Source organism: Camellia sinensis, chromosome 10, assembly GCF_055761805.1.
Source record: "Camellia sinensis isolate YWXY chromosome 10, ASM5576180v1, whole genome shotgun sequence".
NCBI classification, from domain to species: domain Eukaryota; kingdom Viridiplantae; phylum Streptophyta; class Magnoliopsida; order Ericales; family Theaceae; genus Camellia; species Camellia sinensis.
Window position 1 is genome coordinate 21178579 of NC_138970.1, and position 72089 is coordinate 21250667.

The 72089-nt window shown below is 34.1% G+C and overlaps 2 protein-coding genes and 1 non-coding gene across 3 annotated transcripts; all 3 read left to right on the forward strand.

Annotated features, from left to right (window-relative positions):
• The first annotated feature begins 27837 nt into the window (after nucleotides 1–27837).
• On the forward strand, nucleotides 27838–31677 carry LOC114271704 (10 kDa chaperonin, mitochondrial). The gene is made up of 3 exons (XM_028213315.2): nucleotides 27838–28125; nucleotides 30131–30270; nucleotides 31328–31677. Exons 1-3 carry the CDS (start codon nucleotides 28021–28023, stop codon nucleotides 31374–31376), a joined length of 294 nt encoding a protein of 97 aa, XP_028069116.1. The 5' UTR covers nucleotides 27838–28020; the 3' UTR covers nucleotides 31377–31677.
• Nucleotides 31678–32403: 726 nt separating this feature from the next.
• LOC114271702 (uncharacterized) lies at nucleotides 32404–42468 on the forward strand. The gene is made up of 3 exons (XR_014341784.1): nucleotides 32404–32663; nucleotides 33376–33732; nucleotides 42228–42468. It is a non-coding gene; the product is annotated as an uncharacterized LOC114271702 (transcript).
• Nucleotides 42469–42533: 65 nt separating this feature from the next.
• Nucleotides 42534–43121, forward strand: LOC145789068 (protein FAR1-RELATED SEQUENCE 5-like). Its single transcript, XM_082889853.1, has one exon. It carries the CDS (start codon nucleotides 42534–42536, stop codon nucleotides 43119–43121), a length of 588 nt encoding a protein of 195 aa, XP_082745979.1.
• The last annotated feature ends 28968 nt before the right edge of the window (nucleotides 43122–72089 follow it).

Consider the following 72089-nt stretch of genomic DNA (forward strand, 5'->3'; position numbering starts at 1 on the left):
AAGTTCCTCGCCCGGGGTCCAATGGTGCTTCCCAGTAGCTGATGCCCCCATGAAGACAGTCTCCATCAAGTCACGATGTTCCAAGGTTTTTTTCCTAAACTTGGCACATACCTTGTTTATCTGTTCAAATAGAGATATATGGAAGAGAATGATGTTACATTTCATATAATTAATAAAAATTTAACTACAAAACTTAAAAATGTACTGGTAAATGACACATATGAAATATAAGAGTACATGTACTTACCGATTTCATTTTGTCCCACCACTCCTCAGGTGCCTGAAACATACCGGTGTCACAGTCAAACCCCATCCCTGACACTCCTTTGCTTGAATCCATCAACTTTGTCCATGCTTGCCACTCTTTTTTCAAACGCATGTACTTATTCTTCAACTGTTTGAGTGCATGTTTTCTTCTTGTTTTTCTCTCAAATTTTCTTGCCAAGGACTTGTACCCTGCTTGGCTGAGAACTAGGAATGGGCGATTGCCTTTAGTTATCTCATTCGCAATCAATTGCAGGAAAACTCGGGTTGAGGCACTGTCCCATATGGCCTTGTGGCTTAAATGATTGTGTGTATCTTCAAGACTGCTTGACTTGTCAGTGACAACGCCTTTGCTTTTGGATTGGGTACACGGAGAAGTACGTAGGGAAGCCATTACTAATGTTCGGTTACAAAAGATTACCATCACACATACGGTTGTTATATACAAACTCATAAGCCATTACACATTAATAACACAGAAACAGAGAGATAGGATGCTAAATAACGCAACAGTTAACCATTGCACATTAATTTTATACTACCACAGGTTCCATAGAAGTTAGAATTGCACATAGTTATGATAGTCATTAACACGTCTACCGTTTCGAAACTACCAACATAGTAACGTGTTCGTACATACTATTGTACATACTACCAATAAACAACCAACATAGTAACGTGTTTGTACATACTGAAACATTTTTTAACGTTGCTTACATACAGAACAACAAAACGACAACGACAATGCATAGCACATACACGATGGTCTTAAGGACACGGAAGGATTGTTGAATGTCTATGACATCAGCCCGCAACTGCATGACAAATTCATCCCTGGGTGACGCATAGTCTTGGTTTTCTCACCTGGGTTCATCGCACCAACCAATCCAACTGACACAGGGCTGATGAGTGCAAATTATGGAACTATTAGTTTCATGGGTTGTTAACGAAGGACAGTTATGACCTAAAAGAATGGGTCACTCACCAATGGGCGGGGGCATGCAAAGTAGGGACACCCTGGATTTTTGGTGGACCTGGAAATCTTAACAACACAGGGTCCATGTCCACAAGCACACATTCATGGCCATTTACTGGAAGTTGCAGTAGATGTAAACGAAGCCATGCTACGATTTACAAACAATAGCGTAATTTTTTTAAAATGTACATGAATGAACAACGAAACGTACAAATCTGAACAAAATAAAACTTTTTGATTCCGATCATGAACACTTAATTATGATAAGGGTATTGTGCATCTCCAATCGGTAGTACATTGGTAGGAGTAGTTACCGACGTACATATGTTATTGTAATTATGCACATTATTATTATTAGAGTTGTAAAATATGTAATTGTAATTATTTTCAGTTGGTTGCCTCAAGTGTTTGACTATACTAAAAAAATATGTATAACATGCAAGATTGTACTTATTTTTAACATTGGAGATCAAAGTATACCATAATTGACATGCACATGGAAAACGGGCATACTTGTTTGGTAAAAATATTTCGTACCCGGAACTCGTGATTTCATTTTTCCAATTATTACAATTTATGAACTCATGATTTCATTATTATTACAATTTATGAACTCGTGATTTCATTTTTCCAATTATTACAATTTATGAACTGGTGATTTCATTTGTCTAATTATTACAAGTTATGAACTCGTGATTTCATTATTATTACAATTTATGAATGGGTATATTAATTTTTTTTAATTTTAGTTAACAAATTAGATTTTTTTAATTTTTTAACAAATTAGATTTAATTTTTTGTTAACAAACCAGATTTAATTTTTTTTAATTTATTTAAATAGTGAGTTCAATATCTTTGATATAATTAGATTGACCTCCCATTAAGTAAGATTAAAATGATCAAAACTAATACAAAAATGGTGGGATAAATACTAATAGATAAATAAAAATATTTTTTCTAGCAAAAAAATATGACACTATCATTTTTTCCATTCATACAATTAATAAAAAAAAAGGGCTAATTGATATAACAGCATAATTATGTAAAAAATACAGTAATACTATAAACCCAAACTTAACTATGCAGAAATTATCCAGAATTATCATCTAATAGTTCAGATTTATTCTATACATAGATATCACATTATACAAATTCAATCTCAATCACATAATCACCCTTCTGGGTGATTTCGGGATAAGTTTGGTCCGTAGACGTATTCTAAAAAATATAAGACCAATTATGTTAAAAGTGTGAAGAGGTTCAGTGTTGGGATTGGATTTCACTCATGGTAGGCCATGTTGTTTTACAATGTGGTGGTCTGAATGGATCAAGAGTAGTAAAGAGAAAAACATATTAATAGCAAAATGAAATTAATTTGATAACCAATATAATTAATTTGATAATGGTCCGTTCAATAGCTATTTGTGGGCTATATGGAGCACTGTCTTTCAGAAGGAAGAAATGCCCTTAGAGCAGACTTTAGGATTGGCAGATGAGCTTCAAAGACAACAAATTAATAGCAAAATGAAATTAATTTGATAACCAATATAATTTTAAAAATGTAAATTAGAATGTGAGTCTTTATTCATGAAGAACAGAATCTGAAAATTCAAAAATGTAATTTGAAATAACCAATATTTCATTAAATAAATATTCTAAATTACAATGTCAGTCTATTCATGAAGAACAGAATCTGGAAAAAAAACTAATTTACGTACAGAAAAATGTTAATTAATAAAGAATAAATATTTATTTATACGAAATTTTTTTTGTTACTATTTATTTATCTGAAAATTCAAAAATGTAATTTTAAATAACCAATATAAGTAAATAAATATTCTAAATTACAATGTCAGTCTATTCATGAAGAACAGAATCTGGAAAAAAACTAATTTTCTTACAGAAAAATGTTAATTAATAAAGAACAAATATTTATTTATAGGAATTTTTTTTCTTACTATTTATTCATTAAATTTTGTTGTTAATATACAGAAAAATGTATAGTAATTTTAATTTTTTTGAGTTCGTTAATTAATTTTTGTACTTATCAGAAAAATATGAAATTGTAAGTATTTATTTACTTGGTGAAAATATAAACCAAATTTTATAATATGTATGAATGAAAAACAGATTTTGGGGAGAAAAAACGTAGAAAAAAATAAAATCAGTTCAGACCATCAATACAATGGCATACCATCAATTGGAAGAGTTACCAGTTAATCAACATACCATCAGACCATCAGACCATAAAAAATTTTCTACAACGACATACGATCAATACAGGCCAAAATACACTGCGATCTGAAGTGGGGGAAGGAAAAACGTAGAAAAAAATAAAATCATTCCATTCATGAAGCATTGGGCATTAAGATCTATGAAATCAGTTCTGGTTTGGAAGAGTTACCAGTTAATCGGTGGTGTATCGAACAGGGCTCGGTCTTCTTCTCCGCCGCTAGAAGCCTATTCCGGTGCCGATCGGTCTAGCGAAGCCATATTTTGATGTCGTCGCCGGTGGTTGGGAGAGATCGCCTAGGTCGCTCCTTCCGTGCCCTAGATCCGTTGGCTTGTGTTGTGTGTGCGTGTGGTGCTGCGTGTTCCCGAAATGAACAAAGGAAAGAGATGGAGGGTATTTTGGTGAATTTACCCGTATAAGAGTTCCTCTCCAACCCTAGCGTACCGTGTTTTGTCGCATGTGGCTAAATGAGCCTGTGTTGTCGTATGTGGCTCATATAGCCGATGAGCCCTTCCCAAACAGCACCTAAGTGTGCACATTTGCTCCAAAAAAAAAAAAAAAAATGTGTGCACATTTCTATGCACATGTACGCAGTGATACTTGCCTTTCAGACAATTGTATGACCATTTTTATATAGTACATACACGAGACATTTATAACATAGGACATATTGCATCCGTTTCGAAAATGAATTGATTTTTTCAGCTTTTTAATTTTTTTAATTATTTTAATTTAGACTAAAAAATTTGATTAGGAAAAAACTTTTTAATTTTTTAATTTTTTTGACTTTTTTTTATGAGAGAATAGTATAATGATTATGGGTTGGATATGATATTTTATTTGTTGTGATTAAAATAGCCTATTTTGTCTTTTGTAGCTATTTTAGCCACAAACCAACTTGCCAAACAACACCAGGAAGTTGAAAAAAAATTAGTTTTTTTTACTTTTTGATTTTTTTTTTTGAGTAAAAAAAATTGACTAAAAAAAACTGATTTTTTTGAGTAAAAAAATTAAAAAGTCAAAAAATTGACTTTTTAGCCTCTTCCCAAAGTGCCCCATTATCCTTTTCCGATGTATCAAAAAAAAAATAAAATATAAGACATATTATGCTTTAAAATGATATTAATTATGATTTAAAATAATACTATTAATTAGGATATTTCTAGTAGTTAATATCAAATTTAAATTTTAACATGTTCTATCACCAAAATATAATAGTTTGACAATATTATTCTAATTATAAAAATATTATTTATCGTATTTTTTTTCCACAAAATTCAAAATAAAAATGCTATAATTTTGGTGGTTGTTAAACATGAAATTTTTAGATAACAAGTCATTAGAGATGTTCTTACAATTTGAAATGATCATCAAATTAAAAGTAAGACTCAAGGTTGATTGTGAGATAAAATAATGTATAATTACTTGAAATTAGATACTCACGAATTGGGTTGGATCAAGTAATCTTTCATTCATTATTCATCCAAACTTAGATAGATTATAAAAAATTAATCAATATCTTTCTGTTTTGTTGGCAGATCTCGATTGAACGAACCGTGTAAATTAACTGATGAATGTAAATCGATTTGGTAATTTATACTTTATTATTTTATGCTTTTTTTTAGAAAACTATTTTAGGATAATTTTTTATTACGTTGAGTTTTTTTGAGTTTAATATTTTTTATTCTTCATTTTTATAATTAAAATAAAAGTTAAATTTTTATATTTTATTAGTAACTAATATTATTACTAAATAAAATATATAAAAAGATAACATCAATTTTTGAAGGGGATGGATAAATCTGACTAGATCGGACGATCTCTCATCCGTCTAAATCCGCTTTACTTCATCTATACTATCGAAATCGCTTAAAAAAAATAAATTATCTAAATCGGCTTTAATTCACCTATATTATCGAATGGCTTATCTTCAGAAGAAGACAAATTGAATTGTATCTATCAATTTTGACGAATCAACCAGGTCCATGACCCCCAACAAAAGAAAAACCCCAACCATCAAAAACATACATCATGAAAACACCAACCAACAAAGAACAAATTACATCAAAAACCCCATTAACAGCATTATTATTCATGAAATGATCAATCAAAATTTATTTCTTGCCATATATATATTTGGTTTTGAACAACATCCAAAAAAAATATATATATATTTTCTCAACAAAATCTCAAAAATCAAGCAACTTTCCATGTACAAATGTATGATGATTACTTGAAACAATCCTGTGAACAACAGTCCAGCAAAGTCTCAAGCACATATGAAAAGGACAACGAAAAGAAAAGAAAAGAAAATGGGAAGGAAAAGGCAAGAAAATTTTCACAGCTTGAAAGAGAAAATCAAGCCTATTTACTCATCTGTTATGTAGAGGATTAGGACCTGTGTAGACTTTCCTCTTCTGGGCACCAAAAACACCGTCATCACCATTCTTATAATCAGCATTATTTCCGTTGAATCCTCTATGCGGTTTCAGAGAATTGGTTTCAGAAACAGACCCACCTTTGAATCTACTGAATTTGTTAAACCCATCTGCAAAACATGGGGTCTTGAACTCTATCATCAGCATCAGCAGAAGAAGAAGAGACAAGCAAGTCAAGTACTCTTTTCTCAGACCCATATGTTTCATTACATAGGCTCCCAAGAACCCAAGAGGCTGCTCTCTCTCTCTAAGTGAAAAAGGAGCTGGTTCTGAGGTGGGGTTCTAGCGAGGATAACAAAATGAAGAAACCTTTTGGTTTGGTTTTTTTTTTTGATTCCTTGGAGATTGAAGCAAGAGGGAAGTGAAGTCAATGAAGGTGAGTGTCAATAGGCATTGGGTTTGGTGCTCTCTGTTTTTTGAAATTAAATTTTTGTGATGTTGGAATTTGGAAACTTCTTCTGTTACTGATTTCAGAGCCTATTTAAGAGGTTGTTGCTGGCTGTGGTAGAGCTCTACTGGAAGGCACAGAGATCTAGACAGTGCTCTACTCAAAGGCAAAGGAGAGAGAGAGAGAGTGAGAGAGAGCGCTTTTTACTTGTGTGTGAGAAGCTCAGCAAGCTCTCCTAATTTCTATTTGTTTCAATTTTTGAATTCAAATTTTTTTTTAAATTAAATTTTTTATTTATTTGTTTTTAGTAATTTTTTTAATATTTGAAATAATTTTTTTATTTTTAGATATACTAATTTAAATGTACTTAAAAAATAAAATATTTATAATAAAATATTTATAAAAAATCAATAAATATATAAGAATACAAAAATATGTTGAATTTTTATATATTTGGTATTTATTGATTTTTTAAAAAAAAAAATTCACAAATATTATATTTTTTTAGGTATATTTATATTAGGTGTATCTAAAACTAAAAAAAAATTCTTCAAATATTAGAAAATTTCAATGAAAACAAAAAAGCATGAAAAATAAAAAAATAAAAAAACTCAATTTTCTAAAAAATGGATTCAAAATTAGGATATTTACTATAAATCCCATCTCACAAACAAGTACTCCAATTAGTCTCAAATTTTTTATTGATCTGTTAAGTCTTATTAGTGGAGAGTTTTTTTTGTGTGATTATATTTTTCATTTTGGTAGTGTTTTGGTGGACAATTATACCTTTTTTATTAATGTGACAGGTATGATGTGATACTCCAATGTAACAGGTATTAATGTGACACTCTAACGATGTAACACTCTAAAAAAATTAAAAATTTCTTAGCGTATTTTTTCTAAATGTGACAGCGTGACGGGTATAATGTGACACTCCAAAACTTTTACTCTAAAAAAAATAAAAACTCTTTAATGTACTTTTTTCAAATATGATAACATGACGAGTATGATATGACACTTCAAAAAAAATAAAAACCTCTTAGTGTATGTTTCACAAACGTGACAACGTGAAGGGTATGATGTGACACTCTAAAAAAAATTAAAAATTCCTTAGTGTACTTTTCACAAACATGACATGTGATATTTCAACGTGACGGATATGATGTAATACTCTAAAAAAATTACAACCTCTTTAGTGTACTTTCTCAAATGTGATACTCTAACGTGGCGAATATGGCGTGACATTAAAAAAAATTTAGTGTACTTTTTTTAAATATAACACTCCAATGTGGCGGGCAAAAGAGTCATTACACATCTAAAATGATTAAAATGGATCACAAGAAAAAATATGGGACTATATAAATTACAAATCCAAAATATGAGATTTATTAGTCAATCCCCCTTCAAAATTTTGAAACCAAACAAGATGATTAATTTTTTTTTTTAAAAAAGGATGTATATTCATGGTGATTTAACTTGATTTTGGTTGTTTGGGGTGGGCTAAGGCACCTCACTTTTAAATTTTTTTTTAATTTTTAATGAATTTTTTAAAAAAATTATGTCAAAAATTTTAAGTTTTTCGATTCATCTTGTGTAGGCAAATTAAAAAAAAATTATAAAAATTATAAAAAATTATATCTTTTCTAGACTTTTTTTTTTATTTTTTATAAAAATTTTCGATTCGTTTTGCTGAATCAAATTTAAAAGCCTAATTTTTTTGATAAGCCAAAAACAAAATTACAAAATAAACAAATCCCAAACACCCACTTAAACAGTATAACATATCATTTTTATGTTGGAATTTTAAAAATAATAAAATAAATGTTACAATATGAATAATGTGAAAGTTTACTCTGAAATCACCAAATACTTTCAACTCTTTTGATTAAGAGCATCTCCAACGGTTCACTAAATTTTTTATTAAATTTGAGTAAAAAAAAGATTATTTTCTCAATCTGATACAGACTGCTCCAATGGTTGTCATCAAAGCAGGGGACGACCGGCCGGTCCACCGGTTAGTATATATTTTTTTTTTACCTCTTTGAACCTTTTGACCTGTTTGAACCAACCTATTTGCAAGGAAACTAGTCGACCGGTTGGTGAACCGGTTGGTCTCTCCCAACGGTCACGCACAGTAAATTGGTGAAATCTTTCCCCTGTTCTCACTTTGATGAAAAATTTAGTGAATTCTCATTTGAGCTGTAAAAAGTGACACTTTTACTAAATTTCAAATCTATTATAAGATTTAGTGAAGCGTTGAAAATGATCTAAGGGAAATAAATCATTTTACTCTTTGTTTGGTAAAATATCAGAGATAGGTGGTCGATTTTGTTCTATCAACCGTCTGTACTATGTATTGAACATTGAACCAATAATTGACACAATTAGCCAAAGTAGAAAGTAAATTACACAAGTCATTGCTGTAATAATGTTGATTGTCCAAAAATTTGACTTTTTTTTTTCTTTTTTTGGTTTTGTTTTGGTTGTATCTTCAAATTAATTTAATCAATAGAGGGAGGGCTTATTTATCTGTCTCATGTTTTAAATCTGACCCATCATGACTTTTTGGCTCCCACAAAAATGTGACTTTTCCACTTAAGGTCCAAAAATTATAACATTATAGTGTGAAATATCAGGTGTATATTTATTTAAAAATATTTATAATTTATCTATTATATTTATTATTATTTTTACAATATAAATATTATTGGACAAACATAGTGAACATGATAATTTCAGTGGTGTCAGTTGAGAAGTGGGTTAGTTTTTTAATTTTTTAGTTTTTTTTTATTATTTTAGTCTGGGCTAAAAAGTTTGGTTTGAAAAGGACTTTTTGACTTTTTTAACTTTTTTTGTGAAAGAAGAGTGTAATGATTATGAGTTAAATGTGACATTTTATTTTTTGTGACTAAAATAACTTATTTTGTCTTTTGTGACTAAAATAGTCAAAAAAAACTTGGTTTAGCTCTTCCCAAACGGAACCTAATTGTCAAAATAAATTAGAAAAAAATGAAGAAAATGAAATAAAAATAACATCAAGAAATCCCCCCACCCCACCCCACCCCTCCCCTTATTTTCCGTAATAAAAGTAAGAGAAAATGATTGTTTTGTTTTTTCTAATTTTCATTAATAAAACTAAAAGAAGAGCATTGATTAGAGTATAATTATTTGTGCACCAACACTGTAAAAAAGCACAATAGAAAAAAATAAGGAAAGATTACAATTCAGTTTACTTTAAAAAAAATAATTATAGAATTATTAAAAAATTTATGAGTTTAATTATTAAAATTGATAAAGTTTTTCACCGATTTGTAATTATTTTTTTATAAAAATACATTGATATATAATTTTCCTAAAAAATAAAAGGATACCCATTGGGAAACTATCTTAACTCAAGATTAATTCATGTAACACTCAAGTTATGCATATTTATAACAAATAAAATAAAATGAAAAAAATGAAATATGATTAATGTGAATAAAAAAAAATGTAAAGAAATTAAGAAACTAAAGAGTTGCAAGGTGGGCCATAAAATGGTGGGAATTAAGTAGTAGGTTACTTTCTTAAGGGAAATGATGGTGTCCCTTAATAATTTCACTTTTTTTAAAAAAAAATTATTTTATTTACAGAAAGAACATAAATAACAGTACATGAAAGTCATTCACATATTATTCCCAGTGTTTGATTTCTGTTTTCAAATTTTTTTTTTCGTGTTTTTTTTTTAATTTTTAGTGAATATTTTTTAAATTTTAAACAATTTTACTTAGATGTATCTATATAGTAAAATATTTGTGAAAAAATATTTTAAAAAATTAATAAATACATAAAAATACGAAAAATGTATTGAATTTTTATTTATTTTTTTGTGTTTTTGGTATTTAGTAATTTTTTAAAAGATTTTTTTCACAAATATTATATTTTTTAAGTGTATTTATATTATGTGTGTCTAAAAATTAAAAAAATTACTTAAAGTATTTAAAAATTCAGTGAAAATAAAAAAAATACGAAAAATGAAAAGGTAAAATTTTTTGAAAAGTAAATTCTGAAAACTGAAACCAGAAAGAGTGATTATGATTTCTGCACCCAAAAAGGGTCCTCAATTTATTCCCAGTACCTGCTTACCAGTAAAAAGGTTATTTCTTTTTTGTTTTTAATTTTTTGTTCTTTTAAGAAAATCTTATTTTTAAATTATTGCATGTGACATTAAAAAAATTTATAAAATTTATTAGTTAGTCTAACATTTTCAGTCTTTATGAAGCACAATTGAAAGAATAAAAAAGAAAAAAATTCATAAGTAGGTTGACAAAATTTTGATCATTAATTTATAAAATTTGGCGACGTGATAAGTATCCGTTACTCAGATTGCATGTCCCGTTAAAATATTTAAACAATAGGGAAATTTATTGAAATTACATCACAAAATAGACATGGAACCTATGGAATCTATTTCCATATTTGCATCTATTCTCAATTTTTTTGATATGACCAAAAAAATTTCTCAAATAAATTTGTAGATATTTATTGTTGTATTTTCTCTTCAGGTTTCTGCAATTTTATGTGCCTATATTTTGCAGTGTATATTGACCCACCATTTTTCAAGGTTGAGCTTTTGATCTGTAAATGCAACAACACTAAATGACAACAATCTAAGATCAAATAACAATGTCGTTTTGAGTGCATGGCTTCATCATTATGGCAAAGAATGTGCATGTTAATGCCCTGCAAGCAATTAGGGTTTTTCTCTTTTTTCTCATGTGTTACCTTTCTTTCTTTCTTCATACATCTTTTTTATCATTTGGTCAAAGGGAAGGGACAGTGTTGTCATCATTGGGACATCAACTGATACAAAGAAATTTCTCACTATAGATTTCTTATAAATCGCCACTCCCCCTCTCATTAATGGTTAATCATTTTCAAAGTTCCTATGCTTGGACCTAGTGGTAAATTGGCACCACGTTTCAGCCATGGTGTAAAAACATAGCCTAGCCCTTGGATGTTTTTTTTGGGGTTTGGACTACTCAGTCGCAGGACCGGCCCTGAGCTAAGGCGAGTAAGGCCTGTGCCTAGGACTCCTAAAATTTGGGCCAAAATAGAGCCCTAAATTTTGAAGATCCATTATACTATCAAGTTTTAAATAAAGTCTAATTATTGTTAGAAGCCCTCAAAAACAAAACAACCCACTAAAATAGAAACCCTCCAAAATAAAACAGCCCACTATAAAAGGCCCAAATAAAAACATGTTGCAGGCCTATATTAAAAATAAATAAAAAAAATTAGTCCAATTGAAAAAACAAACAAAGAGCCCAAATTTACTCAAGCAAACTTGAGTGGCCACTAGCAAATATATATATTTTTTTTGGGCGTATGTATAAGGGAAGGGGCCCAAACTTAGAAGCTCGCCTAGGGCCCTGAATTCTCAGGGCCGGCCCTGCTCAGTCGGATATGTTGGTCGAGTGAAAAGTATTATACTCAAAATTTCAAACTTTACTCTTTTTGGAGTTTGTCATTTGGGCCACAACAGAAAATTATAAAATATTTTTGAAATATCACGTGTTCATACTCTCTAACCGATCATCATTCATCATGTTCTTTAATCACCCAATACAATACTTTACCTACTCACTTTCTCCATCAATCACAATACCATAGAATACCACGTGGTCATATTCTGGGTTACTTAAAAATCACTCGACAACAACATATGTGGTTAATAGGATAAACCTTCCATGGCTTAGCGAATTGTACCGATTATCAAGACTGTGGATTTGAATTCCTACAAATGTACAAGTTTGTGACTTACCACTATATGATTAAATGACTCTGTTATATAATACCACCTAATGGTGACTTCTAAGGCCTTGCTCACAAGTCACTCCTCTGTGGTTAGACTTTTTTTACTCGAGTTGGACGGGATGCGCGATCTAAATTTTCTTGTTACACATAATTCTACTAGCTTAACAGTATGCTTGGATTGATGGATTTTAAAAAATAAAAATAAAATGAAAAAACTGAGTTCGTTTGATGCGAATTACTTGTTTAGATTATTAAAAAGGAGAAAATGGGGACAAATAGAAAAAAAATGGAGAGAAATTTTATAAACCACTTTTTCAATAGAGGTTGAAACAGAGGGGAAAAAATCAAAGGTGAATTTACAAATCAATGGTATTATCCTTAAAAATTACAAATTTATGAAAAAAAATTTAACTTTAATTATTGAAGTGTATAAAGTATACTATAAACATGTAATTTATTTTCCAAACCTAACATTGAGTGCTCGTTTGGCTTTCATCGTGGGCTAAAGAATCATAAAAGGACAAAAAAAAGTCAAAAAAAAAATAAAAAGGCTAAAAATTACAAAAGGACAAAAAAATTTGCAATTTCAAAGCCAAAAAAGCCAGACAAGAAAACCAACCAAACAAAAAATTCTCAAGCTAAAAAAGTCAAAAAAATAAAAAAGCCAACTAAAAAAGTCATTACCAAATTTTCCCTGATTTATTTCCCAAAAAAATATAAAATTACAAATTTATATAATATTAAAATTTTCCATATAAGTATTACAATAATAAAAATACAAAAAGTTATTTTAGTATTATAGCTTATTTATTTATTTATTATATACAAATAAAATAAAAAAGAAATCATAATTTTTTTTCTCTCCACTTCTACCAAATAAGAAGGAGAAAAAACATAATTTATCTTCTCTCTTAGCTTTTAAAAAAAAAAATACTCCATCCATTTCAAAATATTAGTCCATTATTTCAAAATATAAGTCATTTTTCAAAAATTAAGGATTAAAATAATATGAATTTCTTATTTTATCATTCTTTTAAATTCATTAATATTATTTAAAATGTAATAATTGTACTACCAAAAGGTAATTTTGAAAAAATTTAAGTACCAATAGGTCTTAATAGTTAGATTTAATTTCCATCAAATTCTATTAAAAATAAGTCCTTTTTGTAACGATTTTTTGCATATGTCGTTAAAAATTGACAATTAGTAACTTTTATTGTCGCGGTTTTTATAAATTTAGTGATATTTTTTTGTGATGAATTTTTTAAAATGTGGCTGAAAGTTAAAAATTAGTGACATTTTTTGTGATGGTTTTTTTAAATTGTCGGTAAAACTTATAATTAATGATATTTTTTATGACAAAATTTTTAAACTGTTGCTGAAAATTAATATTAGTAACTTTTTTTAATAATGCTTGATGAAAAACGTCATTACTTATCACAAGACCTATTAGATAAAAAGTCAACCTATTAGAACCTACATGTAAGTCCCTTTATTTTTAAAGTGTAATAATTGTACTATTAAAAAAAATGATATACAAGTTCATTTTCTAAACTTATTTTCTAGATCCAAGTATGTATAAGTGACATTTTCTAGGCCCAATGATGTGTATGATATGATTGATTAATGATTGAGAAGATATGAGAGAGAGTATTACTTTATGGGAGCAGCTTGCCTCCAGTCCGAGATCGGATTGGACTGTACTGTTCAGCCCGTGGAGGCCCACCACGGGTCCCATTTTGATAATTTGAATCATTCAATGTGTACAACTCGTCGAGTATTATATGTCTATAAAAAATCACGTTGATCAGATATCGATAATTATGTGATCAAATGAGTTTTGTATAAAAAAAAATTTGACGGTGAACAAATTAACAGTTGACAAAAAACTGATCTAATGAGATAGCTATTGATATCCAATCAATGTGATATTTTACAAGCATATAGTACTCGATGAGTTATACACATTGAACGTCGAATTATCAAAACAAAACCTGTGGTGGGCTCCAACAAACGAACAACACCATCTAGTCTGATCTCGGACTGGAGGCAAGCTGTTTCCTTACTTTATATGTAACGCCCTCAATATAACAACATTAAACCCATCAATAAAGACATGCATTGATATGTAAAAGTTCCACATTCTTCCATTTTTTCAGAGTTTCATTACAAAAAGTATTACATGTTAACGACAAAAGCAAATGCCCTAAAGGCTTACAGCTTTCCAAGTTAACACTTGGTTACAACAAAAGAGTACTAACTCATATACACATTAAGCCCTTGGCCTGAATTTACATGTAATACATCAAAAATAAGACAACAAAAGTGTGTCCGCCTCTAGCCTCCCAAGCTACGTCCTTGGAGGTGGCATGCTACCTGTACCTGAAAATGATATTCCCATATAGGGTGAGCCACAGCCCAGTAGAAACATACTAAACCAAATATGAACAATGACTAAAAGATTAGCAGTTGATAGATGGTCAACACTGATACTTTCTCTTATCACACTTTACATTTTCATGACATACAAGTCCATATTACAATTCATTTTCCAATTTCTTTCAATTCTCAAATTACAAACCATGGCTCAGAACCTGGCCAAACAACTCATATGAGACAGTAACTCATATCACACACTCCCCATTTCACATTAGATAAGCATACTAGCTATATCACACGACAGCAGATAAGCATATAAGCTATATCACCACTTCCACAGATATGCATATGAGCACTATCACACTTCTAATGACAAGCATATGAGCTCTGTCAATACATCACTAGATAAGCATATGAGCTCTATCTACGGAGTCCATTCCCTATCTCCTCCCAACAACATCCGGTTTAGAGGTCCATCTCCTATCTTCCCCTAAACCGTGGAGTACATCCCCTATCTCCTCCAACACAACACGATGCATATAAACAACAATTATACACATCATCACACAATACATAAATTTAATGTATTCTTTCAATCGTCAATCTCAATGACACATTCCAGTAATTAGTTACAGTTTGCCTAATCATCATGCATTGTCTACAACAATCACGACTATCCTCTACCGATAGCCCAAAACAGTTATTTCTACACAGAAAATAATTGCAACAATGGATATATATAATCAACATTTCAACTAGGTGAGTGATAAATAATCCAACTACACCCGTTAACCCCTTTCCTTTTCAATTTCCACATTCTCAATTCGATTCCTCATTCTCAACAATTTGTTATACAAATTAATCAATCAATGTAATTAGGTTATTTTCCATAATTAACATTCCAACCCTTAGGTCCCATTTTCTTCGATGATTCAACATTTGTTCCATTTCTCTATACCAAACGTGCATTTAGGTTTATTATGGATAAAATCCCAACTTTTGTAAAATAACACAAAAGCCCCAAACTTTCACAAAATTACCAAACCGACCCCAACATCTCAAAATACTAAAATTTAAAGACAAAATCCATAGAGAGGAGTAGGATATCCCTACCTCAAATTCGGAGCCCCAAGGGAGAAGATGACAAAACCCAACGTGCTCCAAATCCCGAAATTTTCAGATTAAAATGTAGCACTCGACGATCAACAACTTTTTTGTAAAGGCCAAAGATGAGCAAATCACTCCCACTAGATCAAAACCTAGAGAGAAGGTAGAGTTCTAGAGTGAGAGGCTCAACAATGGTGCTTTTGAAAAAGTAGGAGAGAGAAGAGAAAGTGAAAAGGTGATTTGAAAAGTCAAAACACGGAACTTAAACCCAGTCGCCCCGCTCGAGCGTCAAACACCCCGCTCGAGCGTCACTTACAGACTCCCGCTCGAGCGTCAACCATCCCGCTCGAGCGGCGGATGCACACTCCCAGAAATTTTACAGAACCAGGTCTCCGCTCGAGCTTCCAACTCCCCGCTCGAGCGGCACTCACACAATCCCGCTCGAGCGGCCAATCCCACGCTCGAGCGTCCAACACTGCACAGGAAATACTGGATGGGTGCAATTCCCGCTCGAGCGGACAGGTCAAAGTTTGGGCAACTAGTTTTGGTTTCTAAACTCAACCAACTTGTAACAAACCTGCCCAACACATCCTATAACCCAAATACAAAGTAAAAAGGATGTAAACAAGATAATAATCAACTACCTACATCCATGGACACATGTCCGGATCACTGTACAATAAGGGTAAAACCGGGATCGCTATAACCTCCCCCCCTTAAAGAATTTCGTCCCCGAAATTTAGCACAAGTTTTCAAAAACAGGTTTTCCTCCATTTTAAACAATGTTACATTTTAACATTCAACAATTCGACCCATTACCGGTCATCCCATCCCTTAAACAAGAGGCATTTCACAATATGTAAACAACATATGTACTTTCAACATGCATCAACATTACGCATTTCCTTTCCAATTTCAACAATATATTCAACATATATAATGTTACATTCACTTCCATATGAGGCAAGTTACAAAACATACTTCCAATAAACCAAAACATTTTCAATGTTTCACAACTCAAGACATATATAAAAGCTCTTAAGTTCAATGATAGTTCAAAATCTAAATACAAGAGTACATATCAACAAACAAGTCCGGATATTTCTTACGGACTTCCAACTCATGTTCCCAAGTGGCTTCCTCCACTCCGTGATGTTTCCACAAGACTTTCACCAAATGAATGGTCTTGCCACGCAGGACCTGATCCCGCCTATCCAAGACCCGAACTGGTCTATCCTCATACGAGGTATCCTCATCTACCTCTAAATCGGTCCAATCCAATACATGTGATGGATCTAGCTGATACTTCCGAAGCATACTCACATGAAACACGTCATGAACTCCGGACAACTGCGGCGGTAAAGCTAACCGATAAGCAACCTCGCCAACCCTCTCAAGGATCTCAAAAGGACCAATAAACCGAGGGGATAACTTCCCACTCTTCCCAAACCTCATCAAGCCTCGCCTAGGTGATATCTTCAGAAAGACATGATCACCTACCTCAAACGCCAAAGGCCTCCTCCTACGGTCAGCATAAGATTTCTGACGACTCTGGGCTGTAACAAGCCTCCTACGGATAAGTTCAACCTTCTCTGTCGTCTCCCTAACCAACTCCGGACCCAACAAAGGTGCATCACCCACCTCGGCCCAACAAACTGGAGACCTACACGGTCGGCCATACAAGGCCTCAAACGGTGCCATACCAATGCTAGACTGAAAACTGTTGTTATAGGCAAACTCTACCAATGGCAAGTGCCTCTCCCACGTCCCACTAAAGTCAAGGACACAACCCCGAAGCATATCCTCAAGGATCTGAATAGTACGCTCGGACTGCCCGTCAGTCTGCGGATGATAAGCCGTACTAAAGGTCAACTTAGTGCCCAAGGCACTCTGCAAACTCTGCCACAACCTAGCAGTAAAACGAGGGTCTCTATCTGAGACGATCGTCACTGGGACCCCGTGCAATCTCACTATGTCCCGAATATACAAGTCGGCAAGATGATCTACCAAATTTCTCACGCGCATAGGAATGAAGTGCGCCGACTTAGTCAGCCGGTCTACAACCACCCAGATAGCATCACTACCCCGTTGAGTCCTCGGAAGACCTACAACGAAGTCCATAGTGACATGCTCCCACTTCCACTCGGCAATAGGCAAGGGTTGCAACAAACCCGCTGGCCTCTGATGCTCGGCCTTCACTTGCTGGCAAGTAAGGCACTTCGATACAAAAACAGCCACATCTCTCTTCATACCCCGCCACCAAAACTGGCGACCCAAATCCCGATACATCTTAATGCCTCCCGGATGTACCGCAAGACGTGAATGGTGAAACTCTCAGAGTACTTCCTCTCGGCAAGACTCCGGTACAAACAAACGGTCTCGATATCTCACACTCTGGTCGGGATATACCGTCAAACCCTTCTCAACTTTCCCACTGGAGATCTTCTCTCAGAAAGATTCTACCTCAAGGTCACCTCTCTGTGCCTCTAACACTCTAGTCACAAGTGTGGGCTGTGCAACAACAGAAAACAAGGCCGCAGCCTCAACAAATTCGCCCAGTAGCAAATCAAACTCACCAAGCGCTCCCAACATCTCCCATTCCCGGATGGCTATACAAGCTACATCACTAATGGATTTCCTACTAAGGGCATCGGCCACAGCATTGGCCTTTCCCGGTGATAGTGCAGCTCAGAGTCGTAGTCCTCAATGAACTCCATCCATCTCCTCTGCCTCAGATTCAAGTCTCTCTGTGTAAACAGATTCTTCAAACTCTTGTGGTCCAAGAATACCTCGAACTTCTCACCATAAAGGTAGTGCTTCCAAATCTTCAAGGCAAAGATCACTGCTACTAATTCTAGGTCGTGTGTGGGGTAATTCTTCTTGTGAATTTTCAACTGACGTGAGCCATAAGCTACCACTTTCCCTTCTTGCATCAACACACAACCCAAGCCCTCTCGCGAGGCATCACAATAAACCGCATAACCCAACCCTCTCTCCGGCATAATCAACACCGGAGCGGTGGTCAATCTAACTTTCAGCTCTTGGAATGACTTTTCACAAGTCTCACTCCACACAAACTTGACCCCTTTCCGCGTCAATCTAGTCAACGGCGAAGCTAGCCTGGAGAAATCTTTCACAAACCGACGGTAATAGCCAGCTAATCCTAGAAAACTGCGGATCTCAAACACACTCTTAGGCTGTGCCCAATCTTGCACTGCCTCAACTTTGGATGCATCAACAGACACCCCTTCCCCGGATACCACGTGGCCTAAGAATTTGACTTCCCTCAACCAGAACTCACACTTCCCAAACTTGGCATACAGCCTGTGGGCTCTAAGTAACTCAAGCACCACTTTCAAGTGTGCCTCGTGCTCCTCCTCTGAAGGCGAATAGACAAGAATGTCGTCCACGAAAACAACTACAAATCGATCCAAGAATTCCCGGAAGATCCGGTTCATCAAGTCCATAAAGACTGCCGGTGCATTGGTAAGCCCAAATGGCATCACCAGAAACTCATAATGGCCATACCGCGTACGGAATGCCGTCTTAGGAATATCTTCCTCCTTAACCCTCAACTGGTGGTAACCCGATCTCAAGTCTATCTTAGAGAAACAACGGGAACCCTTCAACTGGTCAAACAGGTCATCTATACGGGGCATAGGGTATTTATTCTTGACCGTAGCCCGATTCAACTTCCGGTAGTCTATACACAATCTCAAGGCACCATCTTTCTTTTTAGCAAAGAGGGCCGGTGCTCCCCACGGTGAAACACTAGGGCGAACAAAACCCTTATCTAACAATTCCTGGAGCTGGACTTTCAACTCAACCAACTCTGCTGGAGCAAAACGGTAAGGTGCCATAGAAATCGGCGTTGTGCCGGGCACTAGATCAATAGAGAATTCTATCTCTCGGTGAGGTGGCAAACTAACAAGGTATTCGGGAAAGACATCCGAATACTCACAAACCACCCTCGGCAATACAACTTGGGTCTCATCACACTCACCACTCTCAAAGCTAGCAAGTAGACCACTAAGCTCATTTCGCCCTCGCGAATCATACCCCGGTGGCAAAACGCTACCAACCTGGTCTCCCAAGATATGGAACCACTCCCTACTCAAGGTACATAACGTGACCCTCTGGCGATAGCAATCGATAACAGCCCGGTATGACGATAGCCAGTCCATACCTAAAATAACATCAAAGCCCTTCATGGGCATGACAACAAACGGAAAATGAAGCCTATAGTCAGCGACCTCTATATCACAACCTCTAACACCCTGTTTCAAGATCAGTTCACCCCCAAGAGGTGACACTACACAAATAGGAGATGTTAACTGTGCTAACTCCAACTCCAAGACAGATGCAAATGCAGCAGATACAAAAGAATGAGATACACCCGTGTCAATCAACGCACTAGCAACCGAGTTGCAAAACAGAAAAGTACCTCTCACTACTGATGGAGCAGGTACTAAATCCTGCGCGGTAACAGCATACACGCGCCCTGTAGGCCCCTGATCTACTTGCTCACCTCTAGGAGCATACGACTGCTGCACTGACTGGGACGACGAAGTCCCCGGATTGGCCCTCGAGGCCTGCACAGACTGAGCTGGCTGAAAACCCTGCGTCTGTCTGGAACCAGACGCTCCCGAAGTAGCACTCAACTGCGGGCAGTACCTCTTCAGGTGCCCAGGTTGACCACACTAATAACAAGACAAAGGCTGGCCTCTGCCCTGACTCTGGCCCTGAGGTCTAGCTGATGAAGAAGCAGCTCGCTGACCCCCTCCTTTTTACGGGCAAACCGAAGACTTGTGACCCAGCTGGCCACACGCAAAACAAGTCAAGCCTCCCTGACTACCTCTCCCAGAACCCGCACTCGGCACTGGAAAGGATGATCTAGCCAAACCGCCCTGAAACTGCTGAGGGTTAGAACCCCTCTGTCTCCTGCCATCACCCTGACCATCCTGGCCCCTCTTGGAGCCTCTCTGCCCCTCATCCTCCTCCTGCATCATGAGCTCCATATGAGCTGCAGCATCCACTAAATGTCTATACTCTCGGATGTAAGACCCACCAACCCTCAACTTGAGGCCCCGCCTCAACTCCGCTCAAACTCGTAGCAACGGCGTTCTTCGGACGCCACTAACTCAGGTGAAAACCTGGACAAACTAGTGAAAGTGGCCTCGAACTCTGCCACAGACATACCCTGCTGATTAAGCCGGCTAAACTGATCCCTCAGCTTCTCCCTAGCCACTGCAGATAAAAACCTCTCCTGGAAAGCATTTACGAATGCCTCCCATGTACCCCCAACACGAGCCTTCTCGTACTTCCACCATTGACCCGCATCTCCCTTCAGCTGGAAGGATGCCAAGGTCACTTTCAGTGCTCCGTCCTCGATGCCAAGCATTTCGAACGTCTTACTCATTTGCTCTAGCCACTCATCAGCCTTTAGTGGCTCCTTCGGATCCCCGATAAACTCATCCGGATTAGACCGGAAAAACTCCCTCTTCAAGAAAGAAGGCCCCACCTCAGCTGCCTGATTCCCAGCTCTAAGAATACCCAAAGCTCCTACTATCTCTCTGGCCAAAGCACACATAGCCTGCTGACCCGCTGGCTCGGCCACGTTGGCCTGACCAACTCCCTCCTGTACTGCCGGAACCTCCTCCGGTAACGGTACTTCCTGCCTCGCAGGTCTACCACGCCTAGCACCTCTTCCTCGTCCTGACATCCTAATAAAGGTAATACAGAACGTTAGCACATTCACAAATGTGCCAAAACTAAACACTCACGTCCTAGTGCATGGACAACAGTAATTCACTCCACGTAAGCACATAAACACATAAGCACCTACGAATTTCATTTCCGGATAATGATAGTCCCGAGGCGTTACTAGAGTTCCGGTTAGAAACGACATTGATCAAGTGCCTTTCCAACAAGACTCCCAGAAACCCAAAGGTCCAATCAACATCCAAGAAACTACATTCCATACCCACATAGTCACATAAGCATGTTATCAATTAAGCACATAGCATATAACACAACATCTAAGTCTCTATCAAGCGAGACAAACCCATTGTGATCCTAATCACTTCCCACGTACCCAAAGTATTCGAACTCGGTACGCTCTGATACCAAGTTGTAACGCCCTCAATATAACAACATTAAACCCATCAATAAAGACATGCATTGATATGTAAAAGTTCCACATTCTTCCATTTTTTCAGAGTTTCATTACAAAAAGTATTACATGTTAACGACAAAAGCAAATGCCCTAAAGGCTTACAGCTTTCCAAGTTAACACTTGGTTACAACAAAAGAGTACTAACTCATATACACATTAAGCCCTTGGCCTGAATTTACATGTAATACATCAAAAATAAGACAACAAAAGTGTGTCCGCCTCTAGCCTCCCAAGCTACGTCCTTGGAGGTGGCATGCTACCTGTACCTGAAAATGATATTCCCATATAGGGTGAGCCACAGCCCAGTAGAAACATACTAAACCAAATATGAACAATGACTAAAAGATTAGCAGTTGATAGATGGTCAATACTGATACTTTCTCTTATCACACTTTACATTTTCATGACATACAAGTCCATATTACAATTCATTTTCCAATTTCTTTCAATTCTCAAATTACAAACCATGGCTCAGAACCTGGCCAAACAACTCATATGAGACAGTAACTCATATCACACACTCCCCATTTCACATTAGATAAGCATACTAGCTATATCACACGACAGCAGATAAGCATATAAGCTATATCACCACTTCCACAGATATGCATATGAGCACTATCACACTTCTAATGACAAGCATATGAGCTCTGTCAATACATCACTAGATAAGCATATGAGCTCTATCTACGGAGTCCATTCCCTATCTCCTCCCAACAACATCCGGTTTAGAGGTCCATCCCCTATCTTCCCCTAAACCGTGGAGTACATCCCCTATCTCCTCCAACACAACACGATGCATATAAACAACAATTATACACATCATCACACAATACATAAATTTAATGTATTCTTTCAATCGTCAATCTCAATGACACATTCCAGTAATTAGTTACAGTTTGCCTAATCATCATGCATTGTCTACAACAATCACGACTATCCTCTACCGATAGCCCAAAGCAGTTATTTCTACACAGAAAATAAATGCAACAATGGATATATATAATCAACATTTCAACTAGGTGAGTGATAAATAATCAAACTACACCCTTTAACCCCTTTCCTTTTCAATTTCCACATTCTCAATTCGATTCCTCATTCTCAACAATTTGTTATACAAATTAATCAATCAATGTAATTAGGTTATTTTTCATAATTTACATTCCAACCCTTAGGTCCCATTTTCTTCGATGATTCAACATTTGTTCCATTTCTCTATACCAAATGTGCATTTAGGTTTATTATGGATAAAACCTCAACTTTTGTAAAATAACACAAAAGCCCCAAACTTTCACAAAATTACCAAACCGACCCTAACATCTCAAAATACTAAAATTTAAAGACAAAATCCATAGAGAGGAGTAGGATATCCCTACCTCAAATCCGGAGCCCTAAGGGAGAAGATGACAAAACCCAACGTGCTCCAAATCTCGAAATTTTCAGATTAAAATGTAGCCCTCGACGATCAACAACTTTTTTGTAAAGGCTAAAGATGAGCAAATCACTCCCACTAGATCAAAACCTAGAGAGAATGTAGAGTTCTAGAGTGAGAGGCTCAACAATGGTGTTTTTGGAAAAGTAGGAGAGAGAAGAGAAAGTGAAAAAGTGATTTGAAAAGTCAAAACACGGAACTTAAACCCAGTCGCCCCGCTCGAGCGTCAAACATCCCGCTCGAGCGTCACTCACAGACTCCCGCTCGAGCGGCGGATGCACACTCCTAGAACTTTTATAGAACCAAGTCTCCGCTCGAGCTTCCAACTCCCCGCTCGAGCGGCACTCACACAATCCCGCTCGAGCGACCAATCCCACGCTCGAGCGTCCAACACTGCACAGGAAATACTGGATGGGTGCAATTCCCGCTCGAGCGCCAAAACCCCCGCTCGAGCAGACAGGTCAAAGTCTGGGCAACTAGTTTTGGTTTCTAAACTCAACCAACCTGTAACAAACCTGCCCAACACATCCTATAACCCAAATACAAAGTAAAAAGGATGTAAACAAGATAATAATCAACTACCTACATCCACGGACACATGTCCGGATCACTGTACAACAAGGGTAAAACCGGGATCGTTATATTATATATTCTAAATTATAATTAATTATCACATGATTGAACTTGACAATTGATTCTAATTTTTGGATTTATATAATAACAAGCATAATTACTTGTGCTATGCATGAGTATAAATAAATAATCAAAAATTAATTTTTAAAATTAAATAATAATCTGAAAATTTTATCTACAATATTTAATAAAAATGATTTAGAATTAATTAAATTTTATTCATTTTTATCACAGTTACATATAAGGAAATGTTTTTTTTTTATTCTTATGTTATTAATTGTGTGCTCTAAGTTCTTAATAACAAATATACATCATAATTTAAGTGTTAAAAATAAAAAATAAATCACAAAATTATATTTATGATAAAATATAAATACATTTTGTCATATGAGTTTCGTAAATTTAATTTATCATATGATAGTGGTAAATTACATTTGTCAATATAGTAATTTTTTCATGTTTTGTGAAGTCTAAAAGCTATAATTTGTCTTATGTTATAAGATTTACATAAAAATGAATTAGGATTCACTTGTGATATTAAATTTGGGCATAACATTATATTTACGCCAACTTGTCCTTCACCTAATCATTAAAAATTATCTTATTTTGTTCCCAACTTATATGAATCATTTGACCTATCTATTTATTAAATTAGTAAATAAATATTTGTAAATTTTTTTTTATAATAAAAATAAGAAATATGGACTTATTTTATGCATACTTTAAAAAGTTTGAACTATAGTTTTTTTTTTTTAAAAAAAAAATATATATTTATGTTTAAAACAATTAAATGAATAGTTATATATATTTATGTATAAAAAAAATTATTTAAGATAAAGCCACTCAAAATTATAGGTCATATTCTAGTCCTAATAAATTCAAATTTTATATTTAAATTATATCATAGTTTATCAGTTCGTGACTGATATGAGCTAATTTGAGGTTCTAATATTTAATTAAATACTAAAAAGTAGCCAATAAAATTTAGTTCAAGTCGATTTTTTTTTTTGCCAATAATTCTTAATTTAAACCTAGTTCTTAAAGAATAATCTAATTCATGTCCAATCAATGAGTTAGTAAACCTACTTATTTATTTAATTTTTAATTAGTAAATGTATTTTTTTAAAAAATTATAACAAAAATAGGAAATATGTACATATTTGCTTGGTATATTTATTAACAATTTCAAAATTAATTAAGAAATTATGTACTTATTCTTAAAAGGATAAATTACATTGGTAATCCCTATATTTTAACTCTTGTATTATTTTTGCCCTTACAATTTTAATTTGCTCAATTTTGACCCTAAATTTATAATTTTGTCTCAATTTGGTCCAATTTTTATAATTGCTAGTATTTTTTTATTATTATTGAAAATATACACATGAGCAGTATCTATTATATTTTTATAGACAAATTTATAAATTTAGTCAACTCAATAAGTTAATCTCAACCAACTTAATAATTATTTTCTTTCAAAAAATCTTAACTGACATTATCAATTAGACCAAATTTATACAAAATCTAAAATTATGGGTAAAAATCAAACTAATTGAAATTATAGATACCAAATTAACACAAGAGACAAAATGTAGAGACTATCAACATAATTTACCCTTCTTAAAATATGTCTAATACTGATTGTATTAATATTAAGATATATTTATATCTGAAAAACTATTTAAAACTAAATCAGGCTAGAACCTGAATAAAAAATTAATGGCTTATTAAAAATATTTAATAATTATAAATTCAAATTTGATCAATTTTTCATTTAAATTTTTTCTTGAATTAGGTTTTTTGACAATTTTAATTTATCGTTCCAATTTTTCCTTGTATTTTTTTTAAAAATATTTTAAAATTATATATTTCTTTTGAAATTTCCTTTTCAATCTCAAATTAATTATAACTTGAATTTGGTTAAAATTTATTTTTGACTTCTCATCTACAAAAACTAACAATAAACATAAATTAATTTTTTGAACATTGTGAAAAGGTAAATAAAGAAATATATTATCAATAATAATAATAACAAAACATATTTTTATTTATTATGTGACGTCTCACCACTACATTGATAATAGATATTAATAATAAAATTTATTACGATAATACAACAATAATATATCAAATGATAAGTAACATGTGATCACAATAATTTTTTATAGTTATACAAAATGACCCAAAATTATATGTAAAACACAATATATGATCCATATTCACTTTTTATATGTAAAATTTACACTTAATCTCAACTACACATTAGTTTTCTAAATCAATTCATCAACCAAACTATCTACTATTCTTTTAATATTCACCTTTTCAAAATCCACCCAAACAATGCTCTGGCCGAGCTCATCATCACCCTTGTTGTTGCCATGCTCACCACCTCTAACTATTATGCAACTCTGGTCTAATTTTTTATCTTTGTAAATATAAAAAGACATTGTTGTAGAAATAAAAAGGTACTGTTAGAGTTTTAAAGAGTTAAAAATGAAAAAAAAAAAAGCGTGATTTTAGGTTTTCTTATTCCATATATGGGTGTTAAATTTTGTTTTTTTTTAATCCATAAATTATGGAATAGTGTTCATTATTTAAAATTTTATTTATTGATGGGCAAGTCAATTAAATGTTTTTAATTTTTTACAAATAAAAAATTTGAAAATTTTGTTTAAGAAATTTAAAAAATGGCCAAATCATATAGAACAATATAAGACGCCTTATTCTATAAAAAAATGAAAATTTAAATTTTAAAAAACTCATAACTATATTATCAATTCATATATATCAAAAAAATGAAATAAAATAACAACAATAAAAAAAATAAACAAACATCCCCCCTCCCCCCAAAAAAAAAATTCAAATCAACTCCCAAAACAAAGATAGTTAAGAAACATATATTTATTATCAATTTAGTTGGAAAAAAAATACATTGAAAAAAAATTCATATAGAGGAAAAAAAAAATACTCACACCAAAATATAAATTTACAAAAAAAAAAAAAAAAATACAAACAAACAAACTTGAAATAAGTTTGGACTATCGGCAAAGAGAGAGAATAACCATTGCATCATTACATTTGGGGAGGAGTTGGTCGGGCTGGAAAAAATATAAAATATTGAGTATTTTAAAGAGAGAATTGTATTGAATTTTTAATTTGATTGGATTTTTAAAATTTTAGATTTATATTATTTTCAGAAAAGGTTAGAGTGAGATAAAGGTGATTTGCCATATTATTTTAAATTTTGAAATTCAAAATCATAGATAATTAGTGTCTTTATTTATTTTTATTTGAATTGTTTTGATCAACATTATTTTTGGAAAGAGTGAGGGTGATTTATTATATTATTTTGAATTTTTAAAATTCAAAATTGTAGACAATTAGAACTTTTTTTTTTTTTTTTGGATTTTTAATTTAAAGAATTAACCAATAGATTTTTTTATTTATTTAAAAATTAACAAAATTAATTTGAGAAACTTCCACATTCATTATTCTTAAAAAAGACTATTTTCTTTTTATACACATATGAGCAATTTGGGAACTTGGCAAAACGTCAGTTTTTTTGGCTTTTTGCCAAGTTCTCCCAAAAAAGCCACAAAAAAAAAAAAACACTAAAAAAGTTAAAAAGTTAAAAAGTCAATTTTTTTTTTATCAACTTTCCAAAACACCCAACAGATGATCTTGAAAAAATTAGACTCTTAAAGGAGATTAATATTTTGAAACAGAAGGAGTAATTAATTAGATTTTTTTTAGAGCAATGCTAGGTGGCCCGAAAAGAAGGTTGGCTCAAATGGCTCGAATTTCACCTTGCCATTCGTCTGGCGGACGTTCGGCCAGTCGTCCGACTGGTCGTTCGACAAAGAGGCTGACAGCTGCGGTTGACAGATGTGACAATCACAATAGACAAGCTTTCATCCCATCATCCAGACAGACATCCAACCAGTCATTCGGACAGACGTCCAGCCAGTCCTCCGAGCAGACGACTAGCTAACACACATTCGAGCCGCACCTTTTCGGCCACCAAGCATTTTGTTTTTTTTAATCGGCTAGATTTCCAAACAATGCAAGGGCAAGGGCATTTGTGTAAAACGCTCTTTAAACCCTACCCGAGGATATCCAAAACCCCAATAGGGGCTGCTCTCTCTCACCGCTAGGTCTCTCACTTCTCTCCGAGCTTCTTCTTCTTCTTCTTCTTGAGTCAAATGGCGAAACGTTTGATTCCTTCTCTGAATCGGGTTTTGGTGGAGAAAATCATTCCTCCATCCAAGACCAATGCTGGAATCTTACTCCCAGAGAAGACCTCCAAGGTGATATTCATTCATTGCCCAACAATTACCCTCATCCTCTGGCCAATTCTAGATTTTGAGCATATTTTTTCTTTGAAATTATTGTTTTCCGTTTATGGGTATTGTTTAAATCTGTAAAATTTCATGTTTATTTGATGAAAATGACCTATTATTAGATATCTAGATCTGGGTTTGAGTTAATTGAATTTTTTTGACTTGAAGTTAGGTGTTTATTGTGATATTTGTTCTTCTCATTCTTGGCATTCTCTAATATCCTGTTGTTAGTTGTTAGCCCAAAACTACTGTTTGGTTGCTGGGAAAGCAAAGAAAAATGAAAGAAAACAAAATTTGAGTATCATGCTTTTTGTTCTTTATGTCAGTAAAATTACCAGAAATAATAAAATTAGACAACATACAAGACACCTGAATTTCCGTGGTTCAGCGTTGAGAGAAATGTTTAGTATTATGGTCTTATGGATGAATCAACTGAACCCATTCAGAATGATTTCCCAGGGTTTATGTTATTCACAGATGATTGATATTGTTCTAGTGGATGTGGATGAAACTAAGGGAGAATCAATATTCAATTAGAAAACTAAAGAGGAACAGTAAAGCTGGATATATGGAATGTTATTTTAGTACCAACAAAAGAGAAATAATGGAGAAGTGGAGATTGAAAATTAGGAGATGACCATTTTTGTTGCGTAAAAAATTATTACAAAGGAGGGGTAGGACATGTTCTGTATAATCAAAATAGGTTGGCTCAAGTGGATGAATGCTTATGCAACTGATGTATTGGTGGCCATGTATCTCCTAAAAGATGTGGGGGGTGGTAAGAGAGTAACTACCTTGTGGGAACATCTGTGAATAACATGAGGTAGTTGAGTTACAAGAGAATGGGAAGTTATGGGATTCCCAGAATTTGTCACCTCATCCACTTAGGTAGTATAACCCAAACCAAATACCCCACTTACAAATACCCCACTCACATAGAATTGGGAAGCTTTGCACGCAAGAGACAGAAAGTGACACGTGAGCCACCACACACATCTCTCTCAAGAGACATGGCCAACCTTACATGGATACCGACAAAATTGAAAGCAAAATTTAAAATAACAACTATATGACTGTAAGGATATGTTAGGGGGTGGGAAACACTAAATTGAAATGAAATTTGGTAGTTAAATTTAAAAGGACCTGTTATATAGGATGGGGAGAGAAAGACCTAAACTGATATGAGGTGTGGTGGTAAAATGATTTATGAATTTGTTTAATTTGACAGAGTGGAATGACAAAAAAATAAAAACAAAAATCATGTAGCTGACCCGATTCAAGATTAATTCATGAGGAAGTGATATCACTTTAGGATCTACTCCACTAGGCATATGATGACCCTTCTTGGAGATTCCTCCAAAGATCAATTAAACCTAACCCATTGTGCCCCCTTGGCTCTTCTATAATACAAATCTATTATAAAAAAATGCAATAATAGATAGATACAATGAGTGGGTGAAATGATAATAACTTATCTATATTCATCACCCAATTTCTGAAATCATCAAACTTATTTGCACTTCATCATATAGTATACATTTTTATTTTTATCATTGTAATATTAATTAGCAGAATGATGGATCGATCACCATTTATGGATGAAATGATTGTTAATTTTAATTTTCAAACACCAACTTTTTGTGTTTCTGGGAAAGTAAATGTAGATGAACAAGTTAATTAAAGCTAACCCAAGTTATTTTGTTAGGCTCAGATGAGTGGACTATTTTTTCTGTTTGGGTGCTAATACTAGAGCTTCTCAGTGTCAGGTTTAATGATCTCTTTAGCTCTTCTTTCAGCTAACAAATTGAGTGCAAGCATTATAAATTTTCCTTATTAAAGACTTTTTTATTTTATTTTAATTGCTGAATTGATTTTAGAATGTGTTCCTGTTTCTTTTGAAATACATTTGCTTGGATTTAATCTGCCAAGTTTCCTTTTCAGTTTTCTTACTTTTCTGTGTTTGATGGGTCAGTTGAACTCTGGAAAAGTTGTTGCTGTGGGTCCTGGCATTCATGATAGGGATGGAAAGCTGATTCCTGTTAGCGTGAAGGAAGGGGAGACAGTTCTCTTACCTGAATATGGTGGAACTGAAGTAAAGCTTGGTGAAAAAGAGTAAGTGCATGTTCATTGTTTTTGGGCTATTATCTCTTGCTTGTAATTCCTGAATTCACTGGTGTTTGTCTTTCCAAGCTTATGATGATGTTAATGCAACCACTCTGGAATCTTCAGAGAATAAAACTAAAAGATAAAAAGGTAGTAATTTAACAGCTGCCTACCTATAGTGTTGAGTTCATTAATTTTCTGGGAATCATATTGAGACGCACTGATAATCTTAAACTAATGTCTTGTTCAGTTTTTAACTTTGGAGTATTAGTCCTAGCAGTAGGCTATATTGAGCAGTTTCTAAAATAAGTTTTCAATCCAATTATGTATAAGTTTTTAACTTTGGAGTCTTCTCTTCTCATTCCGGTATGAGCCTCATCTTCTCTATTGATTTCTTTTCCAAATCTTCCTCGATCCTTTTTTTTTCCTATTGAATTTTCGTCTTCACTGATTTTTTTTGATCATGTTAAAGTTTCACATAAGTTTCTTCCCCTACCGAGCTTCTCTTTTTTTCCACTTTGATCCTAGATCATATTCTTCAGTGGTCTTTTCATCTTCCTTCTTTCTATCAATTTGCTTCTTCTATTTGTCTTTTTCTTCATCTCAGTCTTTTTTCTATATAGTTTTCTTGTTGGATGGATTTTGTTAGTAATTGTGAACAGAGTTAAAATAGAAAAACTCACATTAGGTTTAGGGATAATAAAATTTTATTAATTTCGTATTGCTATCTCTGATTCATGTTCCCTTTTTTCCATTGTGATACACATTGGCAAGGTCTGAGATAAAGCTTTGAATGAATGATATCTTATAGTAATTGTGACAGGGATATTAAGATTGAGCATAAAATATTCATATTACAAATTGTTGAAGCATCTGGTGGGAGCTTCTTCTTCTCTTCTTTTTGTAAAGTATAACTTATTTTGGAAAATCACAAGCACCCAACAATTGCAAAACTTGTTACTTCCAATGCTTCATTGCGATTTACAACAGGTTTCAGAGATATATGTTTTTGTTATGCTAACCACTCTTTTGGTGCTAACATATGTAATTCTTGAACTTGTTTCAGGTATCATCTCTATCGGGACGACGACATTTTGGGAACACTGCATGACTGATGTATTTTTACTTCCCATCATGTTAAGCCGTACTTCATCAAACATTGTATTTGGTCTGAGCTATATTTTAGTTAGTAGAGTCGAGTCAAGACAGTTCACAATTGTGCTCTGAATTGAAATGGTGAGATATGCGAAGAAATTTAGAGACCCCATCCTTTATTGCGGAGAAATCTTGCATGTTGCAATGAACTTTTGACGTTTTAATAGGGGTGTAAGAATTCTGGTCAACTGAGCTAGACTGTTTTTTTTTTTTTTTTTTCAATAAACAACTCAAAAAAATAAAAACTGAATGCTCTTGATTTTAGTTGTGTATTGTTTTGGGTTGCTCCTTCATTTATCTTTTATAGTGATGTGGGACAATATTAGGAATTTCTATATTTATATTTTTAGCATTTTGGAATCAGTATTTTATCTGGAATAGTCTAGAATTATTACATTTCCTAGTTTGTGTTAATTTAAATTTTCTAAAGCTTTTTTTTTATATAATTTATTTTTTAATATAAAATTTAATTTGTTTATTTAATTTGATTATCTAAGGCCGTCTTTTTTAGTCAAATTTGAAATATAAATTTTTTAACTTGAAGTTTTACTTTGAAAAAATATTCGTAAAAAATAAATTGGATAAATGCAAAGTTTACTTTTATAAGTTTGCCGAATTTACTTTTGTGGAAAAAATTGAGTCTTATACGATTCAATTTGTGATAAATAAAAAGTTAACAGTTTGATTTGCCATGGCAATGGCATTGTAAAATCAAATTACGAGGGTTTATTTTTTAACCTCGTATTTGGTTAGGAGATTTAGAAAAAAATTTAAAAAGAGAAAGAAAAAAATATATGAAATGAAATGAAATGTAAGTATATTTTATTCATATTTTATTTATTTATTTATTTATTTTTATTAAATCTTTCAACTAAACACAACATAAAACACTCAAATATTTTAAACTTGAAAAAGTAGAATATCTAGAAAAATTTGAGTTGAGTCAAAAAAAAAATATTATATAAAGGGAAAACTCCATAAAATCGTATGCTTGAATTATTTCAATAGTATGTTTAGTTGAAATTTTAAAATATATTTTATAAAAAGGATTCAAAAACTAATTTAGTAAAAATCATAAAAATAAAATAAAAATAAAAACCACTCATATTTTCATATGAATTTTTTTAGAAAAAATAATTTTTAAAAATCTTAAAAAATCAAACCTATCTTTATCACTTCAAACGAAAAAACTGATCAATCGATCCCCCTCCAGTGCCGCCATTGACGAGTCCTTCTCACTGAATCAGGTACTCTCTCTCTCTCTCTCTCTCTCTCTCTCTCTCTCTCTCCATGGATCGCTTTCCTCTGAGCTCACAACAGAAGCTATAATTTCTTTTTTTATGTATATTTACACGCATTGTCTACTTTCTGATTGTTCTAATTACTGATCTGTTCTGACTGAGTTTTGTGAGATACTTCGATCAAAATTGTATGAAATGTGTTTTTTATAGCATCTCCAATTCTTATTCTCTCTTTTTTTATTAAATTTTAGTGAAAATTTGATTGAAAGATTGATTGATCTGGTATAGAACACTCAAATCCTTGCTCTTTTTATATTTTCATCAAATTTGAGTGAAAATATGACTGTTGGAAATTTGGTGAAGAATTAGATTCATCCTTGATTTGGTGAAAATTTTGCTTGATTTGATACAAGTTTGATGAAATGCTTGGAGCTCAATTTTAGCTCTTTATTTATCAATTTTGAATTTGATGAAAAAGTTAGAGATGATTTTAGGTCATATTAACAAGACTTGGTGCACTGATTTGGTTTTCTGTTTGTAAATCTGAGTGTTTTGCAATTTGTAAAACTTTAATTTCCTGGTTGCTTCCTAAAAAATCTGCTTGTTACCCCCCCCCCCCCCCCCCCAAAAAAAGGGTTGAAACTGATTGTGTGACTACTCATCAAACTTATTCGGTAATGTTTCTTGAATATTTCTTGTTAACTAAGGCCATCTCCAGTCCTTGCACGTATTTCAGTCCCGCTACAGACCTCGAATGAAGTCTGCCGTGAATGGCTCGAATGAGCTGGCGGCTGTTCTTCGTGTATCGGCCAATTGCATCAAAACTTGTGTGGATTTCATGTGCCTACAAAACAAGATTAGAAAACAAATCAGCTCTTCTCGGGAGATAGAAAGAGATACGACCACAACCTAGAGGACTTGACCCCTATGACGACGACGGCCTAGGTGGCCACCGACAACGAAGAAGACCACCACTGACCATCGACCACCGTCTACCACTCCAATTCCTCCGGTTTCTCTGAAAATTTCGGCCGCCACCCACCAAGAACCAACTGATTCATGGGTCACTACTGAGGTATTGCTTCAAACATATTCTTTGCTTTACATTGGTTGAAATCTGCTTGGTCCATGATTTTGCTCCTGTTTGCTTTACATTGGTTGAAATCTTCTTGGTCCATAATTTGTTTCAAACATGATTTTGGTGTTTTTGTATTGATGAATTCTATGTGTTTGTTGAAATTCCACATAGAAAGATTTTGTTTGTTTAGACAATTGTTATGTGTATGGTACCTTTATTTCATTGTTGAGAAATGGTGAAGTTCGTCACAGAAGACAAAGCCAAACTATAATGAACAAATTAATGTAGAAGAATACAATTTGGGGATGGAAACAAAATAGAAACAGTTTCTTCAACCAAATGAGACAGAGATGTGAGGATAGAAAATGATAAGTCATATTCTGATTGTGGCAATAAGACAAACAGAAAGAGGTAGTCTCTGGTTCTGCAAATGCTTATTAGCCAACTGGTGCAGATGAAGATGAAATTTTTTCAAATCAAAGTGCTTTCCTTCCTCATCTTGTGGGTGTTATTTGTATGTGAGGGTTCAAGAACGTTGTTGGAATATTCGAAGATCTTTGAAGAAGACTTGAATTCCTTTAGAAATTGTGAGAGGCTTAGATTCTTCAATAGTCTCAACTAAGAACACAAAAAGAAAGGAGATGATAGAGATAAGTGATTGGGTGAAGAAGAAGGAAAAGTAGCTAGAGAGAGAATAATGGCAAGGCTCTCCCATGGATCCCCCACTTTCACTCTCAAGGTTGATAATGGAGAAGGGAAATTAGTTATTTCCCAACAGTTATCTCTCCCCAAAATCCATCATCTCCTTTCTTTTGTGTTTTTAGTTGAGACTATTGAAGAATCTAAGCCTCTCATAATTTCTAAAGGAATTCGAGTCTTTTTCAAAGATCTTCGAATATTCCAACAACGTTCTTGAACCCTCTCATACATTTGGTGATTTCATTGGGGAGGCGGATTGGTTAATGATCTCAACAAGATCTGGAATCTACATAACTCCGGCGAAGATGGCGGGAGAAGAATAAGTTCATCAACAAAGCTCTTCCAATGGTGGTGATGAAAGAACTCAAGTTCAAGACTCACCTCTCATCCTTGAAGCCATTCAAGGACTGCAACACACTCAACAAGAGATTCTCACGACCTTTCAAAATCTCACCCACACCATGTTGGTGATGGGTTCGAATTTCGCACCACCAACAACAAATGGAGGTCAAGTCGGCGTCGACAAGCATCAATACCTTTATGGTAATGTTGGGAATGGCCAAAACCATCAAGATCCACTCCAAATTCTCCCTAAAGTTGTACAAAATGGTGTGCAAAGTCAAGTGCTAGAAGGAACAAGTCATGGCCAACCTGCGGCCCATGGAGCGCAAAATCACGCACCTGGAGGATCAAGCCATGGTCCAGCGGTGGTTGGAGGAGTTTCCAGCGCGATGAATGGTGTTCCAGCGGCTGTGGAAGTTCAAGGAAGGCCTACAAAAATTCCTCTACAAAATGGTGTTCCATCCATGCCTAATTTTGTTCCACCGATTGTAAATTCTACTCATGTACCGAGTGGGTCTCCTTTGGCTCCGACGCCAAGTTTGCAAGTCCAACCCAGTATAGTCGTGGCGTGCAATGAACTTTATGGGGCCCAATACGACGTCCTATCACCAAATGACATGTCCATAGGTGCCGATGGCCAATATCGTCATGTGTTCACTGATGATGAATTCTCAACACCAGAGTGGCCAAGTTGCTCCTAGTTCAGTCTTGGGGTCCATAAGCCAAGTTCCGGGAATGCCATCATCAAACTTTCTCCCTCAACAGTTTCTCACTCTCGCCGATGTGCAAGCCATGTTCGACCTCGAATGGGGCAAGAGGACTTTACCCTCTTTGCCTGATCCGGATGTCAAGCCGCCTTACCCTATCGAGATGTTGAGTTATCCATACCCGGAGGGGCACACGGTGCTGAAGTTCATCAAATTCGATGGCAAGCAAGGAAATGCTCGAGAACATATTGTGCGGTTCATCGAGACTTTGGGGATTCATGGTTCAAATCATGTCCTCTGACTGAGAGAATTCTCTAAGTCTCTTACCGACAGAGCATATAGTTGGTACGTTAACTACAGCTAAATTCTGTTCGGAGTTGGGAGGAGATGGTTAACAAATTCCACACCAAATTCTTTCAAGCGGCTGAGAAGGTAACCGCACTTACCCTATGTAAGGAAAAGCAGCGGGAAGGTGAAGACATTCTCGAATATGTGAAGAGGTTCCAAGACAAAGCCGTAGACTGTCATGAGGCTGTGGAGGGAAGCTACTTGGTTCAAATCTGTATTGAAGGGGCATTGAACGGGTACAAGATACTTCTTGTTAATCACAAGCTACCCACCTTCTCGGCACTAATTGAAGCATCTCGGAACATTAACGTACCTCAATCTCAGGGGATCAGGTTCGAGACTAGTTATAAAACCAGCTTCAAGTCATCCCGAGGACCTTTTGTCACTGCGACTTCCGCATCCTCTACACGAAAGTTGCAGGGGGAGGAATTTAGAGGTCAGAAGAGGAAAAACTGTGAAGATGACACTCTTTTTCCACGTAGTGTTGAGGAGGTGAAGGTCTTAGCTAAAGAATGGGTGGCAGATAGGGAACTAAAGTTGCCTCGTATCGAAAAGCTTTTGCCGAAGAAGGACCGCGAGGGCCCTAATTATTATGTTTTCCACCGATCACTAGGACATCCTACAGAAAAGTGCCAGACACTTAAGAAGATCTTTAGAAAGAAAGCCGAAGCAGATGAGCTAGAGTTCAAAGAACAGGGGCCACAGGATATCTTAGAAGAAGGACCGCGAGGGCCCTAATTATTATGTTTTCCACCGATCACTAGGACATCCTACAGAAAAGTGTCAGACACTTAAGAAGATCTTTAGAAAGAAAGCCGAAGCAGATGAGCTAGAGTTCAAAGAACAGGGGCCACAGGATATCTTAGAAGACATGGCTATGATTGTGCATGACGGCCACATCCTGAGCACTTGGTGAAAGCTTTCCAAATGACCTTGCAACTCTAGGGGCAAATGTCAACATTCCGCAGAAGAAGTCTATCTACGACATTTACAATTTGTATTTACTGCATTGTCTGAGAATTTTCTATCTTTCTTTCTTATGTTATGAAGAAAGTTATTTCCTCAATATTGTGTATCTCCATTAGAAGTTATTTTCTCTACATTGTATATCTTCATTGTGTTATGTTGTTTGAAACAATTTTCAATTTTTGTTGCCCCTCGAAGAAGAAAGAGGAATAGTAAACTCAGTTACCAACCTGAAGGGACCTTTCTTGACGCAGTAAAAGTGTACTCCCACTCAGACTTCCGAAGGACAGCCTTTGCTTCCATTAGTTGCCGAAGTAGAGTGTACTCCCACTCGGACTTCCGAGAGAGAGCCTCTATTAGTCATCGAAATAGTGTGTGTTCCCACTCGGACCTCCGAAGAGCAGCCTTTACTTTCATTAGTGCAAGCTTCGATGGTCTTTCTTGTTGAAGCAGAGTATGTGTTCCCATTCGGACTTCCGAACAATAGCCCTTACTTCCATCAGTGCGAGCTTGGAGGGTCTTTTATATGTTTCTATCAGTGCGAGCTTCGAGGATCTCTCTTGTTGAAGTAGAGTGTGTGCTCCCACTTAGACTTTTGAAGAGCAAATCTCGTTTCCATCAGTGCGAGCTTCGAGGATCTTTCTTGTTGAAGTAGAGTGTGTGCTTCCACTCAAACTTTCGAAGAACAAACCTCGCTTCCATCAGTGTGAGCTTCGAGGATCTTTTTTGCTAAAGTAGAGTGTGTTCTTCCACTCAGACTTTCAAAGAGTGTCAAGGATCTTTCTTACTGAAGTAGAGTGTGTTCTCCCACTCAGACTTTCGAAGAACAGCCCTCGAGACTCAGTGGCCTATCAGAAGGGATCTTCTTGCCAAAATAGGGTGTGTGCTACTATTCAAACTCGTGAGGGACAACCTTGCTTCCATTTGGACTTCCAAGGGACAACTCTTGCTCTCATTAGTGCGGGTCCAAAGAACAGCCCTTGCTTTCATCAATACGAGCTTCAAGGATCTTTCTTTTCAAAGTAGAGTGGACTCCTACTTGAACTCCTGAGGGATAGCCTTTGCTTCCATTAGCTGCCGAAGTAGAAGTGCACATCTACTCGAACTTCCGAGGGACAGCCTTGTTTCCGCTCGGACTTTTGAGAGAGAGCCTTATTTTCGCTCGAACTTCTAAGGAATAGCCTTGCTTTTTCTCGGACTTCCGAGAGACAATCTTTACTTCTGTTGGTGCAAGCTTGGTAGACTCGGTTGCCTTCCAGAGGGATCTTTCCTGCCGAAGTAGGGTGTATGCTACTTTCGAACTCTTGAGGGACAGTTTTGCTCTCGTTTAGACTTCCGAAAGATAGCCCTTGCTCTCATTAGTGCGGGTTCTGAGGGCCCCGAGGTCGTGGATTTCGCACAAAAATATATTTGCCTGAAATAGTAAAGCCGACAAACTAGACAAACAATATCGAGTTCAGATTATGATTCAAACATTACCGAAATAGAGGCAACATCAACAATAGTAATGATCTGCTTAAGCTACAACAATTTTATTCCTTTGAGCGAGTTCATGAAAATACAACAATTAAGGTTTTGTCTCTTTGGACCGGTTCCTCTCAAGCCGACATAAAGCAACAATGTTCAAACAAAATTTCGGAATCAACATTTTATTTCCTCAAGTGTCCACAAGATCAACACATAACAATATATGGTCTTATTCTCTGCTACATCATTCTCTGTTACATCAGTTTATTCTTCCAAGCGAAACATTCACCGAATTTGGATATCGGGAATTCATTCATCAAGTATATAAAGCTCAATATCGGGTTTCACTATTCTTGGAGCCACAACAATCTGTCATTCGACAACAAGATTTGTATACAATATGACGCACTTATTTCCTCGGATTTCTTTTGCAACAACATTTATTTACTCTACAAATTTCAAGACAAGTCAAGCTCCAAAACATGAATTTCAGGATTACATTTCTCATGCAAATCAAGATTCAATAGAAGCTTCAGTCATCTCAAGTTCAAAATTGGTATACAACAATGCCCACAAATCTCAAAAGCCCAAATCAAATTTCCAGCAAGGCTCACAAATTTAGATTTCGTCAAAATAAGAGGTTAGAGAGTGGGTTTCGAAAAATATACTTACAGATCTTAAGGCCACACCCGTAAGAAAGAGTGGCCAAGAATAGTACAAACCGAAATCGTGAGGAAACGGCGCCGAAGTGAGCAAATGTTGAAACTGGCGAACTGGACGAGCTGAACGGCGTTAAGCAAGGCCACACGACGCATTGAGTGGGTGACGTGTGGTTGGCACCGTGCAGCTGAGGCCAGAGGTGAAGTTTCGGCAAAGAGAGGCTGACGATAGGTTGGTTTGGCGTTGGCACAAGGCATCGGGTGCGAAGGATAGGCCAGCCAACAGCGAGTTGGGCTGGTGTCGGTGTGAACCGGTGGCCGAGATGTGACGCTAGTGGTAGCCAAAGCTGTGGCGGCGGACGGCGTGCACAATGGTGTGAGTCTTCAGTGGCGACTTAGGTCACGGTGTCGGCGTGTCTGGAGTTACAGCGGTCGGCAGTGAGCAAACCCGAAGCAGAGCTGCTTGAAGAAGAAGAAAGCTGGGTGATCTCAGTTTGGAGAGAGAGTGTGCCGAAATGGGTCCTTGGATTTTGATCTCCTGTAAACAAAAACAAAAAAAAAAGAAGTTTCATCATGGTCTCCGTTTTCTGGATTTAGAGAAGCAGTGACAGTGGTCTTCAAATGGAGTGCAAAGCAAAACTGGGTTGGCCTCTGTGGAGAGAGAGCCAAAGAGGCTGTGGGCAAAAAGTGAGCTATATTTAGGTTGTCATTTTCTTTAAATAAAAAAAAGAAAGGTGTGATTCTTAGAATATTCTCTCAAAAATTATGATTTTATATATATATATATATCATGGGCCTTCGAATATGCTTACTGGTTGATCTGTGTGAATTTGATTCTTTTTGTAAGTTGTTTAGGGGAAGTAAAGTCAAGTTTGACTATTAAAAAAAAAATGTGGGCCTTATTTTTTTTTTAAGAATAAACAAATGATTGATGGTGGGTGTTTTATTCTTTCTTGAAGTGAAGAAATATTGTTCAAGTGTTCTAAAGGAAAACTTGATTTGAATTTAGTTTGAAAAAAAAAAAAAGTTTTCTTATCTTTGTAAGTTGTCAACTTTACCCATAATTTACATTATGAGTCATCAATTTTATCCAAAAGTCACATGAAGACTAAATATTCCTGAAGACGTAGTGCAAAGCATGGCTGACAAGGTAAAACTATAAATGTCCGAGAAAACTAAAATTTCTCATACACGCAAGAGGCAAATGTAAGAGGAGCTAATTTGAGCCCACTAAATTAATTAGGCCTAATAGTCCAAGGTTGGTGGGCCCGGATTTATCGCAAGTCCAAGATTGGTGGGCTCGGATTTATCGCCATCAAATGGGCCGAATCGCTCTAAGCCTCGAAAGGGTTTAGATTCACAAACTTAGAGGCTTACTCGGGCCCGGACTCGAACGGGTATTGAGCAAGCCTAGATATTCGAGACACTCGGACTCGAAAGGGTTCGGATCTACGAATCTAGAGATCCGAAGCACTTGGCTTCGAATGGATTCAAATGTAATCTAGAAGTCGCTCTGTTAATGAGTCCTAGAACACTTGCGGGCTTGGAGCTTTCCGAGATCTATGTACCAGAACCATGGGCGTAATAGAGTCCGAACAAAGGACTCGATCCCGAGGACAGTGAGTGGAGATAAATTCACTCTTCGGTTAAACTAACCTATACCCGGGTCGAGATGGCACGATCTAGGGGGTCTCTGAGACTCGGCAATGTTTGCGGCAGGGCGTTCTCTTGAACTACCCCTAACCCTTATGTGGCAGGACGTCCTCTGGGACTACCCCTGACCCTTTGGGATGATTGGGGATCATTGGTTAGATGTGGCTAAGAAGAAGGGTTCGCCGAGAGGTTGATCTCCTCTTCGAAGGTTTTCCTCATCCTCGGAGAGATCACCTCCTCGGACAAGGTGGTTAGAGAGAATATTCCCCATGTGCCTTGCACATGGGCTCCATCCTACATCATGAGGTGCCTATAAGTAGCACCCATCTATAGCTTTACAAGGAATGGATTTTGGGGAGAGATAACTCTTGGGAAAGAACTAATTTCTCTTTTCCATTATTTACCTTGAGAGTGAAAGTGGGGGATCCATAGGAGAGCCTTGCCATTATTCTCTCTCTAGCTACTTTGCCTTATTCTTCACCCAATCACTTATCTCTATCATCTCCTTTCTTTTGTGTTCTTAGTTGAGACCATTAAAAAATCTAAGCCTCTCACAATTTCTAAAGGAATTCAAGTCTTCTTCAAAGATCTTCAAATATTTCAACACCATTCTTGAACCCTCTCATACATTACTTAACCAATCTTCTCTTATCTATATCCAATTAATATATACATTTAGTGAAACCCAAAAAAATAAAATAAAAGTAGAGAAAGAAAGTTGGCTAAAATAATGGTTGATCAATTGGTATACAATCAGATTGCAATTACTATGGATATTGGCAATTCCACTCCTCCCACAAGAACCACACTTGTTCATTACTACAGTTCCTTTCTGTCATTTTCTTACTAAAAAAAAGTGGAAATTAAAATTAGAATTCCACACTTGGAAATTTAGGAACAAAAAGAGGAAACGAATAACAATACTATAGTTCTTACTGGAAAAAAAAAAGAATGGAAGTATTAATGTTTTCCTACTGCATTTGGTAATCTGAAGTCACTAGTGCTGCGTGCAGACTTAATTAAAAGCCACATGGAAGTATTAATCCACTTACTTAAGCATTTCCCCAAATCTGGAAGCTCTCGCTATTGATTCTAAAGGTGACCTTATATGAACTACTTTTACTTGTAGATCTCTTATAATACACAAATGTATCTATTGTTATGAAGCTTCTTGGTAGTTCAAGGACATTAATCAGTGCCTATTTCAGATGTTTTGTAAACAAAAGGAGTCATGGTCCAAATACGTACACTAGCCATCATAGAATAAGGGATGAATGAGAGAATTTAAATGCAAATGTAAATAATAATTAAAAAAATTTGCTCAGATCACCATTCAGCACAGACAGAGAGACAGCTGAGGCACAGAGACAGTGCTTGGTTGAGGGAAAATTTAACTTCTTGTCTTGATATTTAAAACTTTAATAAGATGAAATTTTTTATCCTGAAGAACAATACTAGTATGTAACATCAAATTGAAGCCAAAATTTAGCATCTTGTCTTGATTTTGAATGTAAATTGAGTTTATTCATTTGGAATTATTATTATTATTATGGTATTTATTGCTCCTTTTTAGCACTAACTAAGGCTCATATTTCTCTCCATCTCTTTTAATTTTTGAATTAAATTTTGTCTTTCAATTTCAACCTACAAGCTTCAAAAAGCAACAAAAGGATGGAAGGTTCAAATAATCCAAGTGAGGAAGTTCAAGAACCGGAGAGTGGTGAAGTTGAAGAACCTAAGCAGGGGATGTGTTTTAGCTCAAAGCAAGAAGTGTATGCATTTTATGCAAAATATGCGAAGCACCTTGGATTTGCTATAGCTTATGGAACACAAAATTATGGTAATGATGGGAAACTAAAATACTTTGGAATTGAATGTAATCGGGCAAGGACTCTGGAACCATCTTTGTCATCCAAAAATGATTGTAAAGCAAAAGTAAGTGGGAGTCTACAAAAGGATGGAACATTTAAGTTGGTTAACTGTTGCGCTTGAGCACACTCATGACTTGGTTCCTACTAACTCACGGCATTTTGCAATGAATAAGAGAATTCTTACTCCTGTAAAGAGAAGATTAGAAACAAACGATGAGGCAGGGATAGGGGTGGCTAAGAGTTTTCATTCTATAGTTGTTGAAGCGAGGGGATATGAGGCATTAACATTTGACGAACAAGATGCGAGGAATCACATTGAGAATGCTAGAAGATTGAGGCTTGGGGTAGGAGATGCCGAATCAGTTGCACTTTATTTTCATATGATACAACAACAAAATTCGAACTTCTATTCTGCAATGGACTTTGATGGAGAAGGACGCTTGCGAAACTTATTTTGGACTGATGCAAGGAGTGGAGCAGGCTATAAAGCATTTGGGGATGTTATTATATTTGACACAACATATCTCACAAACAAATATGACATACCGTTTGCTCCGTTTGTAGGAGTTAATCACCATGGACAGTTAATTTTGTTTGGTTGTGGGCTGTTATGTAATGAGAACACCAAGACCTTAGTTGCAGGAATCGTGCAATCAGGTGACGATTCGGAGTAGGAATCGCGATTCCGCGCTTCCTAGAAAGAAACGCGTAGGAATCGCGTTTCTGTGGAGAGAGAAACGCGATCCAATCCAAGATGGGATCGCAAGGGGGAGAGAGAGAGAGAGAGAGAAACCTGAACTCGTTGTCGCCTTCTCCTTCGACATCGCCTTCTCCTTCGATCTGCTCTCGCGATCTGCTCCTGGACCTTCGATCTGCTCTCGCCTTCGGCCTTCGCCATCGCCATCGCCATCGCCATCGCCATCGCCAACCGTCTTCGATCTGCTTCTTTACCTCCTTCTTCTCTCTCTCTCTCTCTCTCTCGTCGATTTATGTTATGTTCTGTCTCCCCCTCCCATTTTGTAACATATAATAAATATAATAAATAATATAATTTGTTATAATAAATAATATAATTTATTATATAAGAATAAATCTAATTAAATCAAATATAATAAAAAAATATCAAATTAAATCTATAAAATAAATATCCAATTTTTAACTTTTATTTACTTTAACATATTTTATTATTCTTTATTTGTTATATTTTTTATTTATAATATGCACCAATTAAAAATAAAAATAATTATATAAATAAATTAAAAATATTATCAATAAAAATAATACCAACATAAAAATAATAAATATATTTAAAAATAACTATTTAAATCACCTTTATATAATAAACATATTTTAAAAATAACTATTAAAATATATATATATATATATATTACTGTTCCCCGAGGCGCTCCCAACCTAAGAAACTTCTATCGGCTCACGCTCCCCCGCTCCCGCTCCCGCCCCCGCTCCCGCTTCGTGCAACTAAGACCAAGACATTTATATGGCTATTCAGAGCTTGGTTAAGTTGCATGTCAGACACTCCTCCAAAAGCTATAATAACTGACCAGTGCAAAGCTATGCAAAATGCCATAGAAATTGTTTTCCTATAGGCTTGACATCATTGGTGCTTATGGCATATAATGAAGAAAATTTCGGAGAAATTGAGAGGATATTCGCAATATGAATCCATAAAATTTGCTTTGCAAAATGCAATTTATGATTCTTTCACAAAAGAAGAATTTGATGAAGAATGGCAAGCGATGATTGCAAAGTTCAGTCTAAATGATAACAAGTGGTTGGGGGTATTATACGGTGAGCGACATAGGTAGATTCCTACCTATGTTAAAGACATTTTTTGGGCTGGCATGTCAACTATACAACAAAATGAGCATGAATACATTTTTTGATAGATATGTGAACTCGAAGACTATTTTAAAGCAATTTGTTAAGCAGTATGACAATGCTTTGAGAAGTAAGGTGGAGAAAGAGACCAAAGCTGACTTTAAATCTCGAAACAATTCGTATGATTGCTTTACGATGTATGCTTTCGAGAAGCAATTTCGTGCAGCCTACACAAATGCAAATTTAAAGAAGTTCGAGCAAAATTGAAACGACTATTGTACTGTCATGCGACTCTTGTCAAAGAGGAAGGATCAATTTGTACTTATCATGTGAAAGGGGTTGTTCTAGTCAGTAAGGATATGAAGAAAGTGGAATTTGTTGTGTACTGTAATTCAATTGAATGTGACATCCAATGTGTGTGTCGGTGGTTTGAGTTTAGGGGTATTATGTGTGCCCATTCACTTAATGTGTTCATTGAGAGGTGCATATATGAGGTCCCAGATAAATACATTGTGTCAAGATGGAGAAAAGATTTAAAAAGAGGGTATACATGCATTCCAACCACATACACTAAATCTGGGGCTGTTCTCAATGCAAAGGTGCATGATAACTACCACAAGACATTGGATGAAATATAGAAATTGCTTCCAACGATGATGGTAAACACAAAGTCATTCAACTTGGGTTGATAGAAATCAAGGATAGAGTGAGAAAAGAGCAATCGGGTTGTGCGTGTAATGTGTCACCTTCTACTAGTACTATCTCACCTTCTAATACTTCTCCCAAAACTTTGCCTAGTCGTAGTACTACAAATGCAAGCATGACTCGCAAGGTGCTTAGTCTTATGGTTGCTCGCCGAAAAGGCCGTCCATGTACCAAACAGAAAGTTAGCAAAGTGGATGAAATAGTGAATCGGTTGAAGGGAAAGAATAAAAAGGCTCTAAAAGTATAGGTAAATTTTTAATAGGGTGATGATTGAGACCCCCTCCAATCACCACCCCCACCACCCCCACACACACGTGGCGGGTGGTGATTGGAGGAGAAGGAAAAAAAAAGAAAAGAAAAAGAAAAATGGACCAATCATGGGAAGAGGGGGTCAAGGGGGTGAGTAAAAAAAGGGGTCCAAGTCATTATTCTTTTTAATAACATTTGATATGTAAATTTCATAATTTTTTTTACTTAAATTATTCACCAATGTGTATTCCTATAAGGTCGTAAGTCGATGGTCAGCAGTGGTCTTCTTCGTCGTCGGTGGCCACCTAGGTCGTTGTCGTTGGGGTCAAGTCCTCTAGGTCTTGGTCGTATCTCTTTCTATCTCCCGGGAATAGCTGATTTGTTTTCTAATCTTGTTTTGTAGGCACGTGAAATCCACACAAGTTTTGGTGCAACTGGCCAACGCGTGAAGAATGGGCCAACTCATTCGAGCCATTCGCGGCAGACTTCATTCGAGGTCTGTAGTGGGATTGTAATAAGAATACAGAGTTATGGTAATTATTAAGTACAGAGTTTTAGGAGTTGAGACAGAACACCTTGTAAGAGAAATAGTAAGGCTGCCATCCCAAGCGATATTGTTGGTTTTAAACTGTGCTTTCACAGGCTTAGAATGTGTTGTTACAGGGAATGATTGTAAACTCACTTGTATAAAACCTAGTAACTTGTTCAAAAATGATACCTGGTTTGATGACAATATGATGGAAAGTTTCTTTATAGAATTCCTTTTCAATTCTTCATCATATGTAAAGAAGGAAAGTTTCTTTATAGAATTCCTATTCAATTCTTCATCATATGTAAAGTTGTAAACGTTTATAAAACTTATCTCAGATTGTTTCTCTATTTACAATACAGTCTTGTTACTGCGAAATCCATCTTATTTTTTGTGTCTATTTCTTTTTACACAAGACTGTTATTCATTTTTTTTTTTTTTACATATATTTCTTGGATTTTATCACATTAAAAATGGCAAATACATCACCTTTATGCATACATCACACAAACTTTGACTAACAAAGCCCATAATTTCAAACTTCTATATTTTCTATGGTTCATAATGTATCTACTTGCCAGAATCCTCTGCCAAGTTTGGGACCCTCAACGTGAATCTTCTACACTTTTTGAATTTGTGTGTGATTTTCAAAAACTCTAGGCACATTGTATACAGTTAAAGTGCCTCAAGTTCATAGGACAGTAAAGGGTGGTTATTAGTTATGTTGTTTAGATGTGCTGCAGGTCCATTGACAGTAAAGCATTTTTTTTGTTGTTGTTTTCCCACAGAGACACGTACACTGTTCTTCAGAAGTCAATTTTTGCAAATGTGTGTGTAGTAGATGCATCATACTTGCATGCTTTGTCATGCATTTAGTTGATTGAAAATAGGAAGTTGGATGTGTATTGAAACCTTTGTTTCAATTTTTTCAGGTTTCTTCTTGTAAGGTTGTTGCAAAATAGAAAACCTTTCTTCCCAGAAAGAAACAGTTCTTTACAGTCTTTTCATATGGATCCAGAGGCTGCATGGACAGCCCAGGAATCTCTGGACCTGGTGTTTCACATGTCAAACATTCTTGACGCTGGGCTCGATCGCCACACCCTCTCTATCCTCATTGCCCTCTGTTATCTGGGCCAGAATCCCAAGGCATTGGGTGCCGTTGTCAAGGAGCTCCGAAGGGAACCTTCTTCCTCATCTCCAATGCCAACAAGTTCTTCATCCGTACACTAGAAGGTGTTATTTTCTGCGAAGTATTGAAGGGAGGAGGTTTTTGTTGCTTTTATAGTTCCCCAATGTGTTCTTCAGTTACCTTAACCTAGATTTCAAAGCTATTTCTTCTATATGTTTTTCATATCTTGAGGCAAGTTTATGTTTCGAGTATAGGTAAAAGACATTTTGATGAGGTATTGAGTAATGCTACGGTGATTACATTTGATTTACTATCTCAATTTTTATAATTGCATTGGTTGAATGAATAATCAAATATGATATATAAATGTGATTATTGTGGTATTATTATAATGCTTTTAAAATATCTAAACTAAAAAAGCCCAATTTAGCCTTGAAACCTATCTCATTATTACCATCATTCATGCATTTGTATTGACTGTGACTTTTAAAACTAGGGTTATGCTAATTATTTTAATAGTATCATCGATATTATTATTTTATATTTTTAATTCTACAAAATTTATTAAAATAAATTTTCATATAATATCTTTTATTCACAACAAAAAATATATATATTGAGTTCACTTTTTAAAAAATTGAATTTCTTGTTTTTCGTGTTTCTGTGCTTTCACTTCATTTTTTTTAATATTTTAAGCAAATATTTTAGAGTTTGGATACACTTAATATAAATACACTAAAAGAATATAGTATTTGTAAAAAAAAAAAAAAAAACTTTAAAAAATCCACTAAATATCAAAAATGCAAAAAAAATCATTATATTATCATATTCTTGTGTATGTATTAATTTTTAAAATATTTTTTTATAAATATTATATTTTTTAGGTATATCTAGGTTATGTGCATCTAAAAAGTAAAAAGATTACTCACAATATTAAAAAAAATCACGAAAAATAAAAAAATACGAAAAATAAAAAACTCAAATTTTAAAAAATCAATCAACACCAAATAAGGTAAATAGAAGGACAAAATAACCCTTCATGTGATGTGAGCTCGTCATGTTTAAAAAAGAAGGTTAGCTCTCAACTAAGTTATACTCTTGTTTAGGAAAATATATATACATATATATATAAATTTATATATTATATAAGTAAAATGGAGCTTGCATAAGGGTTATTATGGGATTTTCAAAATCTCATAATAAATTTGTGGGTTTATTAAATTAAAAAATAAATTTTAAAAAGTAGTATTGACTAATCTATTAAAATAATAGTTTTCAAAATATTAATAATTTCATAATTTATAGTTTTCAAAAGAAAAGATAAAAAAATATTTCATATTTTTCTAACCTAATCCTCTCCCATTGATTTTTATTTCCTTTAAAAAAAAATTAAAACTTGCTTCTTACTATATTACTATATTATTCATAACATATATAACTAGGAAAAATTAGTCTAAGATCTCTCTCTCATTTTTAATAATGAAAAATATCCACAATATTATTTCATGATATCTAAAGTCCCTCAACTCCACACCCATATATCACAAAGAAATTTTGTTACTGGCAAAGTCATCGCAGATCAAGAAAAAGCATGGATTCATGTCGCTGAAGCTAGTAAATGCGAACATGGATGATGAAAAAAGAAGATTAACCTTCCGAGCATTGAATCGCATGGAAGCCAAATCGAGACGAATCACTAGCCCATCATCACTCCTCTATACAGTCTTTCTACTCTTCAATGGCGACACTAATCTATTCGCCAATCTCAAAGGTGAAAATGATTTATGTAGAATTGCAGCAGTTGATGACGAAGGCTTTAAAGCATTCTTCTTGCTCAAGCTCGTGTGGTGGGGGAGGAACAGGCTAATTTAGTAACTTTTTGGCTATTTGGCTAAAATATGAGCTAAAAAAAACTAATATGTTTGGGATGACTTTTTGACTTTTTACGAAAAGATGTGCAAAAAATAGAGAGAAAAGAAAATCTTTGACTTTTTGGTATGGGCTGTTGGCTTTTTGGCTTTTTTAGTAACTTTTTGGCTTTTTAGCTAAACCGGCATGTTGCCAAACGAGACCCGAGTTCTGATCAAGAACTTGTGCGGAGACTTCGTCTTACAGAACTTGTGATGATTTTTAGGCGGCGATGAATGAAACAATGGATTCAGAAATAGCACAGTCTTCCTCGCCCAAGGCCGATTCCTTGGAGACACTATGTTCGCAGAGTAGCATACATTTTCCTTCTCTAGGATGTTTAATTTTCTCTGTGTTGTTCAATTTTCTCTAGATTTCTTTGGTTTGAACTCAGAAAAATTTCAATTTTCTCTAGGTAATTTTCTATGCCCTATTTAATTTTCTTTGTGTTGTTCAATTTTCTTTGGATTTCTCTGGTTTGAACTCAGAGAAATTTCAATTTTCTTTGGTTTGAACTTAGAGAAATTCTTTGAGAAGTCCAGAATTTCTCTGGATTGAAATTTCTCTGGATCGATGTTGAGAGAGTTTAGACATTATGAAAATTTAAATATCCTTTATGCTGTAAAATCTTAATATCAAGGATCCTAAAAAAAATCCCCATATAACTACTCTCAAATCTTTAAAATTCATGATAAAAATAAGGAACATTCAAAATAGTTTGATTTGATTACACACATTTAATTTTTTTTTTTTTTTGTATACTTTTTTTTTTCTTTTTTGATTTGTTTTGTACACTCATATGTATCAGTCTTTATGCCTAAATTATAATTTTTTTAATACATGTCATGGGTGTGAAAAGAAATTAAGTGTGTACGATTATGAGTACCCTTCATATTAGCCCCATTCATTGATTTTGTTTTCAAGAAAAAAAAGGTTCTATATCTCATCAATTTTATTCTTTAGTTAATGGATTTTCACACTATTAAAAGACAATTTTTTTAGTGTTTTTTATAATGGTAACTTCATTTCACAAATGATTAATTATTTTGGAAATATTAAAACATTTTACGTGAAAATTTGTATTAAATAAAAAATTAATAAAATTTAAATTGAAAATTATGATTTGTTTTGAGACTTCACTTCTTTGATCAAGTTTTATGCTAAAAATAAAATCTATAATCTAGCTTAATCTGATTTTAAATAATTCTTTCAAATGTAAATATAATTTAATTTTAGACATATTTTAAGAATAAATATATAATTTCTTAATTGAAGTTTTAGAATATTAATAAATATGCCAAATATATATTCATATATTTTTTTTATTTTCGTTATAAATTTTTTTACCATTTTAATAAATAAATAAATAAATAAGTAGCCAATGTGATGGTTGAGTATGAACCAAAATGATTATATAAAAATTAGATTGATATATAGCATAAAAATAACCAAATTCAGTTTCTACACTACTTTTAGTATTTGATCTAGTATTAGCTCGTACCTATTATAACTTAACAAATTATTAAACATAAGCTTAAATTAATTATTATTAATTGTTTTCACTAATTGACCGATCAATTTTTAAATCGAGCCTAAGGTAGGACTAGAACAAGCTACATATTTTAGGTCAACCCAATATTATATAATTTTTTTATACATAAATGTAGTTAATTATTTGTGTAAGAATTTTTAATATAAATATATAAATTTTTTACAAAAAATAAGTAAATAAATATGCCAAAAATTTACATACAATTTCTTATTTTGGTTATAAAAAATAATCGTAATATATTTACCAAGTTTAAAAACAAAAACATAAGTGGGTTAAGTGATCATGAATTGGGCATAAATGAAGATAATTCTCTAAGAGTATAATTGTTGGTATAAAAATTGATCTTAATCTGACTCCTAAATTAATTTTAATATAAGTACTATTCCTCAAATTAGTTCATACTTCGTTCAAAAAAAAAAATAGTTCATACTATCCAACACTTGAGAAATTATAATATAATTTAAGCATAAAATTTAAATTGATTAATACCAACTCTTTTTATCAATTGATCGATGAAAATTTTAAATCAGGTTCAAAGTATAGTTAGAATAATGCCCGTATTTTAGGTTAACCTTGGATAGTTTTTTTCACACATAAATATACTTAAGTATTCATGTAATAATTTTAAATAAAAATATAAAATTTTATCAAAGTTTGAATTTTTTTAATAACCATGCATAAACATGTACATATTTCTTATTTAATTATAAATAAAACTAACATATATTTATTCACTAATTTAATAAATAAATGAGTTAAGTGATTCATGCTTAGACATAGATTAAGACAATATTCTCTAATGATTAGGTCATGGTTAAGTTGAGATAAACGTTGAGACAATTAGATTATGTCACTTTTAGTATCTAGCACAATTATAAATCCTCAAGCCAACTCTTATTTTTTTTTTGTATTCGTGAATTTTGGTAAAAGAGAAATTATAATTTTATGCTTAAGTAGACATATTTTTAAACTTTTACAAAATATACAATGGATAGTTAATAAATTGACAAATATAATTTATTATATGATTGGGCTATCTTTGATATAAAATAAACTAAATTGCGAAACTTATAAGACAAAATGTATTTATATTTCATTGTAAATATAGTTATTGTAATTTTGTTGCACTTTTTTAAAAATACATTCTACCATAGTTTATTTATTTCTTATAAATAAATTTTATGTTATTATTTAATTTTAAAATTAATTTTTAATTATTTATTTAAACTCATGCATAGCACAGGTATTTATGGTTTAAAAAATAACATCCATGCTATGAAGATCCGTTAAGCAGGTGAGTGAGAGAGAAGAAAAAGAAAATGATACCAAAACTAGCGAGTATCAGAAAATCTAAAAATTATACTTTGTAGGTAATGTTGATTTCAGAAAAGATAAAAGGATAAGGGCCACTGGTAGTTCATTGTTTGTCATTTTCATTTTTTCATTTAAACAAGTTTTGCTAGATTAAGTTTCACAGAAAAATTATTATTATTGTTATTACTGTTATATGGAAAACTAAAAAAATGTAATTAGCAAAAAATAATAATAATAATTATTGAATTTCACATAGTTTACGAAATCATCTAATAATGGTAAACTAAAATTATGAAACTCTTAGAAAATAACAATGTATTTATATTTTATCATAGGTGTAGTTTTGTTCCTAAAAATAAAAATTAAAAAGTGCAATTTTATAATTTATCATAATTTTTGTTTAATTTTTACTAATTATATTATGATTCATGTTATTGTTTTTTAGAACTTAAGACATAGCATTAATGGTAGGGGGAAAAAATCATAAGCGAAATTGTGATAAAAATGGTTAAAAATTTAATTAATTTTATTTTTTATTGTTTAATTTTAATTTTAATTTTAAAATTGATTATTATTTATTTATTTGAAATCGTGCATAGCATAGATATTACGCAAATAGAAGTTTTATATGAAATGATGTTATTTCGTATTACCCTTTTATTTTCAATCAAAACACCCACTATTGTTCACATAAATTCAAAAATATCATTGACATATCATTTTTGATATATTTTTTTGTATAATCTTTCTATTTATTAATTATTTTTGACACCATATTATTTATTTTGTAAACAATTTTAGTAGTGTCAATTTATAAAAATCTTTCAAAAAATTTACATAATACTATATATTCCTAAAACAATTTGAGTGTTCAGTCACTAAACAACACATAGCTTTTCCTTTTTTTGGTAAATAAAGTTTCTATTAAGAAAAATCGAAAGGGAAGAAAAATCGAAAAATCGGACTGATTAAACAATAAACAATCAAAATATCGAAAGGTAAGAAAAATTTTAAAAATTGAGCAAATCGATTGAATCGAACTGAAACGATTATATTTGGTCTGTTTTTAACAACAATCGGTTTGTGTGATTTTTTTATTTTATTTTTTTTCAATTTTCGATTTGGTATCGGTTTAAGCACTTTATATACTGAACTAAACCAAAACCGACTATTTCAACATATATTGTATTTATAATATATATAAAATATAACAATATTAATAAGTATAATAAATTATTAATCTTAATTAATTAACCTTATCATCTCTATAATCTAAGTTAGTAAACTCTTATATATAATCTTAACTCTAACTTATTATTTTTGAAATCTTAATATTTATTATTATTATTTTTGTTTGTATTTTTGTTAATCTAGGAATTTGAAAGTATTTATTAAATAGATGGATTGAATATGTTTGAAATGGTAAACAAATAATTAATTTAATATTTTTACATAAATTAGTGACTATATTAAAAAGTGACTCAAATTTGAAAGGTCATAAACCAATTTAACTGCACCGAACCAAACGGTTTCAATCAGTTCGGTTCGATTTGATGGGAGAAACAGCCTGTATTGGTACTCAAAATAATAAAATTGACATTATCGATTCGGTAATTTTTTTTACCTAAATACTGACCAAACTAAACCGAACCAAACCAATTACATCCCTACCTACGGCATTGTGTATTCTACTTATTATAATGTTGGGTTATGTCCTTGAATAATATTGATTATGATTTATTATAATCAAAATAGTATGTAATTACCTCTGAAAATGATGTTCATTAACGAGTATGACTCTACGTGATTATGATTAATGTTTGGTCTTTATTTTTTTCGTGATGTTACGTACACTAACCAATGTATTAATATATGTTATAATATTATCACTTTAAAATTATAAATCCCATCCATTATACAAACTATAAAGACTCTAAGATTATATCCCATTATTTTTTAATACACTAATTAATATACTAATTAGTACGTATAATTTTATATTTTTTAGATTCAATAACTAAAAATGGAATGATATGGTATGCAATTATATTACCTATGAGGTGGTGAGTATGATCCCAACAAATTATTTTTATTTTATATTTGGTAAAAATAAAAATGAAAAGCAAAATAATATATTATATAGATTTAAAAGTTTTGGGCCAGCCCAAAGTTTATTTTTTTATCCTTTCTCTATCTAGCATTGGCCCATTTATTGTCCTAGGCTCAACGCACAGCAAAATAAGCTCCACTGTTTATTTTATTTTGGATTATTTCTATTAAAATTTCATAAACTATTAATGGGTATCACTTTATTCTCTCATTTACAAATAAGTACATTTTGACTCCCTACTTTCACCCTTGCAAATCACCTTCAAAAATAGTATATTTATATAATTTTTTATAATTGAGGGGTAAATATATACAAATTCATAAATAATAGGGTAAAGGGATATTTGTTAATATTTGAAAAACTTTAATGTAATTAGCTCTTTTATTTTTTATGCTTTTAGGTTGAACCACTTTTGCCTCAAATTATCTAACAAAATGGCTAGTGTTGGAGGAAAGGAGAGTACTTATGATATGATAGTTGTTTTGGGAGGTGACTATTTTATTTAATTTTTTATAAAAAGATATGTGAAAAATAAAATGAAGAGTTGACTTTTTTATAGTAATTTTTTAATTTTTTTTGACTATTTTAGATGATTCTCAAACTTATGGTCATTTAGGCCATGTGTTAGAAGTCGAAATAAATTTGTTCACACATTATCAAAGTGTATGAACAATGCATAATTGATTAATGATTCATCCACATAATTTGCTCCATCCAAATGCACACAATTGAAACTGCATCTAAAAAGTATATTGATCTCATCAAAATTTATGTGCTCTACAGTTTTTGAACCAATAAAAATGTATGTTTTGTTTACCTAACTTATTAGGGTAACAAAATTGAACTCGTTGGATTGGAAGCACACGAGAATCCATTTTCTATTACTTATTATCCATTACATGTTGCTTTAGAAAACCGTAGATTTAACCATTACTTTCTTGAAACATTTGGAAAGTATTGGAACAATTTAGAAAGTTTCTAGAAACGTGTGAAATATTATAGAATCATAAATATCTAGATATTTATCTATATTATTTCAAGGTTGGCCTGTATAAAGGTTTAGAAACATTAAGTCCTCATAACATTACTACACAAAACATTAATTTTCTTACATATATTGTTTGTTTCTTTCTCTATATTTTAGTCATCTCTAGGTGCAATTAAGTTTATTAGTTCTCTACATGTTATTCTAAATTTAATTTGCGTAATTGTTGATTTGATCATATAACTCCACGAAGATATGGATGGCACTGTTTTTTCTGCACAGTGTAGCAATGTTTTGTGTAGTAATGTTATTCTTCATTGAGGGATCACCTCTGTGAAGGTAAATAGTAGTAAATTGTTGCAACTTTTTGATGGGAATAAGTGCACAGCAAATTCAGAGATGACAAAAATTGTTCAAAACCCTTAATTTATATTTTAGGCAAAAGTTATTTTAAATTTCTAATTTGTATTTCAGACACAGCAAGTTTAGATATAGTCCCTCTTATAACCAAAACTTCTTTAACTGGTAAAATTGAGTGGTTGATTTTCCATGGAAAACTTTTGGGGACATAGATACCAAAAAAAAGGTGTCCACTCCATCCCACTCGCGTTAGGATCCTCTAGAGTAATATCCTAGAGTGATCTCCTACAGTGAAGAGAGGGAGAGAGACACGTGTCCCACTCAGCCTTCCAAGGGCTGAGATTCAACCTCACCAAAACGATGTTGTTTTGGTGGGTTAATTGAAAAAACAAAAAAACAAAAACAAATCAAATTTTCCTTGTTCTGGGTTTCTATTCATCATTCTTGGGAGAGTTAGTGAGAGAAGGACTGAGAGGAGAGAAGAGGCATGGCCGATCTCCTTCGTCGAACTCCGGTGGCCGATCTCCTTCGTCGAACTTCGGTGGCCGATCTCCTCCCTCCGCCGCCAGCAACTCTGTTCATCGTTTATTGTGGTCTTTTTCACAACGTTTCAAGGATCTTTTGGAGCTTCCAAGCAAACAAAATCGAAGGCCTCCTATGAAATTGGCTCTTCTATGGTCTTCCATGTTATTGGAAATGTTTATCCAATTGGTATGTGTTGTTTGATTGTGGGTTTTATGTTTGATTCGGGAAAATGCAATCTTGATAGGTATATATGTATTTGTTTATGTTTTATGATTGCTTGATTTTGGGTTTTTATGTTAGATTCGGGAAATGCAATCTTGATGGGTATGTGTTTGTATATGATGGTTTGATTTTGAGTTTCTTGGAAGATTTCTCTTCATAATTTACTTTTGCGATTGTTGATTATTGGGTTCTTGGGGAAGTTTTTTTTTCTTTTTTCTTTTCTAAATTACTTGGAATCTTTAGGTGGGTACTTACCCATTTTTGAATATGATTTTCTTGCAATTTCTTTTCATTATCCATGTTTTTTCTTTGAAATTCTTATCACCCATTTGTTTTATTCTCAGCCCTTCTCTCACAAATTTCCCAGGAACGATGAAAAGAAAGAAACCCAGAACAGAACAAGGAAAATTTAATTTTGTTTGTTTGTTTTTTTTTTTCCCTCAATTTACCCACCAAAACGACGTCGTTTTGGTGAGGTTGAATCTCAGCCCTTGGAAGACTAAGTGGGACACGTGCCTCTCTTCCTCTTTTCACTTTAGGAGATCACTTTAGGTATATTACTCTAGAGGATCCTAACGTGTTACGCATCCCACTCAAGGTAGTTGTGCGGGGGTGATTTCCGCACTATGAAGAAGGGTTGAACTTCGTGGATGAACAACAGGTTTTGGGAATTGAAGATTTGCACAGAATAGCAAACGGTGAGGCTGCCCGACCGGGGTTTGGTCGGAAACCCCTCCGATGGTAAAGTCAGGGACTTAGGGAGAGGAAAAAGAGAGAGGAGAGAATACAGAGTGTATATGTGTTAAGTGTATGGATTTCGGATCCCTTGAGAGTGAATAGTGTTCACCTTTTATAAGAGAAGGTTGTTTGTCGTTCAAATCCTTCTCTCTCCGCCATCTGTCCAATGTGTCTTATTCGTGGTCGTCTCCCATTGGAGGAGGACGACCACTCCGCCTGACACTCGGGTGCAGGTCTGTTTTGTTTGTCTCATTAGCGGACATCTCTCATTGGAGGAGGACGACCACTTCGCCTGCCATTCAGATGCATGTCTGTCATATATGCACCTTGTCCCTTTGTACCTCCATGTCTCCACGTTCTGTTCATACAGAGGGAGAGGAGCAGAGTTGTTTGTCTCTTGTGGGCCCAAGAAAGATCTTCAGTGAATTGGCCTTCTTTGAGTTGGCCTACTCTAGAATGGTTGTCCAACCAGGAGGTCCAACATGTTGCTCAGCCCACTTCGGAGTGGTTGTCTGTCTATCCAGGAGGTTCAACATGTTACTCAACCTACTTCGGAGTGGTTGGCTGTCCATCCAAGAGATTCAACATGTTACTCAACCTACTTCAGAGTGGTTGGCTGTCCGTCTAGGAGGTTCAACATGTTACTCAACCTACTTCAGAGTGGTTGGCTGTCCGTCCAGGAGGTCCACCGTGTTACTCGGCCCACTTTGGAGTGACATTCCTACATTAGGCCGAGCTCCTATGATTGTCTTGCTTCGGAGCAAGTGTTGGCCATAGGGCCGAGGTCCAACCTAGCTCGACCTCAGAGTGGGCATTGCATTGGGCCTAGCACCAAGACTTGATTAATTTTTACCCACTTCATTTGCCCCCTGGCTTGCGCTTACGTTTGGCGAAGTGGAAGCCAATTCTGTCACAAACTTCGAAGTTTGGTTGATCACAACTTAATTTGAGCTTCGTGAGTTGGATTCAAAATTATTGTTCGGCCCAACGTTTACGTCTGCCCAATATTTCGCGGCTCGGTTGTGCCCCCAAACTAAATGTGTACCTTCACTAGCCTCGTAATTGTCTAGCTTGGTGTTTTTTCAGTCGGCTGAGCGTCGTTGCTTGACTTGAAAAAATATATATGCAGAATAGTATATATATATATATAGATATCTTTTTGCAGTGTTCGTCGATTGGGCCGAGCAACACATCGACGCTTCAAAGCAGGCCAAGTGTGCTTTATCACAACTTTGTTCTAATTTAAAAGACATATTCGCTATCTCTTTGCTCGATCCTACTTGTAAGAGATAAATTGGTGTTGGTCTCAATGCTTGGTCGACCAAGTCCTGCACCCCCACTCTGTTCGGTCTCGAAGCATAGCTTGCTAACATTGCTTGGTCATGCGGATCATGCACCATTTTCTTGTTTGGACATGATTAGCACATCTATTTGTTCAGCTCATTTCTTCATGTATTAGTCGGTCATTTTACCTTCAGCTTAAGAATTGTCCGTCACTTAGTTAGTCGGTCGTAGCAGCTTGTTTGCATAGTTTTTGTTTTTCAACACCGAGTTGCTTGGTCGGCCCTAGCAGCTTTGGCGTTGCGAGTTTGCATTTTTTAATTCGGTTTCTCTACCACCAAGCTACTATCAACGTTAGCACCTTTTATCTTGAGAGTTGTCTAGCACATAGTCGTTATAGTCTTGGTATCGACTTCGATAATATTGACTCTCATCGGGCACTGCACTCCTTTGACCTTTGCTTGTTGTTTGTAGTGTATTTATTTGGTAGAATGTTGCACTTCCAACTTTGTTTGTTGTCAATCTTTTGGTTATTTACTCGAGCTATGAAACTTGGTTTTGCTTAGCTAGTTTTGACTCGCTTCCTTTGCTCAGTCTATTTTGGAGTGGATGTTAGGCGTCCAATCAGCCACTGTTGCTTGGTCCACTTCAGAGTGAGCATTGAGCGTCCAACCAACTTTCATTGCTCAGCCTACATCGGAATGGGTATTGGGTATCCAATTAACCTTCGTTGCTCAACGTGCTTCAGAGTGGGTGTTGGGCGTCCAACCAACCTTTGTTGCTCGGCCTAGGCATTGGGTGTCTGACCAACTTCTGCTGCTCGGCCCAGTCGTTGGGTGTCCGACCAACTTTTGTTGCTCGGTCCAAGCATTGGGCGTCTGACCAACTTCTACTGCTTGGCCCAGGCATTGGACGTCCGATCAACTTTTGTTGCTTGGCCCAAGTGTCGGACGTCCAACCAACTTCTATTGCTCGGCCCAGGCATTGGGTGTCCAACCAACTTTTGTTGCTCAGTCCACTTCAAAGTGAGCATTAGGTGTCCGGCTAACTTTCATTGCTCGGCCCACTTCGGAAAGGGTGTTGGGCGTCCAATTAACATCCATTGCTCAGCGCGCTTAAGAGTAGGCATTGGGCATCCAACCAACCGCTGTTGCTCGGTCGAAGCGTTGGGCGTCTGACCAACTTCTACTGCTTGGCCCAGGCATTGGACGTCCGATCAACTTTTGTTGCTTGGCCCAAGTGTCGGACGTCCAACCAACTTCTATTGCTCGGCCCAGGCATTGGGTGTCCAACCAACTTTTGTTGCTCAGTCCACTTCGTATCACCTTCGTTAGGCTGAGGTCCTTTTGTAATGAAACTTTAAGTTAATAAATTATCTTCGAAATTTGCCAAGTGTTGGACTTGTAACTCGAACTTTCAATTTCTTCATGTTTATGTTGTTTGCCCTCAGCCGAGCAACAAGGATGTAGCCCTACATTGTTCGTTGTTCGACTAGACTTCGCCTTATGCCTTTGAAAAATTAAGTTGCTCTTCTAGTCGAGCAATAATAGGGAAACCTTGCAATATTTCCCGTTTGGCCTTAATTGAATTAGTTGTCTTGCCCCCAATCGATCATCATTGTTCGGCCGTTACTTGACTCGGTTACGCTTCTGTTTATCCCACTTTGGAGTGGAGAGCAAGCTTTGACCTAGCTTCTGTTCAGACTTCATTGTAGAGGGCTCGGTTTAACCTAGCTCTTGTTCGGTCCACTTTGGAGTGGCATTTGTTCGGCACACTTTGGAGTAGACGGCTAGGTTGAACCTATCTTCTTTTTGGCCTACGTTGGGTGGCTTCTATTCAACCCACCTCTTAGTGAAGGACTAGCTTCGATCTAACTTCTGTTTGGCACACTTCAGAGTGGCCTTTGTTCGTCGCACTTCGGGGTGGACAGTTAGGTTCAACCTAGCTTCTATTCGGCCTATATCGGAGTGGCCTTTGTTTGGCCTACATCGAAGTGGTCAACTAGGATCAACCTAGACCTTTGTTAGGTCCACACTAAGGTGGTCGGCTAGGATCGATCCAGACCTTTGTTAGGCCCACGTTAAGGTGGTCGACTGGGATCAGCCCAGACATTTGTTAGGCCCACATCAAGGTGGTCAACTGGGATCAGCCCAGACCTTTGTTAGGCCCACACTAAGGTGGTCGGCTGGGATCGATCCAGACCTTTGTTAGGCCCACGTCAAGGTGGTCGACTGGGATCAGCCCAGACCTTTGTTAGGCCCACACTAAGGTGGTTAGCTGGGATCGGCCTAGACCTTTGTTAGGTCCACATCAATGTAGTCGGCTGGGATTAACCCAAACTTATGTTTTGGTTGTACTATACCCTTGTTTGTTGTTTTCTCCATCAATGGAGTCTTTCCTTCCAATAGGTGGAACAACTCAATTGCAAGGATATGGTAGAGCTTCACCACATCTAAACTTTGTTCGTCAATACAGATCTCATCTTTCAGAAGACTCAGGAGCATCTATCCTTTGTCATTCGTCTTCTCCATCATTGGAGTTCTTCACCGGTGGGACAACTAAATAGTATTGATACAAATCTAGTATTCTGACACTGTTAGGATTATTGGTTCTTTATCATTCGTCTTCTCCAATATTGGAGTCCTTCCGTCTAGATGATGAGACGAGTCAGTAGTAATGATGCGGTGGTGTTCCATCCTATTTGGACTTTGTTCTTCGATGCAGATCTGGTCCTCCAACACTTTCATAAAATATAGTCCTTTATTGATCACCATCAAAACTAAAAATAAAAATTAAAAAGAAACAAAAGAACATATTCAAAACCCTACAAGAACCTTACTCTCACTCATCACCACCGTTACCTCCAATTCCACCGTTTCCTTCACCACCATTAGTGACCGGTGGTGGTGGTGGTGGTGGTACACCACCAGATGCAATAGGGGAGCAAAGAATTGGGATTTTCAAATTTTTTAACAGGGAGTCTACTTTCAAATCCAAGCTTCCCAAATCAACAACAATGGTGTCCACCACACTCAAGATATTCCTCACATTAACAGCTTGTTCTCTGGTGTCCAACCCCATCATAACTTTAAATATTTCATTGGTAGCCTCAGTATTCGTGCTCAGAAATGACTGTTTTATACACATGTCATGTATTAGCTAACATCGTCTCTAAAAACAATACAAATTTTACAATGATAGGCAAATCATGTATTTGGGTTCCATAGGATGCACTAGAATTGTTAACATGTAAAAAATTAAGGTTGTAAGCATCAGTATTGCCATGAATAAAAAAGTATTGTTGAGATTTAATTAGCGTATTATGAAATATACATGTAGAATGAATCCAAAGTAATAAAATTGTTATGGATGGAAAAGTGTGATTGAGATGCAATTCGTGCCTGGTGACCGTGGTGGAGGCATAGAGGGCTGGTGACCGTGGTGGAGGCATAGAGGGCTTAGGGGGGTCACGTGTCCCCTGGATTTTGGAATTTTTTTTTTGTCAAATATAAAGAAAATTTTTAAATAAAAAAAAATTATAAAAATATTGTTTAGAGTGAAATATCAATGACATTTTTAAAATTATGAGAACAATAATGGTTGTTTTGATTAAAAATAAAGAGACTATGATAAGTCATATTATTATTCATGAAAATTTTAATATAATGGTGATGTCTATTATTATTATGTAAACATAATTAATTTCAATGAAAATATGAAATTTATTGAATTGTTAGTTACATTCGATATGTGGAGTTTATCCTCCACGTGTTTCTTTACTGTTGGTTGGTAATATCACATGTCAATGATGATTTGGTATTACTATTATATTGAGTTTTTACTCAAATTTTGTGTATAAAAAATTACTTTATCATTATATAATTTATTTTGAAACTTATATCCATGATTTTTTTTTTATATTGTCCATAATATGCTAATTACAAATATTATTAGTTTTTCTTTTTTTTTTTAATATTTCTTGAAATCAATTGTAAAAATTTATGTGACATATTTTTGTAAATTTTTTCAATATTATAATTAATAAGTGTCTCATCTGATTTAATTTCTTAACTCCGCCACTACCTGATGATAGAATGAATTTAAACTACACATTTTATGTAAAATTCTAAATACAATTATGAATATCTTATTGATTTATGTCACCAGGGAAAAGTTTACAAGAAATAACTTTCAGATATTGTCAAAAACTGCCATTTAATGGTTCTATTAGGACTCCATTCTTTCCATTGTTATTTTCACCAATATAATATAATTTTTAATCTAAATACATTCAGAAACTAATTTATTTGTGTAATTTTTTTAAATTTTTTAATGTTAAATATTATTTTATTTTAAATACAAGAAAATATGAATAAAATATGAAAAATCAATACATGTTCATATTTATTTGTATTTAGTAATTTTTTCACAAATATTTTATTTTTTTAATTACATTTAGATTCGATATACATCTAACAAGTATTATACATAATATGAAGAAATTTCACTAATCACTAAGAATGAAAAATATGAAATGAAAATTAATCAAAATTACGAAAAATCCAAAATTAAAAAATAGTTTCCAAAAATTAAAGCAAAGAAAGTTGTTGTTATTTAGAATTTTGACAGTATACATAGATTATTAAAGTTCCATGCAAAATATATAATTTTAAAATTTTAAACAAAAAGAAAATGTATAAAAATAACCTGTGAATTCCTAAAATGCAGTACGAAACTCTCTCACTCTTTAAGTTGTGTTTGGATGTTAAAACGCAGAAAAAACACCACCAATGTGACTTCCTCTTTGTCTTATTTAATTGAACTTCCCTTTATTATTTTTTGGTAAGAGAATTTAAATGAAATAAAATTGAAATAAAAAAGCATAGTGATTATACCCAATTGTCATGCTTTGTTTGCAGTTAAACACAAGGTTGTTCTATTCCTACTAAAATTGAATAACTTCATTGTGTTTATTGTTAACTAGTAAGTGAATCGTGCGATGCACGGGAATTTAATTTTAAATTAAAAAATTAATTTGAAATTTTAATACTTTATGTTTAAAAAATTTTAACAATTAAAATTCAAATACAAATAGATTTTCTAATGGTTGATGAAAAGTTTTGTTATTGTGTGTGTGATCCTATATAAAATGCTCATAAAAATAATTTCTTTCAAAGTTTTTTTTATATATATAAAAAAAAGGCCTGAAATCAAATCCTCATAAAATCACAATGGAGTTACCTTTAATTAATATAATGATATTTTATATTATGATATGTGTTACAAAATAATAATATTGATTTTAATTAAAAATAAAATAAAATTATTTATTTTAATAATCTTAGCTTTATCATTTCTATAGAAGTGTTACTTTAAAACTTATATATTAGTTAAATTATTTATTGATTTTGATAATTTTAGTTTTATAGTGCTATAAAAGTGTAATTATCATATAATGATTTTATATGATATATATTAAATTATAAGATATAAAATAAACACTCATTTTGATATTAAAAATAATAGTTAAATTATAAACATAATTAATAATATAAAACTAAAAGTGATCTTAATTATTTATTTTGATTTTGATTTTTATATTTATTTGGATAATAAAAATATGTAGAAATGGAACTATACAAAATTTATTTAAAAGATTAAATATAAATATATTGCGATTGATTAAGAAAAAAATACATAAATTAATATTATTTTTTCTTTAATATTCTTTTTGAATTATTCATACATATTGTATATTGGTATATAAAATTCAAATTAAATTATATATGTCATAATAATTAAATTATAATTATATATATATATATATATATATAAAATAAGTATTTCTCAAATAAGATCCATATAAAATTGGTTATTATATAATTGAAACTGAATTTATGTAGAACTTTATATATAAATAGAAAAGGCATGCTAATGTGATTTTTTTTTATTTAAAAAAAAAAACCTTTAGAATGTGCCACATAAGTAAGAAAAAATATTACTTTTAATAATATATATATATATATATATATATGATTTGCAAGATGAACTCGAGTCACACCGCGGTATCACTGGAAGTTTGTCCAATCATTTATTTCAAAGTAATGATATTAGTTGTTATGGGCATAACTCGAGTCACACCGCGGTATCACTGGAAGTTTGTCTAATCATTTATTTCAAAGTAATGATATTAGTTGTTATGGACATAAACTTATCTAACTACTCAATTATAAATAAAATAAAATAAAATAAAAGAGGATATTTAGCCTATGTTTAGGAAGTTGGGTTTGAGGATTTTTCGGCTAAAATAGTCACAAAAAACAAAATAGATTTTTTAGTTCAATAAGACAAAATATCACATCCAATTCATAATCATTACATTTTTTCTCTCACAAAAAAATCAAAAAACTCAAAAATGCCAAAAGTTCTTCCCAAACTAGATTTTTTAACCCCAGGTTAAAATAGTCAAAAAGTCAAAAAACCAGCCCACTTCCCAAACGAAGCCTTATATTGTAGACACCCCATTTTTGACCGTCCTCAAGACTTGGACGTCACTGTTTGAACACACGGTGATCTTCCATGTTTGTGTTCGTTTGGAGTTCCCGGAGGTCTCGGTTCGCGTGCCTTGCCTCAGGATCCCCGAACTCGACCGTTTAGTGTCTGGTTTTGCACCAAACACTTGCATCTTGCCCTTGAGAGGCAAGGTGGGGCTTGTAGACCATCCCCACCCATCACCGGCAGTGGCTAGATGCCACCGGCTGGTTTTTGCTGCCACCGGCAATATAGTTTGCCGGCCGGCACTCTTTGTTGCCGGTCAGCACTATTTTGTGCCGGTCGGCACTTTGTTTGGCCAAGATGGCATTTTTTGCCGGCCGATTGCTGTTCATCTGCTTTTGCAGATATTTTTGGACAGCTGTATTGCTTTTGCTCCCCTCCATACACGTGTATGGAGGGATCTCCCTCTTGCAAAGCTTGTCTTGTAAGCTTTACAAGAGGCATATAGAGAGGAACTCTCTCTAAGGCAAAAGGAGGAGGCTTTAGACATTTTTGAGGAGAGAAGACAGAGGAGAGCTCTGGTTTTTCCTAGGGTTAGGGTTAGATACACTCACCTATCTCTCTTTTCCTCTCATTTTGTACACTAGGTGTTTTGTGTCTCACTATTGCACACAAACACCTAGTGTTTCACCTTCCTCTTGGAACTGAGGTTCTAAAGAGTGTGTTTTGAAGTTTTTGTCTTGGATTCAAGCTCAAGGAGGCCATTGGAGCACCACTGTTGAAGAGGACTACAAGGGTGAGAAACTAGTCCCTTTTTCCCCCTTTTTTGCATTGATTTTCTACTAGTCTTAGAGCTGTTTTTGTGATTATTGTATAACATAAAAAAGTTCTATTTTTAAGCCCTCTTTATTGTTTATTAAGAGTGTTTTGTTGTTTGAGGGGTGTTGACTACCCTTAGGCCTCAAAAGGCCTCATTTTGAGCCATTTTGTGCTAGCTCCGGGATTTTGGTGTTGAGGTCTCTTCACCACTGAAATCTTGAGGGATTTCAGTGGTGAAGATGATGCTTTGAAGTCCCAAGAAGGAGAGGGCCACCCCCTCTCCTTGTTATCCTTGAAAGGGACACATTTTGGCCTCTTAAGGAAGCCTATGCTTGAGTGTGTGTTGAGCATATTTGGTTTGTTTTTCATGCTTATATATCCATGATATAACATGATTTCAAGTTGGTTTTGGTACACCATGCATGCTTAGCATACCTACCATGTAATGCCATGTTATTGCCTCAATGTGCCTTAGGTTGTTAGCCCTTGTTGGAGCATGTTTTTGGCTTAGTCTTGTGGAGATTATGTGCTTATCTTGACATGTTTTAGCTCTGTCCATAGTCGTTTGGGTTGATCTTAGCATGCTTGACATAGCTCCTTTGTATTTGGGCTTGTTAGCCTTGAGTATGTGCATGTGTAGCATGCCATCTTTGCATTGTTTTGATGATTTGGAATCATCCTACATGCTATTTCAGTCCCATTTCCATGCTTGCTTGATTGCCTTGCTTGCATCTTTAATGCCTCATAAGCATGTGTTGCATGCCCCATGATTTGGCTATTGTGTATGCCTTTGTATTTGGGCCACTTAGATGCCATCTAAGGAGTCCTTTGGCCTTGTTTTAACATGCTAAAAATCTGTTTTTAGTTCTTTAATGCATGCCATGTTTGGTCATGATAAGTGTAGTTCAATGCATTATTGATTTGCCTTGAACACTTGGACTACTCTTTGCATGTTTTGGCTTGATTTATAACTTGATTTGGCATCATTTTATAACATAATTTTAGGGCTCATGTTGCATGCTAATTAGTCCATGATTCCTCCTTTCAAGTGTGCTTGAATGCTGCTTGTTTTGTGCTTAAGTGTTGGTCCTTATGTGCATGTGTGTGTGCATGCCATTTAGCTCTCACTCTTTAACACTTATGGCTACTGTTTTAGGCCTTTTTAGAGTTGCCTAATTCATGTTTAAGTCCATCTTTGCACTCATTTGTATTGCCATATGCATGCTTGTATGCTTGCATGAGTTAATTGCCATGCCATGTTGCATTCCTAGCTTGTATGCCTAGGTTGCATTGCATTTTGCATGCATGCCTTGTTCCTTAAATTGGTGATAGGAATAGGTCCTAATTTGTTTGATTGGTTTGCATGCATTTGAAATCAAAGTTGCATACTTGGTTCTTTGGGCCATCATGCATGGAAATACGTGATTGGTGGTCCGAGAATCGAGACACATGTCCCTTTGAGTCATTACAATGATAAGAGACATGGTTGGTGCATACATGCCTTGAAATATGCTGCCATGCCTTGTTTTGCCCTCTGTTGCTGTGAGTTGCAGGTTCTGCAGGAATACTCTGCCGACCGGCAGTGTAATGTGCCGACCGGCACTATTTTCTCTGCCGACAACTTCAACTTTGTGCCGATGGCCATACAACACTGCCGGTGGAAATTTCATCTAGCCGGTGATGATCCCCTCTGTCCAAGGATGTAGTCCTGAGGTTTTGACAACCTCCAGAGGAGGAAAGGGAGGAAAACAGAGGCAGCTTGCGCATGGCGGCGCGCTTCTCGAGACGTTTTACTGTTTTCCTAAATTAGTTAATTTGTTAATTAATTAATTTGTAATATTTAATTAGCTTGCGTAGTTAGTTAATTTGTAATATTTATTCGGTCCCTCCGAGCGAGGGCAAATCTGTAATAAGTGTGTGTGGGTGGTGTGTATGTCTTCCAACCTCACTTCTTTCTTCCCTTTTACTTACCCGCTTTAATGGTTAGTATTAGGGCACGTTTAATTTAGCATACCTTATGCTATGCATGTGTGCATCCATGCATTTGTATTACATGCATTAGGCTCGGTACATCACGCTAACTGCATCAGTACTTCAATTCCGAACTGAATATGTGTTAATTGTGCATTTTCACATGACATGTCTAGGATTAGCCGAGCCTATCTTAGCGACATTTTGTATGCGATGCATTAGGCACTTCACATGGACTTGGATCATGCATATTTGCTAACAAGTTCTTTGTTTTGGCACGGAGTACTATGTAAGTATTTCCGCTTTAGCATATCGCATGAGTGTGAATGTTACCATGACAGCATGCTTAACATGTGGCTAGATGCTTATGTGTTAAACTGTTTTGAATGCCTGTGGGTGAAGGCCGGATTGTTTGAGTTGGAAAAACTCGTTGAAATCCGTATTTTAGCCTACTTGCAAGTAGCAAATTCCAAAGCATTTTCAAACCAAACGGATATGCAATGTTTATTTCCAAATTAGGCAATCTAGTCTATACTTGTTTGCTGTGCGCATAACATAGTGATTCTAGGCTAATAAATGGAATAAGAACACGTAAAGTTTTCAAAAACGGATATCACGGTTAGTAGAGGCCGGTCTTCGGACCGGGCGAAAGGGGGTGCTCATAGCTGACTTTCCCCGATCGTACCCAAGCTCCCGAGCCGAGACAACTCCGGTGATGACGGACATGTGGCCTTCGGCACCGAGTCAGGGTTTCCTAAATTCTCCCATTTTAAAATATTTAGGTGGCGACTCTGTATCTGGCAAAGCAGTCCATGTTTGGCACTACTTTTTCAAAAATCTGTTTCTCAAAACGATTTGCCAGATTTGGACTCTTTGGTTCAGATTAAGAACCGCGACAACAAAATCGAGTCCGAACTGTAGCACGAGGTCCCACGCGGGCGCTGTTACATATATGAGCCAATTTAAAAACATAGTTAAAAGCCAAATTTTGACTTTTAATCTATTTGGCCAAATCACTACTGTTTTTTTACACATTTTTTTAAAAAATCAATTTTTAACAAACTCTTCCAAACAACTCATATCTAAGCCCGAGATGACCAGTTCAAGATTAATCATGCTTTATTACAAATAAAATCTTCGTAAACATGACATTTATAGCTTACTTGACTTTGGTTACTTCAAAATATATATATATTTTTTTTAATGCTTATGATTTTTTTACTCTTCTACAACTGGTCTGGTGTTGAAGAATTCCAAGCTGTTCTATTACTACACATATATTAGTTGAACTTAAATCCTGTTGACCAAATTCCCATACCCATTGACATTTGACAAATCCATGATTCTTACCAAAGTCAATTTTTTAAAGTCATTTTATTCTTTTATATAATTTTTTTTTTAAAAAAATTAAAAATAACAAAAATTAACTTTTAATCATCTTCTCAAATTAATCTTTTTTTTCATTTCCAACTAGGCAAAATCCACAATGGGCTCTTCCCCCCACCCTTCCTCTTTTTTTCTTTTTTTTTCAGAAATTGACTTCTCAAATGGTCAAGGTTATTGGGGAGATGAAAAGATTTTTGTTTGCTTTAAAATTGATCAGAACAAATGTTAAAGTCAATTGCCTATCTCAATGTCAAACTTTATTCACGAGAATTATTCAATAGGTTTGGTTTTAATTTTTTAAATTTAATTTTTTAGAAATTAAATTTTTTATTTTTTGTATTTTTATATTTTTAGAATAAATTACAAACACACCCTCTGAGATTTACTTAAATTACAAATTACCTCTGTGATTTTAAAAATTACATTATGCCCCTTAAAGTTTCTAATTTCATAACAAATAGGTCATTTAATTAATAAATTATCAAGTTAATTAACAGATTTTAATAATTTTAAAATTTTATTTCAATTAATAATTCAGATAATTTTATTTTTGTATAGGTGAATAGTTAGAAATTTCATTTTTTCAATTAATTTTGTTAAATAAAAAATTCTGACAGGGAAGTATTTGTAATTTTTCAAACCACAGGGAGCAATTCGTATTTTAAGCAAACCTCAGGGGTGTGTTTGTAATTTATCCAAAAGTAAAATATTTGTAAAAAAATATTTCAAAAAATCAATAAATACAAAAGAATAAGAAAAATGTAATGAATTCTCTTCTTTTTTTTATTTATATTTTTGATATTTAGAAATTTCTAAAGATTTTTTTTCACAAATATTATATTTTTTAAGTGTAATTATATTATGTGTATGTAAAAATTTAAAAATAAAAAATAAAAAAATAAATAATTTTTTAAAAAGTAAATCTTGAAAATCCAAATCAAATACGCTGATTTGGTTATGTAGTGCACATTTCCCCCTAAATGTGCAAATGATTTGTTTCTCTTTTTGTTACAATATGATATATTCTTTATCAGCAGCGCTATGTAGCTCGAAAGCTACGTAGCTCGAATCCCCCTAATAAAAAACGACGCCGTTTTTTCGCTTTTATTTTATTATTATTATTTTTTTTGCAGATTAGAAGAACGAACGAAGAAGAAGGAAGAAGGAAGAAAGGAGGAAGAGGAGGAGGAAGGAGGGAGGAGGAGGATGAGGGACTGGAGGGGGCATAATATTCGGGGGAGGAGGAAGCGGAGGCGGGGCGACGGCGATCGAAGGCTGCGACGAGCTGCGGCGGGACTGAGACGTCGGAGCTGCTGCGACGGAGGCATAGGAGGGGACGATCGGCGGCGGAGCTGCTTCTCTCCTCTCCTCTCTCTTTCTCCCTCTCTCCTCCTCTCCTCTTTCTCTCTTCTCTTTCTCTCCCTCTTCCTCTTCCTCTGCAGACTGAAAATGGAAGAAGAAAAAGAAAAAAAAAAAAAAAAAAAAAGCCTAATGCCCAATACGACATTGTTTTGGGCATTAGGGGGATTAGGGGGAAGGATTTTCGAGCTATCAAACATTATTCATTCTTTATTATGACAGTAACAAATTGCAATGAATCACAACTCCGAAGTTCTGATTCACTCTGGCTTTGTTTGGAAAGTATGTTAACTTTTTGAATTTTTAGTTTTTTTTTTTGATTATTTTAGCCTGGGTAAAAAAGTCTAGTTCGGAAAGAATTTTTAACTTTTTTAACTTTTTTGTGAAAAAAAAAATATAATAATTATGGATTGGATGTGATATTTTATCTTATTATACTAAAAAATCTATTTTATTTTTTGTGACTATTTTAACCTAAAAATTCTCAAACCCACCTTCCAGACATATAGGCCCAGTTGTTAGAATTACGAAACAATATAATTGAAACTAACTTCAAACACATCACTTCATAATTTCTAACATTTCGCATCGTAACGGGAAAGCTGCTCATTACAAATTGAGTACCAATGAAATTGCCTTCACACCCATTGTCTAAGCCCTGGTTTGGCTATTATTTTGAGGCTTAAAAAGAAAAAAAAAAAAAAAAAAAGAAGAAGTATAAAATGACAAAATAAGTTAAATAAATTAATAAGATAAAATATCACATTTAATTCATAATTATTATACTTTTTCTATTATAAAAGTCAAAAAAAATAAAAAATCTAAACCAAACGAAAAAGTTAGGCTAAAAAAAGTCCTAACATAAAAAAGTTAACTATATTAATTAATGCCAAAGCTGAAATAAGAGTCTTATGAGAAGGAAGGGGATTAAAAATGAAGTATTTTTGTAATAGGGAAAAACAGTAACCCCCAAATGAAAATTTTAATATAACAAAATTTTGGATTTATGTGGTGTCATAAAGTGGAAACATTGGCAATAAATTTCATTTTTTTTTTCTTTTTTTTAATGGACATACAAAGTGGAATGTATGATCAGAAAAGATTTTTGGTTCTACTTTTGACTATAATTCTCTCATCTTCCCCCATTGGGATGGTTAGGCACTAATGCTTAGGTTAGGCTTGTTGGTAGGTGGATTTATAGTACAAATTTAGATATACTTTAGGAATATCAAGTTTTAGCACGTTATGAGGACAAAAACTGATCACATAATTAAATATTAAATATATATATATATATATATAAATATTATATACATTCACATCTTACAAATCTTATTCAATTATATATATTCTGTACCTGATCGAATTTTATTCTTAAACTTAATCCTATAAAATAAAAATAAAAAATCTTAAATTCGCCATTCCTTTTAAAAATGAAAATTACCACCCCTTGCCACTTAGTAATTGTAGTAGTTTCAGAGCACCACATGTCATTGTTTTTATGGTATTTCAAATTAATAATAAACAAATTTATTAATGAGATAGATTAACTTACGTTTATTAAATAATTCAAAAAAAAAAGAAAAAACATGATCACTTGATATATTGCGGTTTCTTATTTATCATCATATGGCAATGGTAATTAATAATTTTTTATTACTTCATATCATCAAATTTCAAAACAAAAAAACGAAAAAAAAAAAAAAGGAAGAGTTTTTTAATACATTTTAGAAGGACAGATCACATAAAAATGGTGGGGTTTGAGAAGAGTTTTTTTTGTTTTTTTGTTTTTGTTAGTTTTTTGCTAAAAGATAAAATAGGTTAAAAACCTAAAAAAAATAAATTCAGATAAAATATCACATTAAATTCATAATCATTTTACTTTTTCTCTTACAAATATCACATTCAATTACAAAAAAATTCAAACTATCTTTCTAAACACAAAAAATTTCTTCCAAATCAAAAACTACTAAAATAACAACTTCCCAAACATCCACAATATATAATAAAGGCCATGTTTGGTTGGGCTTATTTTCAGCTTATTTTAGCTTTTAGCTTAATTTAAGTTATTTTGATATATTTAGTTCAGCTTAACAATACAGTTTATAACTTTTTGTAAGTCAAAAATTAACTTATTCTTTGAGTGGGGGAGGAGAAGCTTAATTT

Excerpts from the sequence above, each read along its gene's own strand:
- LOC114271704 (XM_028213315.2), top strand. The coding sequence starts at position 28,021 with ATGGCGAAACGTTTGATTCCTTCTCTGAATCGGGTTTTGGTGGAGAAA. Across the intron at positions 28,126-30,130 it reads TCCCAGAGAAGACCTCCAAG|TTGAACTCTGGAAAAGTTGT; the intron begins GTGATATTCATT and ends TTGATGGGTCAG. Across the intron at positions 30,271-31,327 it reads GTAAAGCTTGGTGAAAAAGA|GTATCATCTCTATCGGGACG; the intron begins GTAAGTGCATGT and ends AACTTGTTTCAG.
- LOC145789068 (XM_082889853.1), top strand. The coding sequence starts at position 42,534 with ATGGAACATTTAAGTTGGTTAACTGTTGCGCTTGAGCACACTCATGAC.